This window comes from Numenius arquata, chromosome 2 (assembly GCF_964106895.1).
Source record: "Numenius arquata chromosome 2, bNumArq3.hap1.1, whole genome shotgun sequence".
Lineage (NCBI taxonomy): Eukaryota > Metazoa > Chordata > Aves > Charadriiformes > Scolopacidae > Numenius > Numenius arquata.
Genome location: NC_133577.1, coordinates 120,420,514 through 120,492,602, shown reverse-complemented (window position 1 = coordinate 120,492,602; position 72,089 = coordinate 120,420,514). Strand labels below are relative to the sequence as shown.

The following is a 72,089-nucleotide window of genomic DNA, read 5'->3' as shown; positions in this document are numbered from 1 at the left end:
GTGGCTTCCAATATGCCAGGGGTCAGTAGGTTAATCACAGTTCAGGCTCACCAGGGTGCCTCAGCTTCAATCAGGATCTCTTGGTTCAGAGCCCAAAGAGCTTGTACCAGCACTGGCAGCAAATCTCCAAACTCCCTCCCTTTGCTGTGAAACCAGTGCTCCCCCATCTTTTTGACTGTGATTGCACTGAACATCTTGCTACGTGAAGGAAAAATAGGTAGCTCTAAATTTTACAGTGACACAGAGAATATGATAGCTGTCCCTGTGTTTTATCTGAGGTCAGAAAAAATAATTTAGCAAGGGGAATTTCAAATAAAACTTTTTTAATATTTAACTAACCTTATCAGGAATAGGCGAACTAGCAAGCAATTAGGTGCACTTTGAATATTTCTTGTTATTTTTACATGATCTTTATTACTTAATCATATAAATAACGTTTCACTATTGATCAAGAAAGGGTAAGTAAGACCATTTATGTGGAAAAAAGGTATTACATTCTATTATTGAATATTTTATCTGCTGTAATTATTATTATGGCAGATGCACACATATAAAGTGTCTGCCATATAAGGGGCATGAATTACGTTTTATGTTCATGAATAACAAAAAGGAAAGATAACTGGTTTATTATTATTTGTCAATAAATGCAAGTAGGGTATTTTTTTTTTTTACAGGGTACTGTAAAAAGTGTGTATGCAATGCTTTTTGTCAAAATATTATTTAGAATTACAAACTTGCAATACATTTTTCATTATTGAAGTGAATTATTAAAAAAAATATATATAACAATGTATATATAGTCAAATTCTGAAAAATCTGCTGTGGGGGAAATGGAGGTGAACTGCTGCAAGGGAAAGCTGGGCTGAGAGCAGGGCAGACAGTGAGCTGAGCAGCCTGAATGTGCCCAGCAAACCCAGGCATTCACCTACTTGCTAGATAACTGGAGAGCATTTCATTTTATAGCATCAGCATTTTCCCAGTGTTCCGTTACAGCAGAAAATTATCTACTGCTATGAACAGTTCTTTTAAATTATTAATCCAGTGTGCTCTCTGCTTTGCAAAGTGACACGTGTAAATTAGAGTACTCAAAGGTTTGTCTTTAGATATTTTGTTTGTAGTATCAGGACATGGCCAGAAAGACCCCTTTGTATTAAAAAGGACAGAGTTGATTCTGTGCTGCTACATGGACTGAAATACTCCAAACCAAAGTTTTGTGATTGATTTAATATCAAATGTATGAGGCTGAAGAACTCGGTTCCTCAGTCCCCCAAGCACGATAATCTTTGTCTGTGACCTTCTGCAATTAGCAAAGGCTGTTCACAGACCTCAGGATTTGTTCATGATTTTTCCATTGGCTGTGGTGGGTCATAACCAGTAAGTACTGTTTGCATAAGAAACTACGGAGAACATATCATGGGCTTACTTCGGAGTCAGAGGTTTTGAAACGTGTAATCCAGCAATTGGACAAGTAGCCTTTATTCTAAAATAAGAATTATTTTAAAGGAACTCTGGACTGAAATTCTTCTCACAAAATGGAACTGTTCTTATTATCTTTTAAGAAAGTATGGTAGCTGGCTGCTGTGGCCAGTAAAGAAGCTTTCTTTCCCTGCAGTGCTTGGTAGAAACAGGTTTTCTTTACCGAGTCTCCAGCTATGCATCTGGGACCAGTACAGAACTGACAGCTGCATTTTGTGCAGTGCTGCCAGGAACAACATTTGTATAAACAGTTTGTCCCTGTTGTTTTACTGGGACAAAAAAAAAAAAAAGTCATGCAGTTTCCAACTGTGTCTAAAATTGAGCCTTCCTGCATCTTGAAGAACAATTACATTTGTGAGTTAAATAAGCAGGAAGTGGAATCTAATCACTGAGCAATCAGGGGGAAGGACCTGTGCTCTAGTAACATGCCTGAGATTTGCTGAGCCAGAGCTGTGGGAAATGCAGAGATACCAGAATAACTGGTCCTCTGAAACACTATCTGTGAGACCATGTGATAGCAAAAACTTACTATAAAAAGCGATCTGCTCACCATGCCGTAGTAAAGCGATTACTATCAGGATTGCGTCCCCTTAACACCCACCTATAGTGTAATCGGTTTCTCAAATTAACTCTTGTTATAAAGCAGGAGAGAGAAAATAGACACAACTGAGTACTCTCTGACTGTTCGTTACATATACATAAGCGTGTTAAGACTAATAAATACCCTCTGCAACTCTTGAAGCTTGGTATTGCAGACCCCAGGTAACCTCATTGATGTTCTTGTTCCTTAACAGTTAAGTACACAGAAGGATATTCTACACTGATACAGAACAGGTTTGGAATAAATTCCCTGGAGTCAGTAGAATAATACCATTATAACACTAACTCAAAAGCCAGGACCAGGCTCCCATTTTTCAACTTTAGCAAAGCACTGCTAAGTTTCCCACTGGTGTCTGCTTTCCTGACTTGTATTTCTTGCTTGCATTACAGACAGAGGTCACAGGAATACATATTTTCAAACAAAGGCTTGATGTTGATTACTGGTTTGCATATTTTAGACTGTAATTGCCCTTTTTGTGTGTGTGAGAGTGCTGTCAAATACTACTACGAAATGCCAAAGCATAAGAATCATAGCAGTCACTGTGTCAGTATTCAGAAAGCCTCTAAAAAACCCTAACAATAACATATCCCCTTCCCCAAGCTTTGTGTTCTCCCAGAAAAGTTCCAGATTCTCCTGAAATGATAGTCTCCTGTTAAAGAGAAGAACAAATTTTTCAAGGTCTGTTTGATGCATTTATTTAGGGTCTTTAGGAGGAAATGTTGTGCAAATGCCAAAAAATCAGGGGGAACTTAAAAATTGGTGATTGTATTGGAGAGAGGACCATTTTTCTGAACAGCGAAAGAATAAGTGGCTGCAAGTCAGAGTGCTCCTAAGAAATGTAAGGAGACATAATCACATGCCTCTGGCCACGTTTGCAAAGAGAAGGAGGTCCAGTAAGCAGCGTTCTGCAAATGGAAAGACCAACACCCCACGCCAGTGACTGCAAAACAAACCTGGAAAGCATATCTTGGGAGCATACCCTCAACAACTGGGTATAGGTTTTGGGATCGGGTGCTTTGAGGTGTTTCATGGTTTTTGTTTGATTTTTCATCAAATCACAGCAGCTACAATGCTGGTATAATGCAACAGAAAAGAAAGACACAATAATGAAAATTCATTTGATTCAACTTGGCAACTTAATGGGTAAAAAAAGCATCTGTTACTGCTGTAAGGAAGGTTTCAAAACTCCAGTCTAGTAAGTATTAAAAGATTAAATTCTGGAATTGTTACCTGAAACATCAAAATGAAGATGTTCCTATACAATTTATTCAGAAGAAGACAAACCTGGTTCTGCCTGTCAATAATTACGTTAACATCAAAGTTCCAAAATTATTTTGAAGACAACCACAAATCTACACTGCTTATTCAAAAAAGCTGCTAAATGCAGATTGTTAAGAATAAAATTCTTCCACAAAGTGTCTAAGTTCTCCAGAAACTTCAGATGACTTCCCTGGCTTTCATGGTATAAATCTATGTAAATGAATCAGAGGTGAGCTGACACTAAATATTAGCCTGTACTGGTGTATATCCAGTTTCTATACAACTAGAACTCTAAAGCTTACTAAAAATCATAAACATGCATCTTTTCAGTATAGTTCATGAACACTTTTTGTCACTGTTATGATGTTTATAATAATGAAATACAGCACTCACTAAAAGTAAAACCACCAGAGCAACTGTGTTTTTCTAAGCAAAAGCCATTTAGCCTCTTTCAAAAGAAGTTAAAGATCTCACCATGAAATTACATTGCTAATAGAAGATGTAGCCATTGCTCGGGTGAAACAGTAGCATGAAGAACTCAGACAAGTAGCATTTGAGATTACTACTTTCACAAAGCATCTCAGGAAAGACCTAAATATATTCACAATGCCAACAAGAAAATCCTAATGAGAAGGAACAGCCAGAGGCGATGTTTAGTCCATTAAAGGAAATTCCCCAAACACGTTCCTTCTTAGAAAGTTATCTCCAACAGTTGTGCGTAATGGGAAAGAAAATTTTAGAAGCAGCATCCACTAATAGAGAGAATCACAACCAACATAACAGAAAATAATCTATGAGAAGTGGAAGTCCTTGACCCTGTTTTCTGCCTCCAAGAACCAAGGCAGAGTATGTAAAGTGTATTGAAAATGAGGAAATGTATTCTAAAAAAATATTGTTATGCATTCCTGAAAAAATGGGCGGATGTCAGCCATGTCCATGACAATAGCCATGACTACATTACCCAGTCTTACTAAAATGCATTTAAGTTTTAAAAGAATGGGGGAAAGGTGCATTCTGGTTTTGAAAAATGTGAAGTGGTGTGTTCTTTCAGTGACAGCAATGAGCCATAAATTTGTCTACTCCTACTGGGAAAGAGAAAGAGGACCACCTTCCAGAACCACTTCGGGAGTCCCCAAATAACTCAGACAATCAGATATAAAAGGGAGGGTCACTGAATGAGAGAGATATCTCTCATTCTCTCCCAGAATGAGACAGATATCTTCTAACCAGTCCTGGGTATGTCCTCAGGCGTGTCCCTGTGCTGATAAGCAAACTCCAATAAACCTTGTATTTTATCTCTTTTAATCCTTACACCCCTTTCTTATAATATACACAAATCTCAAACTTAGAGCTTGGTCCTGAAGGCCAGAAGAAGAGCTTTGGCACAGCCAAGAAAGAAGGAGAGGTGGCTTCATGTTTTGGGAGACAGACGCTGAAAAGAGGTGTAGCAGGAACAGGTTCTAGACAGGGGCTCCATGGTACTAAATGTTCCAAATGACAGAGCACAATGGTTTGCAGTTTTTACAGAAGTACCTGATGAGTTTCCAAAAAGGAAACTCTCATCAGATTGGACTAATACCAATAAACATGTTATTGACATAAAGAAAGGTGTGTTAGCTCACATTGAGCTTTGCCTTGCTAGAAATAGATTGTACTTGAGATAAATCAATGATAGCTTGAGTAGCTGCCTACAGCCATTTCTGTTAACGCCTTTCTGAGAAACTAGATTGCCTTTTTCTTTTCTCTATCAGAGAGACTTAGCAATCGCAATTAAGGTGCACAGTGATATTTACTCACTCCTATAGAACATTGATTTAGTCATGGGCAAGGTAGGCAGTTGCTTAGGAAAGCAGATATAGGGGGAAAAAAACCAAACAGCTGTCCTTCTCCCTTACCCTTGTTTATGATACTGGAGCCTTGCAAAGATAATTTGTCTTTTTGTGGCAAGTGGGCTGGTGCATAGTGGTGGGAAGAGGAGGAAGAGGAGCTCCTCCCAGGCATCAGGCACCATCCCACCATGCTTTTTTTCCATGTCTCCTGGGAGGCAGCTGAAGCAGCAAGCCCAGCTCCACACATTGTCCCACCAGCTTCCTCTTCCCTCCTTGAAGTGGGATCTGCTCAGTCCCAGCCAACCTCCACCCGCCCCCCAGGTCTATTTCTTGGAGTAGCAAAATTCAGTGTTAGCTCCAAGGTTTGACTTGTCTCTGTCGCATATATTCAAGGTAGGGAATTGCTGTGCCGTGTAAGTCTAGGGTCTAGGAAGTCACTGTGAGACAACCCTAAGGGAAATATTTTTGTCTCCAGAATAAACAAAGATGAATCTTGCGATTCGAGGTTTAATATCAGAGCTTTTCTTATTAAATGCTTTACATAACATGTAAAAGGGAAGATGCAGCACAGCATGAGGTGGGGGACAGTGTAACCTGCTTTTTTCTGAAATCTTCCCCAGAGCATTACATTACCCTTACGTGCCTAAGGGTAGCTTCAGACTTTTCATTTAATGTCATGTTTCCATTAGAAGACACAGCTCTTCTCTTTCTTAGAACACTACTTCTAAAACTCACCCTAACACAAAATTTTCTTCATAAATGTATTTACTATAGATGTGCTCGTGTGTCTAACTGTTTCAGTACCATTCCAAACAAGTGAAACAACTAGGCTTGAGGGATTTTAAAAATTCCTTCTCAGTACTGCATAGTATATTGCCTCCCCATCTCTATCTTTCTTCCTATGAAGTGTGTGGGTTTAGTTTAACAGTATTTTTATTTTAGAGCAATGATTGTTTTGGTTTATCCTTTAAACTTTCAGCTTCAGTCAGATATGTTATAAAGTCCAGTAAAAAATTCTGATTTCGGGTTTAAATTTTTTGGGGTTTTGTTTTTTGTTTTTTAATCTCATGTCTGAGCAAAAACTTCAGATGCAAAACAGGGGAAGGAAAAGGTTTTGTAGCATCCAGAGAGAGAGAGAGACAGAGACAACCTTTATCAGTTTGAGGTGGGGAGTGTGTTGATGGGTCGTGGCTTGAGGTGCACACATACTTTTCATATTATTCAAACATAAGACTTGGAAAGTCTTAGGAAGTGTATCTTCCCAAGAATTTAGTCATATATAACCTTTGTCGTCATTATTGTCCCTGACTGGGAGGGCCCCATGCTGAGTTCATCTGAAAATGCCACTTAGGAGGATGTGGAGAGCCCGTAACCAAGATGATGATAGCATCCCAAATTCTGCTGCTACATTGGAGCTCTCTAGTGGAATACATGCTGCAGAGCAGCCTCCTCCTGTTTCGACAGCCTAACGAAGCACACCAAAATATTGGGCTTGATTGTTATTCTGAGACCCTGTGAAGATAGGCAATGTACAAAAAAAAGTTGGCATGTTCCACAGCATTCTCTTTTTCTATATCTATTTAACCTAACCCCCCTAAAGCCCTCAACAGTTTAATCTGGCAGAGGAGCAAGGGGAAAAGGTCTCTGCTGGGATTGAAGCTAGGGTCTCTAGATGGCCAGCATATCATGTAATTTGGCATATTTTTAGAATTTGGTCTGCCAAGACAGAGATAAACATCAAACCCACAGGATCAGACTGAGCTTGAAGAAGATTCAAAATCCTCTGTTTATCACACATTTTTGCTGGTTACTTTAATACTAGAATCATTTGAACAGGCACCACTAATGGTCCAGACAGAAATGAAATGGGACTGCTGTGGTTCCAGTAACTGAGATAAACAGGAGGTGATTAGTACTCTCCATCAGCCATGAGGGATACTGTTGAATTGTCATCAATTAATGAAACAATTGGAGATGGGAGGGAAGGGACATTAGGAGCTATAAAATGACTATATTGCCATAAATACAAGGATGTTTCAGCCCACCACTTGGTTTCATGTCACCACCTAAGCAATGTTCTAATTTTTTATTAAAGGCTCAACAAAAGAAGGAAACAGACAGAAAGTAGTTAAACAATTTCCTTACCTTAATAGCTGTTTTGAAGTCTTAGAGTCATCCTTAAAATACAAAACATCCTAGGAATTTCTGAGGTAAAGTTCCATTCATAGGTAATAAGGTAATAAGGCTCACCCAAACTTATTGGCTCCTATCGTGAAAAGCACACAGGGGAAGACTAAGACTGCCTACTTTGGTGCCAGTGATAAACCCAAAGAGCAATTAAGAAGCTTGAGGTGAATAAAGGGAATCCTAATGTTCACTCTCCAGCATAATGTAACCCTGAACCCCAGCCTCAGATGGCATTTATATTTTATGCCATAAGGTCATTCAAATTATCTTGATCAGAGCAGCCACAGAGATTCCCACATAACTCTCATCACAATTCAGACTTTAAAATGTAAGCTTAACTTGCAAAAAAGAAGGGAGAAAACCCTTCTTCTGCTGTTTTTACCAGTTGGTAAGTGCTGGATAAAAAAAAAAAATAAATATTCTTGAGTGTCTATTCATTATTGAGTATCCAACCACTAGCTTCCAGAACCACCTTACTTTATGATCTCCTTCTTACCATCTTATGTTCTTTGTGGGAAAGTCTAAGATAAATTTCACACTCAGCACCTCTTTGGAGAGTTCAGCATCTCTCCTGGAGGTGACAGCCTCCTGTCAATGACTGTGCCACTAACCTTGCTGTCCAACTTCAGCGCTCTGACTCACCTCACGGGTCCAGGTAAACCCACCTATGCACTAGGGTGGCTAATTCAGATGGTCAGAGCCTGCATTTTGAATCTGCATCAGATCAGCCGCTGCACACTGAGGTAACTAGGCTCTCCTCAGTTATTCTAGATGAATTTCATATGCAACTTTCTATTTCTTTGATAATGTTTTGTTCACTCTGGTCTCCCCTTTGAGCCCTGGAGTCTGGTTAAAAGCAGTGCATGACTGGGGGCTCTAGGAAAAATCCTCAGCCTAGAAAAAGTTTTTGAAATCCTTGTCATTTTCTTTAAAGTAAGTAAACAGCTATATTTTTATCTGGCATAGATCATTAAGGCTTGTGGTATATTTCAGTGTAACATTCAGGAAGGAAAGGGAAACTATTGTGAGGATCTGTGCAAGCAGCCAAAAAGACTATTTGAGGAAGAATGGGTCATTAAGCAAGCTAAATATGTGTAAAAGCACGTTAGGATTCACATGAATGAGGAAAGCATCATACTGTTGAAACAAAATGTTCAGTTTTGCCCACATTCTTATAAAGACATCACAAGTAATGAAATGTAGGAGTACATAGGACATCAAAAGCAGTTCCATTCTGTGTCTCTCGGGTAAACGTGGCTGGATTTAGAGTGTCGTTAACAGTCCCTGGCAGAAATTATTCCCATTTGTTCCTGTAAAACAAAAGGAATTCCATAACCTGCATATACCTGCAAGCTTGTCCCAGTGCTTAACTACCAGTACAGTTAGAAGGTTTTCATAAGATGTAGCAGAAACCTTCTTTGTTATAGATTATGACTACTTTATTTTTTTTCCCTGACTTTAACGTCTGATGCCCATTCTCCTCAAAAATTCATGTTTGGTATTTTTAGACTATCATGACCACTTCCACACTTCATTTCCTTGTTAGTCAATTTTCCAAACTTAAAGAGAAATCTGATATTTTCTTTTTCACTATGACCATTATTTCCATAAACTCATTTTTTCCTAATGCTTAATACAACTTTGCTTTGCTTTGTTACTTACTTTTAAACTCCAAAACTCTCTTGTATATTCTTTATTAATTAATAATGGAAAAATGCATGTAAACTGTCAAAACTATTACAAATAAAATACTTTTCATGGTCATACTTTCAGATTATATATATTACTTTAGACAAATATGTCAGAAAAAATTTGCTGTATATTTCTTGCAAAACTTTGGGCATAGTGGAGGTCTGTTGCCCATTATATTCACCTGTTGTTTGCTTGCAAAGTGGTGAGGTAAATGTATGCAATATTTTTGTCTAGAATGCCTCTGACATTTTCAAACAGAAAATGTGTGACAAGGAGAAAGAAGGGTATTTCTAGGCTTTTGCCTCCATTATGTGCTTCTGTACTTGGCTCTAAGAGGCTTCTCTATGGAGATGATGGAACCAAGTGCTGTCTCATACGAAACTCCTCTTGTATTTCAGCAGTGTAATCTTATCTCTGGGAAGAAGTCTCCTTGACTATGTTGACTTGGATATTATCAGCTACAATTCCTTTCAGGTATGCCTGCTGTGACAAATCTGCAACTCTAAGACAAGCATCATATTCAGAAGATGTCTGTAAATCCACTCTCTTCTTTTGCTTATTATATATGGAAAACTGAGGCTTTCAACATTTTCCTGACCCTAGAGCTATGTCTCTTTTTTTTTTCCCATATATCTTCCACGTACACTCACACAGACTCAAAACAATTCAGAACATGGCCTGTAATAAAACAGATGTTTTTCTGTTGTACACTACAAGTCTGTAGTCAGACATACAGTAGCCAATTTTGTTTGCTTGTAAAGTTAATTTATATTTCTTTTTCTACTATAGAAAACAGTTCTCTATTATTTCATTTGTTTTGGTTTGGCTTTTTTCCATTTTGAAAGCAGTGAGTTCTGAACAAATGGTTTAATATTCAGACTGCAGGAAATCCTTCAGCAGGGAGAAATTATTCAAGAGATGGATTTAATTCTTGATTATGAATTAGATATACACTCTGACATAAAAGTGTCCTTTCAAAAGTGAGACCTAGATGGATGGTTAGACTATAAAATTAATCTAGTGAAGTGATATTAAATGTTATCTTGCATGCAGAATAGGGAAAGAAACCAACCACCCCCCATACACAGAAAAGCTCTTGTCAACACAAAGATGCATGTGGCTATTGTCACAGGGACATTTCCTGTCTCCTGTTGCTCTTCATCACCATGCCCTCATTTTGTGTTCATAGAACAACCATTGGACTATTTTAATGAAATATGTATTTCTATGAATAAAATTATTTCATCTTGTCACTCCTATTCCAGTGTGTTCGAAATTTTCAATAGCTTTGGCTATTTTCCAACTTCTTGTCAGTTTTCCAAACTTTTTTGTAGTGACTCATGAGACTCACGTGGACCTTTTGCCCAGCAGGTCTGAGAGTTTATCAGGGTGTCTCCAGAGTGACTGCCACTAACCACTGCAAGCAACCCCCAGTAACAACTCAAACATATTCATGCACTGAGGTCTGGAAAGGCGCCTAAATTCAAGATCTTTACGCAGTGTTTTCTTAAAATGAGAAATTGAACTTTGGCTCTTTGAGTCTCACTGGACACTGATGACATTTTCATTTGTCCAATGACTTTGAGAAAAACAGTTCATCCTTAGCTTCTGTGGTAAAGAAATCTTTCACCAGATACTTGCATGGGAGAGGGTCACTATGCAAATTCTCCCTGGAGAAATGATAAATTTGGAATTGGAGCGGTGAAAAAAAGAGAGTTCTGATGCAAAATATATGCTTCTGATGAGAACCATGCTCAGAAGAACCTTTGTGAGAACTACGGTGAGAGCACGGTGCATAGAGGTAAAAAAGATTCCAGCATTCTTGCTGGAGATTTTTAGCAGCAAAAGATGAGGCCTCTATACTATATGCTGCAAGTGTGAGAGAGGACACTGAGCTCTGCAAATGCCTATTATTTTTCATTGCCTATAAAAAGAACAGAAGACCAGCCCAGATGTAGACGTGTACACTGTAGGCATCTGCAGAAAGTTGCAACTAATGTCAACAAATATGTTTCAACATTGTAACAGCAGGGACAGAATGTAGTTTTATTAAGCAGTCAGGGTTCTAATGAGTTATCAATAAAGAACACATAAAATAATAGTGAACAAAAATTTGTATTTATATATATTTATATCTATTTTTGTTGCCTCTACACAAACATACACTTTTAAAAGAATATGATACAATCTACAAACATCGTTTTCATAGATACAAACTTGTGCAAACAGGGTGCTCAAATGGCATCTTGAACTATCAAGTGGTGATAAAATAAAAGAGGATCTTTCCATTCTTTTTAACATAGTGTCACATAATTAGAAATGCCCCTGGAGAATGTGATGAGCATTTCCCAAAGTACACACATCAGAGAAATATCCTCTTCTGTCTTTGGGTATGTCTCTTGGGAACATTTTAAAAGTTACATCTCTGCCTCCTTTTCTTGCAGTTCTCACACAACTCATAACATTTTTACCTTTGGCCACCGTGACATCTCTGATATATAAAAAAAAAAGAGAGGAAAATGACAGTATTGCCCACACTGTAGGTCTCTATTCACAAAGATTTATCATCTGTTTTCCTTTGTTATTTAGTGTTCTTTTCCCAAAAACTCTCCTCAGTCTTGGATCTCGGAAGTGACAAGACATTTTCACAATTTACTCTTACAAGACAGGATCATATGTTCCAGCAGGAGGATATGGAGAGGATGCTGAGCAGGTGGCTGATCAGCACCTTGACCAAAAAATACTGGTTGTGGATACTGATGCAATCACAGAGGCAGACTAATAATTTCAACAGAGTAGCAGGGAGCTCATCATTGCTTATTCACTTCTGAAGGCACCACTTATTCCAGATGTTAACCTCAAGCATTCCACACAAATCAGAGAAGGGTATTATGAAATGAACTGGTGGGAAAACTAGGAAAATAGGCTGCCCAGATTCTTGCTTGGTAGTGCTCAGGGCTGCAGCAGGAGTGGAAGGGAGCTACAAGATGCCCAGACAGCACTGAAAGGACCATTTTGATAAATAGTCTGTGTTCCAATGGGAAAAACCTACTGGATTCCTCATGCACACAGATCAGCATAGATTGTACTGTAAAATAAGTAGGATCCTGCAGCCAACTGAAGAGAAGTGCATTCTTGAAACTGTTTGTCTGCCATTTATTGAGTAATTTGCTTTAACAGTTGAAGAAAGTAATGAAGCCACAAGACATAATTCTTCCACTGACCTTTTGTTTTCTAAGTTTCTTAATTCAAGGGATTTCAGCAAATGGGGAGAGAGAAGAGATGGCTATAATAAAGATGAAAAAATCTGGGAAGCTGAAGTATCTTGGCACTCAACATCCTGACATAAAGGTGATACAATAATATTATGCTAGTATCACATAACATACTGGAAAGACTTCCTCTAAAGTTTGTATTACATCTGTGATTTAAGTGATTCTTCCACTGTAAGCAAAACTCCCATCTCTGACGTTGCAGATTTGTGCATGTTGTGGGCACAGAAACCACCTCAGCTTGTTCTCACGCTCTAACGTTAACTTAGCAAGCACAGGAGCATGTGATGCAGAACAAGGCTTTGAGAGTCAAGATTCAGAAAGGCTGATCATGAGACAGCTTGCAAACACTTTGTCCTTTACATCATGTCAGCTTCAGAATGTATGGCTTATGCCTGTAGTAACAGAGAACAATTATCACAGTCCACCTCAGGCCTGTATTAATAAACTGTCACAGCCTTCAAACCAAACAGGTTGTAAGTAATCTGCTTTCAGTTGTGCCAGTTTTCTTTGGCAAGCCAAGTCTCTGAATTGTCCAGGGAATGTCATGAACACACCAAATTCTTTACCGGGACTGTCCTAACAATTTATAAGCACAGACAATCCAGTTCCAGGATAATTGCCAGGCATTCTTGAACTTACTTATATAGCTGCTGCCTATAAATTCAACTGATAACTGAGCATAGGGGGCAAATACTGAGTGAGGAGACATTTCTTTCTGTCACATGCCACAGGGTAATCTAAGAGAGCTGGTCATCTGGAAAAGCAACCTGCATTGCTAAGCTATATGTGTAGGGAATGGTTTAATTACGAAGTGGAAATGTGAACTGAATATGGGGTTGAATATGTATCTGAGGATTTCAGTCACAACTGCTTGGAGTCCAGCCCTGCAGTGCCTGCAGTTCAGAGGGACTTAAAAATTAAGCAGGCACAAATGAAATCTAAGACCCACGCAGAGCACCACGTTGAAGCACGAGGCACGACTGCTCAGCCAGCAGGACTGTGACAGGTATGTGACCCCCCTCCGCAGAGCTGGAATCACACAGGGCAATGCACGGACTCCAGCCAACACTTCAGCCCAGAGATGACTTTCCATCAGGGTGACTCTGGAGCAGCAGAGGGCATGTAGATAAATAAAGAGCCTGACGGAGTTGTGCGAAATATCAGTAACACAGCTTGCCAACTGCTCAACACTTTAAAATAGGGGATGGGTCCTACAATGACTTCTGGAGGAAATCTTGCCCTGCACCCCATGAAAGTACTACCACAACAGATTTAATAATAAATATGAAAACATAAAATCAATTGCCAGAACAAACAAAACATTTGGGACACAGGACATGATAACATGGGATAACTCAAGTATCTTAAACAGCTGCAGCGCTACCTTGCAGAATCTCTAATGAGAAAAACACTCCAATAAACAAATAGGAAAACACAGTCACTGTCCAAAGAACTTTCAGATACTGTTCTGCATTTCAGTTAGCAACAGACTCAGTAAAAGCCAGCTTTGAGACATGATAAATGCTCGAAAGAGAAGAAATTAAGGAGAGACATTTGCACAAAACATGTGTAGATGCCAAGAGAACAAGACCTCAGGAGACAAGAAAGTAATTCTACTTAAGGTTACAACTTTGAGAATAAAACTGGAAGGATAATATTTAAATCTGGAAATGTGGTTTTGGGTACTAAAATAATCACTCTTGAAGGCATAAACTAATGTGCTGCCTGAAAGTATAGAGCCGTTCCCCATCTCAATGTCTTATTCTATAATTACCAAATGAGGGTCACGCTTCCTTTTAGGCAGCTGAAGTTGGACACCGTCGAAGATGGAGACCCACTCCCAGCTGTGATCTGTTATGGAACAACACTTAGACACTACTAGCATTCACAAAATATCTGGTTATTCTTGTAGGCTCTTCCATTTCATTTGCACCTACATCCTGACCTCATTTCTTATGAGACCCGAGGATTCAGAGGCTTCCTTTTTTTCCCCATCGACTTATTGTATGTGGGTGGAGTTCTTAACATATGTGTTTAGGATCTCCTTTCCCAAATATCCAGTGAGTCTGATCTGTGCTCATTCCATGCAGGAGAGTAGTAAAAACATTTTGTTTTTGTTTTTCCTTCCCTCTCTAAGAACAGAACATTTTTGGGGTGGAGGCCGGCCCAGCTCAGGAAGAAATGCTCAGCTTTCAAGTTCCTCTTTAGAGGGAATGGGAGCTGAAAAGAATGAGATAATTTCCATTTTCCCTTGAATTCTTCCCAGGACAATACATATTTTTCTAGGGGAAGGGTCAGCTAAATCTGTATTAATTAGAACACTGCTTTATAAGCAGAATGGAACAATACTAAAACATCATTAATTCTTGCAATCCCCAGAGTGAAAAGTCCCAGTACTTCCTCTACATGCTGCTATCTCACAGTATTTCAGGATACCATCAAGACAGAAACTATTTTAGGCATCTTGGTTGAAAACATTTGAAAGTTAAGCAGACCTGACCACAGAAGAAGACAATGTATAGGACTCAGTTGGGGGCTAAAATGGTTACAAAGAAAATGAGAGACAACTTTGCTCCTCTGGAGAAATAACTTTTCTTATAGAAGTTATACTGAGCAGGTGACAGAGTTTTCTCAGAATAATTTCAATATTATAGACTGATTTCCCTAGGAAATCTCTCTCTCTTCTGCCTTACCACATTTTGCTGCCGTGCTCCAATTTTTAATTCATCATATCTAACACAGAGTTACAGTGAAATGTATCTTTAAAAAATTTAGCACCATCATCCTCTTTAAAAACCTACCAAAATAAGGACCTTATTTAGTTGTTATTATGGTCTGGAGTGTGAATGAAAGAACAGATATCATACCGCAGATGTTAACCAGCTTCCATAAGTATGTAGCATAAGAATCCATATAGAATTAAACAGGTCTCTTCAGATGTAGTGCATTGTCTCAGCAGCAGAACAATCTTTTCTAAAGACTTTTCTACAGGGAATGCTACAACATGGCAACAGTTCTTATGGGAAAGAAATTTTGTGGGTGCACTCTTCATGCAGCATAGTTCAGTTCAGCCGACATTCTGGAAATCACTCCAAGCTCTGAAACTACCTATGCACGTTCTCTTCAGTGTTCAGAAATGACATTTTATCCAGCCACTGCACAGCTGTGTTACAGCACAGAGCTACTCATATTCTGCTGAAGGGACTGCAGTCACAGGCTGGCTTAGCTGGAAGAAGTCTGCCAGACAAAAGGGAAGGAATTCCAGTCTGCTGGGAAAAATGCTTGTTCGTCTTTTTCATATTTTTCCTCACATATTAGTTTGACAACAAAAGGAAAGGTTAAAATGTCTGTTATTCAAGGAGTTCTACAAGTCAAATCAAAATTGTGTTTGCTTTTACTCTTTGTTCATTTCTTGCTCTGTAAGGCAGTGTGGGACTTGGCTTAATATATGGGTCTACTGGGAATTGGAAATGTTCAGAGTGGGGTGTTGACAAAATATTCCCCATTGTTTTAAGCTTTTTTTTAACGTACTATGTTTGATGACTGTTCACCTTGTACTAGAAACTAAATCCTTTTAGCAGAGATAGCAGGCATGACCCTTTTTTTTTTTTTTTTCAAAAAAATATGAGATGCTCTTTTTGCAGGAGTCAGTCGGAGTGAGTGTCAAATACTCCAGCAGGAAATATATGAGAATCAGTTCAAAGACCTCAAATTATTTATTTATTATAATGCATTACATTCCGACTGTTCTTTTTCATTTTCTTGGGTGAATCAGCAATAAGCCAGGAGAAAATTTAAACTCACCATAGCAGAGGGATCGTTTGTTAGCCTTTGTAGAAAGGTCAGACCCTGAGATATTTGCTGTCCTCATATGGGGTAATCAGTGCAGTTCATAGCTCTTTCAAATATACCACAGACATCCCTTAAGCATGGTCTGGAGTCAGAGAGACCGAAGGGTTTGGGCTTCTTTTATAGCTTTGCACTGGATGTTTCTTTTTTACTGGTGAGCCAAATCTATACATCAAGTTTGAAACTTTTGGAATGACCAGTTCTCAATCTGAACATAGTAGCTCATCCACACATCTACTGTCACAAAATTGGCATAGGTTTGCTGAGAGCATAGCATATGTTCAGCTGAAGTATTTGTAAACATGCCAAAACTATGTGAGTCTTATCTGGACCGATATTCAGCCAGCGAGCCCCCACCCAGCACTCAATAATCTTTGCTCACACAATGTCATAGATTCCATTGCATCAGCATGTGTTGCAAATATAGAACCAAGGATAATGAGTGTACTCAAGCTAGTACAGTTCACGTATCTCATAATGAGTCTGACACTCACAAAAAAAAAAAGGGAAAAGAATTATTGGATATGTCAATATTTTGGGAAAAAATCTGATGGTTGAAAATGAAAAAATTCTTTATTATTTTAATATTCTTTCTTGACATTTTTAATGTTGTTTTTTCCTTTTTCTAGTTCCTTTTCACCTCTGTAAACAGTAAAAATGAATTAATGCATCATTCCTTTTCCGTTTCTTGTATAACTAAACGGATTTTTAAGTGTTACAGTGCCATTCCTGTGATACTACTATAGAGCTAAGGGAAAACCTTTCCTTTTTCTTCTGCTATTTGATAAAGTTTCCTAGAAGGAAGATGATAAATTGGGGAGGGAAGGGGGGGAGGGGAGAACCAGAAAATCTCAGACTGAACTCATTTATATCCAGTGCAGAAAAAGAAAATAGATTAGGAAGGAGCAGAGTAAATAAAAAGAAAAGAATCTGAATTTTATAGGTTTTTAATATTTTGTGTAAAAAAAGGCAGAATTTTCAACTTAAGTAAGCTATCAATGCATTGTTTACATTCCAATGGTTTTCACAGAAACAATATTGTCCTCCCCATGAAAAATCTGGAGTAATTTCTGGAACCTGCGTCTTAAGAATAACATTGCTTATAAAGGAAACCACAGAGCTGAAGATCTGGCAATCAAATATTTTTTCCACATGAATACAGTTTATGTGGATATTAAATCTGCAAAATATTCTTTTTTTGTCAAAATGCGGAGGCATTAAGGAAAAAAAGAAAGAACAAAAATGTAAAGTATTGATAAACAGACTTCTAACTATCTCAGCTGATATTGGCCACATAATTTTTTCTTACCGATTGATTATCAGAGTATTATTGATTCTTACTTTAATAAGGCTTTTTTCTGCAGTATGGAAAATACAGTTGATAGTTCACCACACAAATATCCAGGATGATATCTAGAATGGTAAGTTCAGTTAAGTGACCCTGTTGAAACAGCTATGCTAGAGGTATTTTAGTTTCTGAAAAATCATGTAGACCTGATTTTTTTTTTTTAATTGAAGCAAGAGGATAAACAGTAGGATTCATCAATAAATGGAATCTGAAGTAAACATGGATGATTTAGGCACCAGGACTACAAGATGCTTACCTTTCATATAACAGAATATTTAAATTACTGTGGAATAATGCCGTGCATACAGAAAAGGCTTCACAATGGATACATAAAAGGAATAATATTAGAGGATTTCCTAGATCATATACTTGAGTTACTCTGAGTTTAATGCTCATCTGTTTTTACGAGGATATGCTTTCAATTGTGCTTGAAAAGACTCAAGTACCTTGTTAACTTTTTCCAGCAGCAAACAGTGCTGCTGCCCAAACACTGAATTTCAGCTGTGCTTGTGTACTGCTCTGGGTTAACTTACTTAACATGAACTTTGGACAGTGTTATTAGTGGGTGGTATGCATCGGGGCAGAGCTGCCTCTCAGACAGACCTCAGTAAGGCAGAGCAATGGGCCAACATTAATCTCATGAAGGTTAAGGGCAAATGCAGATTCCTACAGCCAGAGCAGAATAACTCCATGAAACATTAAGAGCTGGGAGCTGACTTGAGAGAAAATGGCTTAGCAGAAAAGAACCCGAATGGTGGACAGTAAGTTGAGCATGAAGAGCAACATGCCCTTAGGCAGGGCCAGCCACATCCCAGGCTGCCAGAAGAATATAGCCATCAGGTCAAGGGAATCCCACCACTGAGCCCTCCTGAGGGCACATCCAGAGAAATGTTTCTAGGTTTTGGATCACTAATTTAAAAAAAAGAGATTGTCATTAGCCAATGAAGATTAGAAGGCTGAAGCACATGTGGAAGATGGTGCTGGATTTGCTCAGCCTGGCTAAGGAGAGGAGCTAACTGTAGTCTTCCATTAAGAAAAAGGGGAGCTGACAGAGCTAAATTCTCCTGAGAAAAGAGTCAACAGCCATGTGCTCCAGGAGAGGCAATTCCAACCAGATAAATGGATAAAATGCTTCACTCTGAGTGTTTAAGCGCTGTAACAGGCTTTTCATCTTTGGATATTTCATAATTTAGCAATGTAAAGCCCTGAGAAACTTTAACGTTGAACTTATCTCTGCTTTGAGATGAGTGTTGGACTAGATACCTCTGGAGATCCCTTCCAACCTAAATTGTTTTATTATTTTGAGAAATCTCAACTAGTTTTACCTTAACTTTAATTTATGAAGCTGGTCTGTGAGTTCCTAAGACCTCAAGGAATTTGACATGACACTCTGCAATGCCTCTTTCTTAAGGAACCCCTATATTTTAATTTAAAATCATTTCAGTAAAAGACCACTTTCCTGTGTGTCTGGAGTAGAGGGGATTAGGAAAAGATGAGCCATCCTTGCTGGTGGATGATATCTCTCGGGTGTCACCTGACTTTCATGTCAGTGTATCTGTTTTGACTCCGCCAGCATATGTATCTGCAGTATAAACAGGCCTCCATCCCATAACATCTCAACCTTTTCTGTCAATAAACCCAATGGATCCCACTTTACAATTGTGCACATTCACAAACAGAACTACTGCTTCTCCAGACTAGAACACAGGACATCAACCTGTGAACTTGATCTGCAACCATGAATTTCAATATGTTCCCCTGCTGAGAGGACAGACAGTCCAGAGGAGTTTTTCTGATTAAGTCACCTTGTCTTATACATGTAAGAAATCTGAACAGAGGGTAGTAGCATGGTAAGATCTAAATAGTCATCTCTCCATCGGATCTTGTGGCCAAATTCTTAAAGGTAGTTTGCTCAAAGAAGTATGTCTGGATTCCCCAGTAGGAAACTGAAAAAGTCTGAGCTCTGACTACCCTTGAGTCAAGAAGATTGAGTATATATATGTTCACTGGCAGAACAGAGAGCAGTAGTGCTACAGGGAAAACCAAAGAAGCTGGAGAACCTGCTGCCAGCAACACTGGAAGGTCTGCTTCCATCATGGAGACAGAATGATGAATAACAGAAGAAGTAATCAGTCTCCTGCTGTACATTTACAGTAGTACAAACTACAGTACAGTAGTACAAAGCTGGCTGATAACACCAGTTTGATGATTGTCACATTTACTTGGTCTATGCCAGGTAACTTGGTGCTAAGGCTTGAGATGTATGGATATGATTCCTAGGAGGAGCTAGATATTTATTTTGACAATTTTTTGTGGGCTTCACATCACAGTCAAGCTTCAACAGTTTCAGTTTTGTGACCTAGTCACAGTATCTTGGAAGAGGATCAGAGTGGCAAGAGGAGATAGCTTGAGAAACCCTCCATGGCCAATCTACTACCCAAACATTCTCCAACCGTTACACTTTACTGCTAGGCGAGATAGCCAGTTCTGAAGTCAACCCTAGCAGCTTCTTCCAGGTCCGTCCTAAGTTCTTGCGAGTCTGAGAGATGCAAAGTTCACAGAAAGATTAACGTCCATCTGGTATACAACTTATAGCAGCCAAGCCGTATGGGTATGCCTACACTGCACAAGGCAGATGACAAACCAAACTGTAAACACCACACAGCGAAACACAGCCCGTTGTGGACATAGTACCTCGGATCCACAAACATTTCAGCCCCATGACGGTGGCCAAGTGCCAGAGGTAATAAACCTTGACCCTTAACAGGTTTCAAAAGCTCTGGCTTTGTGCCAAATTAATGCAGCTTGCCATGGATCCAAGCTAATACCAGTGCTGACTGGGAGCATATAAGGAGTCTCTGTACCTGCTTTGTTATGTCTCTAGAATAGTGGTCATTCAGCAGATGTCTCTGCACATCAGTAGTTACAAAAGTCTAGATGGGCTTGTCAATGTTCAGGGTACAAGGGAAACTTTGGGTTTTTTTCACTGCAATGTTGACAATGCGCAACAGAGTAATTCCGAGATGTTTTGTTTCTTCTTGTGCATCGGAAGCAATTCAGTAGCCAACTGAAAGAGCTGAAGTGTTTCCCTTGATTGTAACAAGCATTGTGTTGAAGATTTTCAGGCTTCCTTTACTTAGGAGCATACCGAAGGAAATGTATTGAAAGTTCCTAAATTTAGAGAATTCTATTCTTACTAAAACTTCCTCCTATTTCATCAATGTCATTCCTCCAAATTTCATCAGGGAAAAGGGAAAACATTAGTTATAGTGAAATGTGGAAAAGATGAACAGTTTGTAAATGCAAAGACCTTGGAAGAAAATAAAAGAAAAAAACTTAGATGGTATGAATTTCCTAAGCTATCCCTCTTTCTTTGAGTCACTTTTGAAGAGTGACTTTTAGAAGAAACTGAAAATGAAAACCTAAATTAATTGAAAGACTCTATTAACAGAACAATCCATATTATTTGCCAAGCAAAAAATCCCAAGCCAGTACACCTGTAGTGTAAGTTCCAAAATAAACATTTGGAATTGGAATCCAGAATCCCAAACCTATAACTTCTGAACATATCATTTGAAAGAGCCTTTCAGAAAGTCTCTTATAACTCTTACTAGCTACAGAATGCCTTTAGTGTACACTCTATATTATCAGCACCACCTAGAGTGTATCACTAGAAGCAACCCTAATAATATAAAACTAATTTGCTTTACAAAGCGTGATTGTATTTCAAAGGAACATTTTCCAGGCTTACACTCTTTCAAAGACTTGCAGATCAAATATACGTCTGATACAATAGAAGGGAAGAAGGGAGAGACCATATTTTTATTATTGCACCTAGAAGAGGCAGAGAAAAGATACCACGAAACATTGTAGATTCAGCTGAACCCTGTAAGGCAGTGTCAATTGCTTCTGGCTCAGCCATCAGCAGAAATTTTCTCAATCAAAATATAGTTAGTGATGATGATGATGATGATGATGATGTCCAAAGCAGAACAGAATCCTGTTCGCTCTCCAGAGAAACAGAAACAGATTGCTGAGTTTTTTCAGTAAACTATTTAGTTAAGTTTGAAAGCAGAAGTGAGCAAAGCAAATGGATAAGATGTTATAGATATTGCATGTTTATGAAGCAATTTTTTTTAATCTTTATTTCTATCCACATTCTGTTTACAGCTTGCTTGTATCAGACACCTACATATTTAAAGCCAATTCCTGTATGTACTCAGCAACAAAAATGTTACGAAACTTATGATATGGTATGCACATTTGATTTTCCATTGCTTTCCATCTAGGTAAAATTATTTAAAGCTTTCATCTTGATTTATTTACACTCATTTTCTTCCAGTATAACTGAATAAGACCTAGTTTGCCATTACACTATTCCAGTTTGATACTGTAAAAATTAAATGCAAACTAGTCATACTAGTACACGCCTGGAACAACTCAGTAGTGAAATGGGCCCTTAGTTTGGAGACAATGTTCATCACTATGATTTGTGACTATATAAGTTAATTTGTAAATTCTGTTAGTGTTCAGAAATGCTGACTTACTTATCAAATCCACCGAAATCCATGGAAGCACTGAACTTGCCTACTGTTTGGACACCTGGAACGGATATCACACTTCCGAAGTTGCTCATCTTCATTTTTTAAACAAACCAGTTGTTACTATGGCTGCATAAAGATCTTATTTCAGCCTACGTTAAAGAATAAACAAAGTAGGCTTAACAAAACAGAGCATTTTTTTGCATAGTAAATTTATATGCAAAAATTCAGTACTGATTATTCGTTTCTGGCACAGCAGTGCAGGGAGACTGAAAACAGGGCTTCCTGCTCCACTAATTGAGAAGCACATACTGAAAAAACACAACTTCCCATCTTCATTGCAGTATGTGGTATTAATTTTAAGTTTGAGAAGACACTCACTGTTGAATGGGACAAGCAGAGCAAGGACCTGTCTTTTCTTGGAAGACAGCTCTCTCTTGCTCTGATGGCATAGAACTCATTAGTATCCCTGGTGATCTTTATTCCTCTCACTCCTTTCTTCCCCATCCAGCACCAGTTGCGTTCCAGTTACACCTGGGGGTCCAACTACTTCTGTTGTGGGAAAGCTGCTTTTCTATAGGCCAGGTTGAGTTAAATGCTTTGCTTCTGGCCCTCTTCCTAATTTATCTTCTGACCTAAAAATACGTCCAGCATCACTCAAACTGACCTGTATGCTTATATTTCCCTTCAGCATTATTTCCAGGCTAAATTTTATAAGCTTACACACCATAACGTCACAGTGTTATTGACTACTACTAGTTAATAATTTAAAAATTGTAATATCATTTTTATGTTTGTATGTTTTATATATTTGAAATACTTTATAAAGTAAGTGCAATATTACAATTAATTATAGTATTGCACACTAATAAAATTTATTTTACTGAATTTTTTATTCCAAAGAGAGGGGATGAAAAGGAAAGTATTTTGGATCTTTTAGTCCTGACACTAATTCTAGTGTTACCCACTAACACAATATTACAGTAGAGTATATTTTCTCAATATACTGCTGACACCACATGCCAAGTGATATTGCCACCATATTGCATAAAATACTTCTGTATTACCATTGCATTATCAAGAAACTAAGAATAATTTATTACATCAGTGGGGAGAATCTGACCTGTGTCCTCTCATATGCAAAAGCGTTGTGGTACTGTCAGCCAAAACTTACAACTGCTAATTATATCAGAGAAAAATGGAAAAAACTATGACATTCATCGAGAAACAGCTGCACAAAAGTATCCCAAAGATGTTACAAATTGCAGTAAGTTACTCATTGCCATTACAAGAAAATAAATGCACTTGCCCTAATATCAAAATGCAGCAAACATTCTGCATGTTAATTAATAACTCAAAACAAAATATATCTTAATTATAAGTAAATCCAAATTCTGACATTTTAAAATAAAGAATACACATATTTAGAGCTATGACCACAGAGAAAGATGAAAAATAAATTATGCAAATGTTTCAGAGACATATAAACCAGTTTTTGCTTCAGGGCACCGGCACTGATTCACAAGCTGAAAAAAATTTTCCTTGAGCTGAGTTATTCCAAGTTTTATTGTTTCAACATATTCTGCACATTTTTTTCAAGCATGTGAAGCTGGAACCTGTCTGAAGAAGGACAGAGATCTATTGGGAGCTTGGTTTTGCTCTTGAGTGGATTATTTTAATTCTATGACATCATAATAGTACGTTTTTACATCCCTATATAAATCCTTTACTGTAGCATCTCCAGATCATGTGACAGGTGAAAAGGGAGTGTTTGTTTTGAAGGCCGAACACAGAGGCTGAATGGGATTTCTAAATTTTCTTGGCGAACAGGCTGTTGTCCTTCTTCTGAATTAAAGCAACTCCTCTGATAAGAAGCAAATCAGCTGGACAAACAGAGGATTTTTAACACCTCAAGATGGGCAGTGGAGCCAGTTCTGAGAGCAAGGAATCGGCCAGGAGATCCAGAGAACTGGAAAAGAAACTCCGGGCAGATGCAGAGAGGGAAGCCAGGACAGTCAAACTACTACTGCTGGGTAAATAGAATAAAAATTGCTCATAATGTTTTTCCATTGAGGGGTTATTTTGCTCTGGAATTACACCTCGGTACAATGAATTTCCCACCTCTCACTATTTTATTTGAAGAAGACAATCTTCTAATATAGGCACAAAATGTTTTCTAGTTGTGAACGCTCATGAAGCAACCAATTAAGTCACAAGGAACAGGCTGGAAATGGCCATGTCACTGCATGTATTCAATTTTAAATATTATAAATCCTTGACTTTGAAAAGATTTGAGAAAATAAGAACCTGCTGTTAGAATAAATGTTATGATGCTTACTTACACAGCATGTAGCACAGACATCTTTTTTTTTCCCCCTGGATCTATAAGCATTCATTTGCAGCAGGATTAAGTGAGGTAACTGGTTACATTGAAAATCCACGGGTGTCACAAGGTATTGATAATGTTTATTTTCCAAACTGTTGCACTTCATTTTTTACAGACACAGAAAGTGACTTATATGGCCTTTTTTCGATGTATAAAAATTGTATTGTGGAGAGTGGAATGGAAGGTAATGAAATGAGAGGAATACAGATGAATTTTCTCACAGACTACTACTTCTAATCCACACTATCATCAATTTATTAACAGCAGCAGGTGTAATGGCAAAAGAAAATGGTTTTTTTCTTGATACAGCTTTATTCTTTTCTCTTTTTTTCCATGGTACTGCATAGCCTACAAGAAATATCCAAGGGCACAATAACACTGCCACTGTCTCAATATTTTTCTTCTAACAGTATGAGGCCTGCTATGAGAGTTTACACTGGTTTCACCAAATGAGTAGGAAAACAGCCTTTGATCATTGAAATGTTGCTGTTTTCTCTTCATTGTTACTGCAATGTTTACAAATGCTTTTAAACCGACATTTATTCAGACTTAGCTAGATCCCTTCGATAAAGTACATCAGCTTAACTCTGTTGTATCTTATGCAAAAAGTCTATTTATACCTGCAGAGAATCTAACTATTATTATTAATAACAAAATAAGAGAAAACCACAAGCATGCAGGTTTCTGAAACAGTAATAGGAAAGCAGCAGTTTGATGCACTTTACATACCATCAGTATTCAGATTGCAGTTTACAAAGCTTTTCAGCCCAGTGGAGAACATGAAGATTTTCTGTGCAACATTAATACAAAATATTGCCCCTACTGAGACAAGCTTGTGTTGGTCAAAAACCAGAATAATATTTTCATTTGAACTTTCATAAATTTTCAATACTTTCTATATACTCTTACAAAAAGGAATTGGCATATCGAGTTAGAGCCATGGTCCATCTACTTCAGCATCCTGTGTCTGGCCTTATCCAACACTGATCCATGAGGGAGATGTAAGAAATTCTTTAAGCAGAATTTATAGGATAAAGAGGAATTTATAAGATAAGCATTTTCATGATGTATTTTGATCTTCAAGCCTTCATGTCTTGGCCGTAGTACTGGAGGCTGTCTTACACCAGGACACAAACTAAATTACCTCTCCCAGAACACATGCATGTATTTAGTATTAAGAACTTCAGTATTTAGTGTTTCCCAATGCATATTATCAGTCTTTTTCTGGCACTATTAATATCACATTCTCAAGATAACCTTAGTAAAATACTTTGAGATTAATCACAAGCTATGTGAAAAAGACTTGTACACTCTTTTCATGAGACAAGAGGATCATCAGGATCTGAAATACTTCTGTTGAAGTCTTCTTTATAGTATATATTTCTCTAATATCTTCCTTTATTCATGTCACACATGATAAAGATTCAAATTTGTCAGTGGGCACTGTTTTGGAAGATTTTTTTTTCCTGGGAACTGTTATGACAATCACAAGGACCCAAGAACTTGGTAAAAAAGCATGTTGGGGAAAAAAAAATTCTAGACATAACAGTTTGAATTTTCTTGTTTTTAAAAAAGCAAGAGGTGAATTAAACATGAGTCTGTTTTAAGCCTATTGCACAGCTAGAGTGAAAGTGTCTCTTGAACACCTGGAATCACAGTTGCTGAAGCAACATGTATAAGGGGTACCATATAGCCCCTTCCACCGTCAAACCATGAAATGGCCAGGTAAGAGAGGATTAAATCTACTGTGTTCAGATCTGGGCCTGTTATCTTTCCATACCTCTGAGGTGATCTCAGAAATGATTCAAAATTTATACTTCACAAATCAAGGGCAGCCCCATTCAAGCAAACCAGCCTAGTCCTACCCTAGTCCTGGGTTTCCGTTCATTCGTATGTTCCCTCTGTATTACAGACCAGATGTCATCATTGCTTCTTTTGCTGTAGGCAAATTGGTAGAAAATACTCAGAAAAAAAAGTATTGCTATATATATCATATTTTTTTCAGTGTGATCATTATGCTCTTACCCTTAAAATGTGAAAAAAACCCCATATTCTGACCATTTCCTGAGAGGATTATATAATACCTATACTGGTCTTTCTGCCACCTCCAATAGGTCCCTTTGCAAAAAAGAAATTGCATCCAGAAACCAAAGACACCACATTTGTTTATGTTAAGTTCCATGATCCGGGCCAACACATTATCTGTGTTGAGGTGATAATTTACAGTTTATATGACATGTACATAAAAACTGCACACATAAACTGGGGGAGGGGAAAAATGATGCCACTTTCTGACGTTCCTCACAAGTTGTCCAGGAACCAGAAGGGTTAAGTCCTCTGTGTTGGCGTTCCTATGTTGTCAAGGCCACCCGCACCTCCCCAGCTTGTCTGCAAATCTAGCCTCTGTATACTTCCCAAAAATCAGATTGTTTTATGAGTCTGGAGCAAACTCCAAGGTGAAAGTTTTATTTCCTTTGTATTAATTAGGGCCATATCTTGCCTACGACATCACATGCAGTTTATATACTTTTTAGGAGGCCAGATTGCAATTTATTTGTGTGCAAAGTACAGCGCACATTTGAAACGTGGCCAAAACAGCTGATGCTTACAGTGATGTTTCACAGAAATAAGAACTTAGGTTCCGTTTAAATAAATATTAAAACTATGAACTTATTTATTTTCAAAGTATTACTCCATGGCATTATTGTCTACAGCTTTCACTGGCAAGACAAAACTCACCCTCATTTGAGCAGGTCATCCTCAGCTTGCTTTACTGAGAAATACTCGCTTTTTGGGCATGACTCACCCATTTTAATTTAAACATCTGCTTCAGGGTGACAAAAATAGAGGCTGTTTTTTTCTTTATTTTAGTTTTAGCAAATATTTTTCTCCCCTGGCTATAAGAGGCCTCTGATAAGTAGTCTGGATGTAGAAGTTTACAGTACAGACATCTAAAACCAGTTAAATTAATCAGTTACTATAGTAATGAAGTCAGGTTTAAGTTCCTGCTATTAACACCTGCACTGGAAGGAAAGACTTTGAGAACAAAGATGGCCCAATAAACCTACTGACTGGAATACACTGTTTTGGGTTTTTTTTTCTGGGGGGTAGGGCAGCATTTAAGGACCTTATTCCCTCAAGAAGACTAGATCTTAGATCTTTTCTCTAGTTTCTTTCTTCCATGGAGAAAGTTTGTCTAGTTTGCTAAGAAGACCAGGAAGATATAATTCCCAGTCTAGTTCACAGTTTGCAGAGCTCTGAAGAGCACACACAAAGCTCAGGCAGAGGTGTAAAACCTTTTCTGATTTTAATTTGAAGAATTTCTATTCCTGATTTTTGCTTATATGTCATGTCAGTGGCTTTTGTGACAGGTTTCAAACAAAATATTCAGGCAGTAGTGGTTTTTTTTATTTTCTTACCTTTAGTTCTGGAAACTTTCCTAAACCAAACCTTTACTTTCACATAAATAATAACTGTAATGAGAAAATAGCTCTTGATCTGAGACACAAAAGCATCTTAATATACAAAAAGAACCTTCTTCAGCAGCTCAGCAGATACTAATCTTGAAAGGGGCTTGTACTTTCCCCAGTTTCCACAACTATTCAAACAAATTCTGCTTAGAAAAGCAGTAATGTCAAGTTATAACCGAGGTCTTGGGTTCTGTTCTCCTTTGAATTTGAGAGATTCTCACCAGATTTCAAGGCCCCACCATTTTTTTCTCTATTTCTGCTCTGTCTATATACGTTGTTGGCCTGCAGGGTCAGGTAGCCTCAGAGCAGTGGGGTGGCTCATGTCAGGCTGCAGGGGGATGGCTGCTTTGCAGCTCGGTGCCGCATGGCACTTCTTCTTGAGTCTCCTCTGCAGCCCCAGTGTGCCCAGAAACATAACGGGACTTGGGGTACCATTCAAAATATTCAAAACAAAAAGAGAGGCAGGTTACAGCCTGCCAGAGTGCTGCGTGTACAGACCATGCTGAAGGTGGATGTGGCATGGTGAACATGGTCTCTGGGAAGGAGTGTGGGAGCAAATTTCTGTCAACCTTACTGACAGTGGGGACACCTTTCAGCTCCCAGGAGCGGGGCCAGAGTTTCAGGCATTGGCTGAGATTTCTGTTCCTCTCTTTTCTGTGCTTTTATCCACCTCAAGGAAACTTGGCACCCAAATATATGCAGAGAAATCAAAGGTAAATTTGGAAAAGCAAGATCTTGTATGTGAAATACAAAATACAGGCTATGGCATATTATCCCTGGTTCCTATTAGACTGAGCTATAAATCTTCACAGTGATAGGGAGATTTTCAAAAGCCAGTTAAAATTTCCAAGCTTCAGGATAGGAGATTTTCAAGACCTGCCTTGATGCAGTCCTGAGTAATGTGCTCTAGGCAATCCTGCTTTAGCAGGGGAGTTGGACTAGATGATCTCCATGGTCCCTTCCAACACTGACAATTCCGTGATTCCGTGATTCCGTGACTAAGTTTGGCCTAAGTGCTTGTCTTTTATTCAGAAAATCTGGGCTCAATTATAATTGACCTTTTCACTGCCTCCTAAAGGGAAGCTGCCATCAGCTCCCCATGTCACGTCAGGGCTGTCACGATGCACTCTTGCTGCTGATGCTGCCAGCGGAAGGCCACTGGGGTGGGTGGGACGGCAGCCCTGTCCCTGTCCTTCTGTCCCGGGGCCCCGGCTGGAGGAGCAGGCTGCACAGGAGGGGAGAGGAAGAAAGGAAGCAGGTGCAAAGTAAATTGTTTCTGACCCATTTCCTGGGGTGCAAATGCTGCTACGTCTAACACGATACTCTGGAGTGAAGCCAAAGTCTGAGAGTCATCTGTTGCTTAGATAAAGGCATTACTGTATCATAAATTAAAGATGAGCAGAGGTAGAAAAATGCACCCAAAAGATATAAATTATGCCTCCCACTCTATTTTAACTTTGCCTTTAAGATCTGGAAGAGAGGTTCATTTCTATATTATGTTTCCTGGCTCTTTTCCATGAGGTGAATGTACGAGTTCTCAGCACATCCTGCTCTCTTCCCTACAAAAAGTGTAGAAACTGCCACCTTACCTACAGGGCTTTACCAAGTTCTTCAGAAAGGCACTGAAGGGATAATAGAGGATATATGGGAAAATTTGCATTTTTTCCAAACTGTGGCAGATGGCAGCATCAGCCCATTTTGCATAGGCTCATTTTTCTCTCGCACTTTCTGCTGTTCACATCATGGGCTTTAGAAAATGCTTTGCGTATGGTTTACTGTCTGTTGTGATTCATTTGAGTAAATTAATCCCTGTCATTTAAATGTTATTAGCTTTACAAAATCTGTTTGGAAAGTCTGTAATCAGTTTGTTCCATTCACTGAGAAGCCCTCAGTTAAAATAGCTATGTCCCAGATTTCCTTTTTTGTCAAAAGTATTTGACAGCGTCCAGTGAGGTAAATGATAATCTGCAAAGAGAAAAGCAGTGATGAATCCCATCCCATGAATTCACAGCCAAAATTAAATCCTCTCTTCAGGTGCTTTCAAAATCTGGCTCTTGCCAAGCCTCACCACTCTCACTGACAGAAGTTAAGATGATAGTCACTGGCACTGATTTCCAATGGAGAAGGTTTGCATTGTGATTACTCACTTTCCTTGAGATAAGAAGGGTAAATTAATTGTACATAATCTGACCAAACCTATGCCCTACTTCTGCAACTGGCTGTGCAAGCAAGTGCCTGAACCTCCCCAGCAGCTATGGGGATTTCTTGCAGAATCCTTCCCAAACTGGATCTGTTCAATTGCTCTGCAGGTTTCCCCCTTCCAGCAACACTACTTCATCACAGAAGACCACAGGGCAGAGGAACTGACAAAAGACCGGTGTCAAGACATTTGCTCATGTGCTGCCTCTGCATCACGAGCTAGACCACATGCAGGTCTCCATGCTCTGATTTTCCAGTTGCTCAGAGGCTGGCTACGGATCATGGAACTGGCTGGCTTGGTTTACAAAAGGTCATGATGCACATTAAAGGAGCAGCAACAAATCATGGAATGAATGGGACACTGTCAGGAGCTGTAGTTTGCTCATGTCTTTCTGCCTGTCTGCAAGGGATGAAATCAAAATATGAGCCATATTTTATTTCCTTGCTAATTAAAGTCTTAATTGACTGAAGGTTCCTTTCTTTTAAAATGTCCCTTTCCTTTTCAGAATTAATACTTTTCCCAAGATTTCTTTCTTTTTTAAGTCTGAGTGGACACTACAGAAGGTTATAGTTATAACAATGGGGATCTAAAACATCCATATGTCTTCAGATACAAAATTCTATGTTCCAGAGAATTATTTTTAATACTTGTTACTTGTTCGTCTATCAATGAAATCTTCTCAACATTCCCCTTCTGCAGGTGCTGGAGAGTCAGGAAAGAGCACTATTGTAAAGCAAATGAAGTAAGTATATGAATATTCATATCAGTTGTTGAATTTGGTATTTGTAGTATAAGCTATCTAGCTAATGTCTTATTGCAATATTTATGCTTATTTGAATAAAATGCAGAGAACATCATTCAAATCAAGTTCTCATTCAACCACATAAAGAAAAACACAAAGTGACTAAGACACACACCTGGATTGGTAATCAAATCTGTCTGATCAAATCATGCACTGGTCCAACTCCTTACCGAAGACCAAGGAAGTTTCTTCATTGGCTTTGGTAGGAGTTACAGTACTGTAGTGAGACCATGAATGTATGAGACAATCAGCCATGGCAGATCCACCTAGCCTAGCATCCTGCCTCCTGCAAAAGCTAATGAAGGATGCTGGCAGAAGATCATCAGACCAGACAAGCAAACACACAGTAATACTTGTGCTGGACACCCTGATGACTCAGGCACCATCCTGAATTAGAGATGGCATCACTGTGTTTAGTACCCTCAGTTAATTCATGCCTACATTTCTCCTAAGTCTTTTTTGAACCAATGTAAACTAATAACATCCACAATATTCTACAGCAAGAAGTTCCACAGTTTAATTACATATGATGTGAAGAGAAATTATCGAAGGGTTCACATTGTATAATAGTGCAGTCTTTTTGTTTTGTTTTTTTTTTTTCCTCCAAACTGATTTCTGTAGATTATTCTTGGTCTCCACAGTCTTATTCCAGCTCCTGCCAGAGATCAGTTCTCACGTCTCCCAGGGGCCAGGTAGAGCCTATTTAGCCACGAGCCTACACAGTGATCAGCTGCTGCCCACCATCTAGCATGGGCAGGGACAGCCATGAGAACTGCTTTTAGCAAGGGAGGTATCACCCCCAGAAGTTTTCAGACAATAACCAATCTGGAAAGAAAAAGGCTGTAGAAGCTCAAAGGCAGAAATCCCTGTTCAAATTCAGACTGATTATCTGGTTAGGAAGATCTTGTGACCACACCATAAATCTACTGCAAGAATACTTGCAGATGTTTGTTCAAAGTGCACATGGTGCCACACAGACTGAAGTCAGTAGCTGTATTTCCCCTGGCTTCAGAGAAAGGTCAAATTTATTTGTGTGTGTGTGTGTACGTGCACGTGTGCTCCCATTTACAATTTACTGTCACAATATTTTCACATATAGTAAAACAGGCAAAAACTAAATTAATTCATGTTATTCTTTTAAGGGTAGCCAAAATACTAATCACTTATCTTGTTTAAATGGATAATCCACCTGAGTTCAAGAGATCATACTTACATAATCCTCCTCTATTGTGTAACCTGTGTAATCTTCCTGTTGTATCCAGCCTTATTTTCATATACAGTGTCCAGGTCTGGTTCCTAGATAAATACCAAAAAAAAATTACACTTGCATTGCAACTGGGTAATTAGGCATTAGGCATCACCCCACTTTATATGCACCAATCTCTTCCTGTGTAAAAATCAAGCAGACTGTATTACAAAATCAGTAATACCATTCCGAATTTAAGTTCTAACTACTTCATATCTTCACCAATGAATTTAAAGAGTTAAGTAAAAAATGTTATGTCATAAGAGCAATTTTCTACTATTTAAGCAGCTCATTTTGCAGTAAGACAGACTCAGAACCATCCATCAGATACTTTGCTAATTTTTTTGTTCCAGTTAAATGGTGGGTAATTGTATTTCTGTTTTGAGGTCCAATCAGGAGACCGTCCCTATTCAGAAAACCACTGAAATGTATTGTGCTTAAAGCTTCCTCAAGTAGGAGCAGATTGAAGATGTTCCTCTGAATTAAGCACTTTAAGAAGGCTGATAACCCTTAGCAGCTTCGAGGAGGAGACAAAAAACTGTAAAGCTGAGAGTTATCTGTCAAGCCCTTTGCATTTATGAGCTGTCAACCTGATCACAAATATGAGCTCTTTTACAAGACAAGACAAACTTTTCATTAAAATTATCATTTTTTCATATAAAATGTCGACTTTCTGTCACAACCAGGGAGTTTTTCTTTAAAAAAGGGATTTTTTTCAGTAAAAAAAAACTTTGTTATTAATTTTTTTTAGTGAAGCATAACATTTTCTGGAGAAGACTGATAGCTGCTTACAAAAGAAAAAATTCTGCAGAAAATACAATTTCCCACCAAAATCAGGGTAATTTTACTCCTATTAATATCATTTTCTGATTCATAAACCTCATTCTTTACAGACTGAAGATTTCAAAGTTAAATGCTTCCACTGAGCTTTGCACAATATCTTCTGATGCTCAAAATATAGATATGCTGCAAGGCCCTAAAAAGGCTAGGATGGTTATGGGGGATAACTAAAAAGGGAAAAAATAAAAGCTTCTCTGGAGCTCTGTGCTTCTGACTGGATCATTCCCAATGTGTGATCTAACCTTTTTAAAACCAAGTTGAGTATTTCTGTGCTGTGCTCTAAGTTATCAGTACAAACCTACTATAAATAATTCAGCAAATAAAAAGCAGGAAACAAAATATTTGGTAATTTATTTTGCCTGTTGAGATTGAATCAATGCCACCTCTGGTGAGAAGCCTTCCTTGAGTGAAAAAAAAAAAAGAAGAGACTAACGTTTTTCCTCCAATAGAAACATAATTTAGATATTATGACTCGTAGCCTAACATCTCATGCCTTCAGCATCCTGCATTTAGTTTTCAAAGGTTGTTTATTTTTTCAAGGAGGATCAGAGAAGAAAATTTTCCATTTGCTAAAATGCTCCTTCTGGCCATACAAGATGTCAGCCTGTTATATAATCCTTCCTTAAGAATGACAGGTCTTTAATAAAAGCAGCAAAATTCACTACTGATTTAACTGGCTGGCTAACATACTTTCTGCCAGACAACATAAATATATTATCCTAATAAAAAAAAACCAACAATGAAACAAAACAAAAAAAAAACCAAGCATGAAAAGCCTCAAGAAAAAAACAAGTGGGGTTTTTTTTTTTTGTAATTACAGAATCTACTTTTATTTCAGAATCTTGTATTTTCTTCCTTCCTTTGTTCTTCAAAGGAAAAGCATGAAAATATAAAATAGCCATTTGCGGACTGTGTTAGGGCCTTTCCTTCTCTCTCATAGCAGATTTTTGCAGCCACAAGCAAAACGCCCATCTTCTCCAGAGATCCTGTTACGGTCACCACTGTGAGACATACAAAGTAGTTAAACCAAGTTCATGTACTTCATGCGTTTGCATTTCTATATATTTCATTCCATTATTTATAGAAAAGCTGTTGTTTTCACAGCTAGTGAGGGCAAGAGTGAGAAGAATACGCTTAAGTACCAGTGCCAGGTTCAACATTGATGGCAGATGAAATTATTTCTTGTTCAAGGTGATCTGAGGCATTAAGGGAGGCCACCTCCACCAGTGGGGAGCTCTGGGCTCTGTGGTGCCTCACATATGGCACATTGCTTAATGTCCCACAGTGCCCAAGCATCAAGGCTATCCAGAACACTATCAGAGAGCTACATTAGACTCCTCCAAGTGAGTAAGCCTCCCATCTGAACAATTCCTATTATTTCATTCAAATCACTGACACAAGGATACATGGATATCTCAGAGGATGGCAAAACCAGGTTCACCAGTATACCAGAGCGCGTAACACAGCTCCCTTTACCTTTCTCCCAAGTTCAAGATGATTCCTTTGAATCTTGCACTCATTTGAGCTCATGCTTAAAACAGCATGCAAAAAACCAAATCTTCAAAACAGAGTTTATAGATTTTTCTGGTCTAGAAGTGACTGGGGAAACATTTAGAGATCCTTTTTTTCCTACAGATGCTATTCCTACAGACACAAGAAGGCAACTTTTGAATTTTCTGACATCTATAGGTGTCAGAAGAGATGTTAAGACTCATGCACGTTCAACTATGATCTAGGTTTTCTCTGTGTGTGAGAGTGAATTATTTTCCGACAGGGCTGACTTCTCCCCTTGAATGCAAGGTCTCTCCAAGACACACACCTCTACTCATTCTGGGCTGACCTGTCAGATCCTTTCACATCACCCCCTTCTGCTTGTATAGCTCTTTGCAGACTGTATCTCTGTCAGGAGACAGGGAAAAACAAACCCCGAACTCCAGAAACTATTTATTTAATAACCTGGCCTTCATCTCTGAACAACTGAGGTGAGGAAGAACAAAGCCTTGGTTCCAGCAGCTGCCAAAGCAGTTTGGTGTCAGTTCATCGAGGGTACACTACAACAAAATGGGTGAAGTTTTCATCCTTTTTCAAAACTCATGGAAAAAGTTGTCTCTGAGTCATGACAAAATCTGCACACTGATCTTGGAGAACTTTAACCCCATGCCATCCTCCAGTCAAGGAGGATTATGAAATTATAGTCCCTCTGTCAGAATTAGATTAATTGAATTTGACTGCTAAAGTTCTTTGGCCTGCATTCTCCAGAATACAGGCCAAATCCTTTGGAGTAATATGCATGTTCCCAAAGCTTTTAGATAATAAAAGTAACACATTTCAATATCTAGAAATTGTAACTGATGTACAAAGAAGTATTAAAGATTTTTTTTTTTTTCTTGAGAAAGTACCTCACAGTGTAGAAATATTTTTGGCAATAATTTTTCTACTCTAGGTAAGATTCTGGTTTAAAATGAAAATAATTTAACAAGTGATGTGACATCCTATGACTAACATTGTAGATTCCAATAATAAAAGATTTAGGATATAAGTCCAGCTATGCATCTTGCCCTGCATCCACAGGAATGGGCTTGGGTCTTGTTTCACATTCATACATTATCTTATATTGACCCACAAGGCAAAAACACACCTATTCACTCAGACCGAGAAGTCCAAACCTACCCTCCCTCATAAATGTAACCTCACATCATTGCAGAAACTGCTGCTTATCTGTTCCAGCAGAAAAGGCAGATCAACCGTTGACAAATGCTTTTCCAAGGGTCAGATGCATTCAGTTCTTTCTCATGCTGATTACAAAAGCACCTGATCCAACTTTTCATTAGTTTCTTTTTTTTTTTTTCTTTTTTAATGCATGCTGTAGACATTTGATTTCTGTTTTTGCACCAGGATCATCCATAAAGACGGTTTCACCTATCAGGAACGCATGGAGTTCAGACCTGTCATTTACAGTAACACGGTGCAGTCTATCCTGTCTATTGTGAAAGCAATGACCAAGTTAGGAATCAGTTACGAAAATCCAGCTAGAATTGTGAGTATGACACACTTTCTCTTGAAATAGGCATTAGAATACAACTTGTTGTAATATAATAGTAGAGACTATTAGAAGAAAGAGGGTTCGATATTTCCTTTATGACAGTGGAAACTAAGTACTGCTTGAGTTATATGTGACAAGATGTCCTTACTTAACTTTATTTTCTCAAGACTAGTGCCTGCGGTCTAACCCTTGCATAAACTGCCATTTTGTTTATTACAAAGGAAATGTTCAACTTGCAAAGACATAAGAAAGAAAGAAACAAACAAAAAAAGATTCTTTTCTTAGCTGCTTAGTGACTTATTTATTGCTATTGGGAAATGTAATAAATATTTCCCTTTTACGAACAAACCTTGGGGCTCAGCCATGTAAGGAAGGGTCATCTAGAAATGTTGGGAATATTTCAGTTTGGCGCTGGAGCAGAGACCTCCCTGCTGTAGAGAAGCAGCACTGGCACATTCACGCTGAGAAGTGGAGTCTGACCTCCCCGACACGGTCAGCAATCCTAGGCACAAGCGCATAGAGGAAGAGCCACAGTAAGAAGACCTGCTGTCTTCTGGCAGTCACACTGAATGTTCAGGGGCAGAAGTAAAGGAAAACTTTTCTTCTCAGTGCAATGATTTAGTCTACTGCCTGTAATTGAGACCTAGCTGAGAATTTCTCAAAGGACCGTCAAAGGATCAGCTGGTTCCAGTTTTGGTAAATTCTGCCTGTTCCCTAGAGGTTTATTACATCTGCTTATCTGAAAGAGCTTTTCTTGTTCCAGAAGTCTACATTTCATTACAGTGACATGTGGTACTTTGACCTAAAAAATGATAAACAAAACCTTCAATGGTTACTAAAGGCCATACAGTCATCTGACAAAATAGAAACTAAAAGTTTCTTACTGTGTTCTTTTAAGGGTCCATGAATCCAAGTCATTCAAACAAACGTAACGGTGCCGAAAGGCAGGGCACAGAAAATGGGCCCATGTGAATCTACTGTAACTTGTCCCTGTCTCCTCAATTGTGATAGACACCACAAGGACCCATCTAACAGTCCATATGGCCTAAGACAGCTGAACCTTGCGGCACCCAGCCACAGGTCCTGGCTCAGCCTCTGATATCCACTGCCAGGTCCAGACTCTGCTTGCCATCTCTAACTGAGATATGTTCTGCCTCTGCCCCAGTACTTCAGCCTCTTTGCTCAGCCCTACCAAGCTTTCTGAGAGGTTTATACATGTTCACTCATCATCTATCATCTATGCCAGTTTCATAGACATTGTTTTCAAGGGATTTCACAGCCTGAGGAACTAGGAATTGAAAATTTTTGTTAAATAGTCCAGTTCATTTTTTAGTATTATGCACAACCAAAGGCAGGAAATACAGCTTTTTGTTAGTTTATCATTTATAGCACAGTGAGCCCAATCTTACTGTCATTGGCAAAACAGGCCTTTAGAAATACAGTTGAATACATCCATATAAAATAGTTGCAGTCCTCGCCTCCTTTTCCCCTGGAAACGCATAAGAACAACCTGGATGTGAATTTTTAAGAAAACAGAAATGTTGGTCACATTTATTTGAATCACCACTAAACATTGCTCTTTCTTCCAAAAACAAACTTAGCTCACATTTTCTGTAAAATCATAAGCTATTCATAAGCTTGAGTTGTTTTGATAGAAGCTTTGATTTTAGCTGGACTTTGTTCTTGCTGCGTTCTGGTCCAGATTTAGCCCAAAGACTGTGCTTGTTTTGGGCCCAAAAGCAATGGGTTCATCCATGTTCCAGGACTGCCTGTAAATACCTTTAAATGGTCCCAAAAGTGCCTGGGCACGACATTTCAAACAGCATCTGTTCAGGTGAGAGAGGTTTTTTTTTTTTCCTAAAGCGTCATTGCAATCTATTTTTAATATGAAAATCATCTGAAATCTGTCTAAATGCCAAACAACACATTATATAAATCAGGGTTATGATAACTTCAATCTGCCACTATCTTCCTTTTTTACGTAAGCATCAAAATCCACAGTTGCCACCTTTTGCACAATAATCAATGAACACTTACCGTACACCTGGAGGGTCTGAGCTCAAGGCTTCTTCTAGGCAATTCAACCAACAAATCCAACGCTGTAGGAGGATAGCTATAATCATTAAATGATATGTGGTATCTTGAAGGACAGAACATTCCAACTCTTATCTTGAGGCTGAACAAGTGTGCGCCCTGGAGAGCGGCCCTGGAGACCAGTGAGGAGCACCAAAGAAAAGCATGACTCAGGTCTGCTAATCCCGGCACCAGCGAGAGGACAGGAGTGTAGAAGGGAGCCGGTGGTATTTAACATGGCAGGGCGATTCTATGGCTGTCCTCCTTCCTCTTTCAAATGAAGGCAATTCCCTAGTGGTTATTTCCCCCTCTTTTTTTTTCCTTTTTCTTCACACTAACTCGATTTCTCCAATATTTTAGAAAACCTGCAGTGGGTTATCTTTTTTTGATCAGTCTCTGACTTTTACAAAGTTTCCATAAACCTCAATTTCTATTGAAACATATAGTACATTCCTAAGATAAATGTTACACATTATTGTGAAGATGTTTTCTATTTTTGAATAAAACATACTCCCTGCCAAAACAGTGTCTGTCAGAATCCATTTATATTTTTGAAACTATTGACTGCAAGTCACTTCAGTTGTCTACTTATACGGCTAGGAAGGAGTTATATTCTATAATTACCCACTGCTGTGACAGTGTATCAAATGACCCTATTTTAATCATGCTCTTTATTTACAGTACATTCCTAAGCTGTTAAACACTGAAAAGAAACATTTTTAGTGTAATAGATTACTTGAAGTCTTCGTGGATTGACTGCACAAGGAAGACATTACAGAATAATACATTTAAAGTATTTGGGATTTTATTCAGATACAGATTTCTTCTTCCCCAAATAAAAAAACATATGGGAAATGCATTCACTAGTTATATTCACTTTGCCACATTTCTCATTGTGGCCTGAAACTAGGTATGTTTTCTTCCAAATACATTCAAAAATATATTTAGCTATGTATTTCTGCTTTGATGTAGTTATAGTATGTTTAAACTTTAAATATTCTTTTTATTTAGTTTTTGATACCCCACTACTCTCTCTTACAATAAAAGTCCTCCTAAGTTGGACCTTTTGTGAAGGTCCTTACCTTTGGTAAGATGAAACTGAGGCCTTGTATGAACAAAACAAATCAATAAAAAGAGGAGAACTCTGCATATCATGATTTTAGTCTAACCTTGGCACTAACTAAAGGAAAGTGAGCTTGTAAAAGGATGTCCACATGCACAGGTGAGCACAGCTACCTGGAAAAATCATTGCAAATGAGAAATTTTACCCCTGCCAACTCACTGTAAATCAAGTACATCTTCAAGGAGGTGGAGGGGCACAGTGCACTTCCACAAATATTTACTGGAATTTCTCTTTAGGAAGATGAAAGGAAGCTGTGTGCCATGGCAACTACTCTGGAGGATGGTGACATGTCTTCTGAATTGCTCGAACTCATCAGACAACTGTGGAGCGACGGTGGGACGCAGGCCTGCTTCGCAAGGGCAGCGGAGTACCAGCTCAACGACTCGGCAGCCTAGTAAGTGATACCAGCTGCAGCTGCTGCACAGCTGGCCAATACCGTTACAGGCAGCCCAGGAAGGCTTGTGACAAGAGCTCTTCCTCGTGCTACAAAAATTATTGCTCGTTAACCTGAAAAAGAATGAGATTTTTTGCTAATATTTATAACATATTAGAAATGTTTAACTGAAGGAAACAAGTGAAAACAAGGAACAACTTGTTTCTGTGAGTTTGCTTACACTGTAAAAAAAAAAAAAAAAAAAAGAAGAAAAAAAAGTCTATTCTCTCTCTAGGTAATTCCAAGATTGACAAAATGAAGGAGCAGGTGAATTGAAACAGCTTAGGTTTTACCTAGTTGTACTTTGGATGTACACATTTCAATCTGCTAAGCATAAGTCTGGAGAAAACTATAAAAACGTTCCTCTTAACTAATCTGGTTGCCGGGACAGGTGTTCCCTGGGCCATTACCATCTCAGCATGCAGCCGGTCTTGGCTAGTGATGCTGCAGCCACTCTCCAACCTGACGGCTCCTTTCTGTGGCCTGGGAGGTGGCAGGGGACTAGGGTAGCTCAGCTCCTACTCCACGAAGGAAACCATTCAGCTAGACACATCTCCTAGCTTAGATACAGTCAGTAAGCTTAGACTTTCCAGGAGCTCCTGGTTTGGCTGCTTCTACAGCTGTTCTTGCAGGCTACAGCGGTCCTGTTCCGCTGTCATCTCCCCAAGCTCACACAAGACTGAAGAGAGAGGTGTCACCTGGGTTGGAGTTCTCCTAGAAAGCAAAAGTCTGACTCTAGACCTGGGGCAGACAGTTGTTCCACCCGAGGCCCATCTTCCAGGATCTGCAGATGGAGGCTTCTTTGCTCCTGCAGCTCCTCCTAGAGGTTGAGGGCACCTGCAGGGTGAGAACTCACAAGGTGTTGGATGTCCCTTCTTGGCAGGGCAAGGCATGATCAGAGGCTGGGCCAGGAGCCAGGCAGGCAGTAAGGCAGTAACAGCTCACTAATTGTGGATAGTAGAAGGGATATACCATTCAAATATTAAATTTTTTTCATCTCTTTATATCTTCAAAACAAGAACGAAGACCTTTCTGCAAGGTACCTAAACAAATAAAATAGTGCCTGTATTGATTTGGCAGCCTTGTACTTCTATAGGAATATTACAGAGCAATCTTTTTGTTTCCTAACGTATCCTTTTAGACACTGCTGTTCCCAGGACTAAAAGCCCGTAACAAGTCAGCCATCATAACTAAAAGGAAAAACATTTCTTGAAACACAAAAAATCCAAACAAAGAAAATCAACAAAAAATGCAGAAAAAAAAAATTACCTATTTACCAGGTAATATGGGGTTTTTTTCTGCTTTTTTTATTATTACCTATTTACCAGCTAATATTCTAATGTGTCCACTCTGCCCAGCAGATTAGGTTTTGCTACCTGAAAAGAAGATAGAATAGTCTAAAGTAATCCTCTCTCAGTGTTACAGGCTGTGTCATGTTTTAACCTGCAATACATTTCAGTATTTAAGGAAGCTAGTACAGATTGCAAGGGAGCCAACATTTATTGCTAGAGTTACATTAAAAATATCAGTGACGTTTTTCATCTGCTTGAACACTTCTGAAAATCCTGCTAATCCTCTGTCTTCATCTTTCAGTACCTGATGCTTCTGAAAATCTAGCCTTTGGCTCTGAACCATTAAAATCAACTTGATTTTTTCCCTTGCTGCTGGCCTTCTAACGATCAGTTCAAAACCAATCAACCTTCTAATGCTACATTTCAATTTCTTTTAAAACCAAACCCCTGTTTCTCAGCTCCTGCGAATCAGCTCCTACATAGAGTATTGATTTACTCTGTAAACTCTGACTTTCTGAGATTAACTTTGAGTCTTTTCATTATTAATTCATGTTAATGAAGTCTGATCACTGCCCTTCCTCTGTGTGTTTTAACTGGGGGAAAAAAAGGAGATCTTCTGAATAATAGAAAATCCCCTGTATGTCAAATTTGACGGGAATTTCTTCCTTATACTCAGCTGGAATGAATCCTGTTTTTAAGACGGAGTGATGGCTAAGGAAGGGACAAAATCGAGATTATAAATAGTGACTTTAAAGGCCATTTTATAGCTACCAGTAGTACATGGTGCTTCTTGCTTGCTCAGTCATTTGCCTCTCAGGGTAGGCTTCATGTCACCTAATCCGAGCCAAGGAAAGTTTGCATTCCCTCTGCTGCCAGTGGAGAGCCGGCCAGCAGTGTCCCCTTTGAGCTGCCTACAGGTCTAGGAAGAATCTGAAGATGCCTCTCTTGCTCCATTAACTAGATAATTAACTTAGTCTAATTTTTAATGCAATTACATTTGGCTGCATTGAATTGAATTGAAGTATTTGTGACTAAGAACTATTAGATCTTTATAATGAGTTTCATATACAAGTATTTATTTTAGCGTTTACATACTTTATAAATTGCAAATTGTCTTTTGTTTCTGCCTTCCACAAAGGTGAGTTGAGATGAGTTTGCCTCAGGCCCTACTCAGAGAACCAGAGCTATATTGCTTTTTTTTTTGAAAAACAAATTGTTTCCCAGACTCAAATAATGGGCAAATATTGAATTATCAAATCGACTTCAGCATTCCTTGCTGAGTGGATTCAGTCTATTCAACTTAAAATAAGAAAATCCCATTTCCAAGCATTACTTACAGATCTCCATATGGAAGATTATAGGTTTTTAAAATTTTTTTTATTTTTTTTTTTTTTACTTACAGATGTATTAAATATTGCAGACAAGGATGATGAGCTGTGAGGTTTGTTTTGGTAGTTGTCTGGTTAAACTGAGCAGCAGAACTTCATTCTGGGCAGACTTTCTGTTAGAGAAGAAAAAGAAAAAAAGGCATGAAGCCTAATAAATATTAGAGAGACTGTGTTTTGTTTGTCAGAGACAAGAGGCTACAAATGGAAAGGTGCCGACTGGGACACCAAAAGCTTGAAAATGCTCCAACTATTGCATATAGTTTCTTGCTTTTGGCTTTGTTCTTTATTTGAATATTAGTAATTAAAAGGTAGGAAGCTCCCCAGACATCACCTCTTCTTTTGTCAAATCATAATCTCTTTACACGGACTCCCAGACCAGCCAGAAGGATTCACAGACTCTGTCCAGTCATTTCGGGAAAGCTGCATGCCCCAGAAGAGACAGGAGAAGGGTTGGGGGGAGGACAAGGATGGGCTTCCGAGATCTGGTTCAGCTTCTCATTTCAGGTGGATTTTTCTTCTGTATGCCAGACATAAAACCAAATAATCCACGCTTTTCCAGGGGGTTGTGACAATACTAACCTAGGGGGTCCTCAGCTTCTTTAAAACTTCTGGGTTAGATTACAAAATATATTATTTTAAAATTATCACGTACCTTCCTCTTGAAAACTGATAAGTCTGTAGGGAAAACAGTCCCTAAATGTGAATTCCTCCAAAATATTATGCCCTCCCTTTCACTTAGGAAGGAAGATACTGTTACAACAGGTCCGATAAGATGCGATAATTTCCAGTCAATCTGTTTCTGAGAGTTGTTTGTGGTTCTTCCCCTGTGGTGGCAATTTCCGCTTGCTGAAAGCAAATGGACAAAACCCATTTCGCGACAAGGTGGGTTTTTAGCATCCCTGAGGAAAATAAGAATTTTACTGAACAGAAGTTCTCAGAAAGATGTTTATTATATACAACTAAATTACACTTCTATATACAAGGCGGGGGGAAGAAAAGCTCTGGATTGTGGATCTAGATTGTATAGTATTGTATTTAAATGTGTAATTTATATAAAATATTTAAAAGTGGCTCAATATGAAGTGATTGTGTAATGTTCATTTCACCTTTTGAATTCACCAACCACCACTTCTTTTCTTTTTACCCCCCTTTAGTTATCTCAATGATTTGGACAGGTTGGCAAGGCCGAACTATGTGCCGAGTGAGCAAGATGTTCTGCACTCCAGAGTGAAAACAACTGGGATTATAGAGACTCAGTTTTCTTTCAAGGATTTGAACTTCAGGTACGAAAGACATGTTTGTCAGTTTTCTGTGGCTTTACATTTCTTAAGTATTTTCTGTCAAAGGTATCGAGCTATTATAATATCGGTAATCCCATTGTGATATCCTTGAATCCCCTCTTATTTAATATTTTGAAACAGCCAAAAAAAGCAAGATATTTTAGTACCAGTACTTCAACTTGAAGCATATAATGGGCTGTTATTAACAGATCTCAGAATATCAGGTTCTAAAAGGACATTTTTACATATGTAAGTGTCTAAAAAGCATTATTTGTATCCTGCCATTTGAATAATTGTTTGTGACATTTATAAAATTTGACTACCTAAACGTCCTTAACAGCATGCAAAACATTCGATGACTATTAATTTGCATGCACTCTCAACCTTTCACTCTCTTCTTTTGAGAATGGAAATAACTGCTCTTAACACTGGAATGCATTACAGTTAGCAAAAAATAATCATTTCTGTCCCATGGGAAATTTCAGTATTAGCATGCGTGCCTTCATGCTCATTTAAGATGAAAAGCAAAATGTTCAGAAAAAGATCTTGAAAACCATTTCTCTGAGAAATTTGACTGAAAATACTTGACACTTTGAGATACTCAAGATTTTGTTATGCTTGGTGAACCAATTAAAAACATCTAATTCCACATGAAAATGTATTTGAATGAATTATGATCGTTTCAGTGTTCTATAATGCTTTTCTCTATGGACTGAATTCCATTTAATTCTTAATTTAAAGGCTGGGGTGCATATTGAGGAATGTAGTCTAGAAAAGAAACTGCCTGTAGAGATAGATGTATAAAGCACTTTTATATAAGGATTATAACTTTTACATTTTTCAGTGGGCTTCTTTTTCTTCTCCTCGTGGCAATTAAACATCCCCCAAACCATCTATGTTACCACACAGATGCTTTGTCAAAACAGAGATTACATATACAAAATAAGATTCTGAAGTGGATACCCTACAAGTAAATTATTATTGCTTATTAATACACTGATCACTTGTGAAAATTCAGCGCTTGCCCATTTACCACTTGCTACAGTGCAATGTCACAGACGTCATGTTCTTTTTCTCTGATTAACATATTTTCAGACAGCTTTGTACATTGAAAATCTGAGCAGCTTCAGTTACAATCACAGTTTATGCAAGAAATAAAATCAGGATGGAGAAAGAAATCATCAGAGTGCAAACCCTCTGACATGAATGCTACCAGCCTTGACATGAGAATATCAGAATCAGGGACTAGGTCCAACTGAAATGCAGCACAACTGAGAATTAAGTCACCTGCATGTCTGTAAACAAGAGGAAGGCTCCAAATGCCACCACAAACACAAACCCCACTGCATTTAGCCTCTCTGCTATGCATCAGGGTAGTGTTAAGTGTGTAAATTCATTAGCAGTTTTAGGCACTGGGGTAACACAAGGTAAAATCACTACAAAATAGTTTGAGGGTATTGAGCTGCTATAGGGATGGAGAGCAGCTATAAATCCATCTTAACCAGCCAGTTACTGCTACTTTGCATTGCCAGAGCAATGCAAAACAGCTGGGGCATCTTGATGACTCCGCACTTAGTTTGATAAGTACCATAGAAACATCTATAAAGAGAGGAACACTTCCACATTCAGAGGGAGTTTTGGTTGATGTACTTCAGTGAGGCTCGGGGTCACAAGCCATACATGGAGAAAAAGAAAACATGAACAGATGCCTCATTCACTAAACACTTGCCCCTCTTCTGAACTGAATGAGGCAGAAAACATTTTGTATCTCTGCAGTAAAAGCCTAAATCCCAGTACTGCTCCAGGGAACTGAATTACAGCGCACAGACATCTCCTGTTATTTGCTATCTTCTTAGTGGCTACTTCGCTGAATTAGTGTAATTTAGCTTTCTTGCATTCTTCAACTTGTTTCACTAATGTTGACTTTGATTTTCAGAGCTCAGAACATACTCAAATATTTTCTAAAGGAGGTCTGATCTTCATGCATCCTCTCCTGCTGTTGTTTCCATTGATGTGCTAGGCAGAGTTTGACTGCAATCAGGCAAGCTTTAGTTTAGTCTCCAGGTCTCACTATATGTACCATTAGGACAAATTAATATACAGCTAGTCCCATATCTGTAGCTAAGTTTTCCAAGAGCAGTGCTGGGAAAATATAGAGCTTTCAAGACTAATTTTGACTGTTGACTGTCTTGGTAAAAAAAAAAAAAAATATCATCTCAGAAATACATTTTCTACCACTCACAGAGGGACTTCAGGTTTCCATCTGCATATGTTAAGTTTTGGGATGACATGAGAAGAGCTGAGCAAAGTAAGGTTAATACAACAAAAACTGCCCAGAAGCATTCCCTCTGGCCTTGATCTTGTCCTATTTTAACTGACTTCTCATGAATATTCACAGGGCCATATGCTAAAAGCTTGCAGGAAATGAATACAGATTTATACACTTATGTATGCTTGCAAAATTTTACTGCAGACTAAGTTTTGAAGCTTTTTTTTCCTCCCTTAACCCTGGTTTCAGAATTATGTACCAGAAATCAAGGAAGACACGTAGTGGCAGGTGACTTTGGGGCACAAATCACAGCCCAAAGTCAAGATGCTTTATTCATACTGACCTTGCTCTTCGGTAGGCATATAGAACTCAGGGAAGATGCGCTTGGAAGAATGCCATTACTGTTATCAACATCTTGCTCCACAAGAGCTTCCTGACTTCCTAATAATTCACATTTATAGACATCCAATGATCAGACAAAGAGAAGAAATGTACTAGAAAAAAAATCATTTTCTCTAATTACTCCTCAGCTGCAGAAACAGTTCATCATGAGCACTGGGAAGGGTTTCATTTCTTCTAAGCAGGATGAAAAATGATAAACAATAACCTTTGTTTCCATCAGCTGCGTTGCTCATGGTAAAGAAAGCAGGATCAATATACTGCAAAAAATGCTGTTTCAGTAACAAATTGTTCTCATTCTGTTTATTACTGAAATAATTTTTTCATACTGAACCCCAGTATTTTCATTGCTATAAAAACTGAGTCGTGTTTAATTTTCAGATACTGCAGGAGATACATCCAGACAGTAATATCTAATGCATTTTCTTGAAGGAAGGAATAATGCAACAGGGGATTAGGTTTTACAGTTTTTAGTTCAACAACAGGCTGCACAAGGAAAAGCCATCATACACACAAGCAAACAGAAAAAGTAAGGGTGGGATAAATTTGATTTTTCACATGTTCTTTTCTCCTTTCTAATGCACTTGAAAAATGTTCAAGTTTGGCACTTTTTACCCCAGAAAAATAGCGAAAAGAAAACCCAATCCCTTATCACTGAAGAACTGAAAATATAAGTGGGAATTCTGAAATTCTTCTAAGAAAGAATTGTTCTAAGTAAACAAAAAATTCTAGAGAAATTGTTCTAAGCAGAACAATGGTAATTGAACAACAGCTCTCAGTTGGGCCCTGACTCAGGCCCTAAGTAGGTCCCAGCTGGGTATCCTCAGGTGGCTTTGGACCTCGTATAAAGAGTTCACTAAAAGTTCATATGACCCTACCCAAAGGTACTAATTTCTGGCAAAGACCGAAAGAAATTGAGGAGGACAGACCTACATTTTCCCCTGTACAGATGAAGGGATTCCTGCTCCCCATGAACTGCTGCTTACACAGCAACTAATGAGTTTGACAGGGCAGAGACCCTCCCCAAAAAGGCCTGCTGCAGGTTATACAGATAGCGAAGTGATCGCGCCAGGGTGATAAAGAGATAACTAAATATAGATCTACCCCAGCCCATTAAACTCAACCAGCAAGTCTACCTGTGACTGGCTTCCAGTCATACGCCTTACTGATCAATGTGTCACTTTACTACAAGCAAAACTATGAAGTAACAAATGACTGTGGATTTGAGGGCCTTTTGTCAGTGTTTCATGTATGAATTCTGTCCTGAATAAACTCTTGCCTGCGCTGAGCTCTTATGCAGAGCCCCATGGAGCTCAATGCCACCTGAAAGTACCAAGTGTATTTCCTATATGCAAGTATTTAAGCCTTTACATTTAATTTTATGCCCACTACAAAGCTGTGAATAATACACAGTACTCCTTGACCTGTTGGAATAGAAACAGACCAACATTTGGAAAAGCTGAATATTTGATTGTCATTCATCTCCAGTTGCACTCTGCACGTTAACAGCACAACTGCGGCCTTATTAGTTAGTAGTTTACATTGTACGTATGTTATTTTTTCTGCAAAGGATGTTTGATGTGGGTGGACAGCGATCCGAGAGAAAAAAGTGGATTCATTGCTTTGAGGGAGTTACTTGCATCATATTCTGTGCTGCACTCAGCGCCTATGACATGGTTCTGGTGGAAGATAAAGAAGTGGTGAGTCAGAAGAGACAAACAACCCTTTTTCCTGCTAAGTTTTAATGTACTCTCTGATGGCATATCAGAATTATTCCTGTTCCCTGATAACCCTTTAAAGGCTATTATGTTGCACTGGTTCTTGCCAGTAAAGAACATTACAGTAAAAATGACATATGGGGATGAGATTTGTCAGTCTCTCATGTTTACCTTTTGCATCTCAACAGAACAGAATGCATGAGAGCCTTCAGCTGTTCAACAGCATCTGCAACCACAAGTGCTTTGCAGCCACTTCCATCGTGCTGTTTCTAAACAAAAAAGACCTCTTTGAAGAGAAAATAGCAAAAGTTAATCTGAATATCTGCTTTCCTGAGTATAATGGTAAGTTTGGTCTTTTCAGAAGAAAATATGTTCAGTTGATTAGTGTAGGCCATGCATTAAAGACTGAAACTTTGACTTAAGTCACCTATATATAACCATTTAAATACTGAACGTCTTATCTAAGCATCTAGCCTTTCTCTCAAAAGAATGGCATGGGACAGACGTGACCAGAATCCAACGCATCTCACCTGCCCATGATGCTTAGCCTAGGCTGGGGTCACCTCCCTCTGAAGATGCTGATTTCTCTCCATTGGTGGCACAGGAAGCTGAGAGAACCAGAAGCTTCAGATGGCTGAGGTGCAGTGTGATGAACCCAGACAATATTTCAGTACAAGTCAGTGCACACACACCAAAACTGAATCTAAGTGTTTCGTCCCCATTCCATAAAGGAAGTCCACCTCTTTTGGTATGTCATAGTCATGTCAATTGGAAATAAAACCCAGCAGCTGTTCCCAGTTGATGCAAGAGAATATATGAGGCTATCATAGAATCATAGAATGGCTAGAGTTGGAAGGACCTTAAAGATCATCAAGTTCCAACCCCCCTGCCGTGAGCAGGGACACCTCCCACTAGACCAGGTTGCTCAAAGCCCCATCCAGCCTGGACTTGGACAACTCCAGGGATGGGTCATCCACAACTTCTCTGGGCAGCCTGTTCCAGTGTCTCAGCACCCTCAAAGTGAAAAATTTCTTCCTAATATCTAATCTAGATCTCAGAAAGTGACAGAGAGAACCCAAAATCAGTATTTTAGTATTAACCTAATCCATTTGGGAGTGTCCAGAATAAAGCATACTTAAAACAATATTATTAGTATTCGAAGACGAGTTCTGTGCACTTCCTGCAAACCAGCCCCTTCACTCCCTTTCTGAGGAGACATCAACCCAGAAACCCCAAATTGCTCAGTGCTTTCCTGGGATAATCAGACACGATGTGCTGGAGTCAGTGGAGCTCCGCCACTTGGCACTGCCTGGGGCCTCGGACAGGAGGGGAGCCAGCACAGGCTCTCGGCACCAGCCTGGCTCCGGGAGGCCCATCCTGCTCCGGACGTACAGCGAGTCCGTGGCACCAGCGTTCACACCTGCTGTCGTTCTAAAGGAGTGCTACCCAAAGGCAGAAAAGCTGTGCAAAGGAATTGTGGCCAAATATATAAGCATCTCAATTTTTCCTATTTTCTTCTTTGTCTCTTTATCTCTGTATTTCCCACCAATTTTTTCTGCTATCTACCCTTTGAATGTATGCTCCTTCCTTTTTCCTTTTCTCACTATCTGCTCTTTCTCTAAGGTCCTTAACTGTTTTACGCTGACTTACTCAGGAGCATTTCACTTCAGAAATGAGGACTTCTGGTTAGGCACTGAAATTTAAATTTCGGTGGGCAGTTTAGATAAAAAAAAATTCATACCTAATGCATGAAGTTAATCACCTTTAGAAAAAAAAAAAGGCAAAACAGAAAATAAAGAAAAAAAAACAGAGTAAAAAGAATTCTTGTTTCTTAGCAGCTGTGGGAAAGTACCAGCTGAAATGTGTCCTCTTTCTTTTACTGTTCTCTCCCCAAGGACTAAATACATTTGAAGATGCTGGAAATTATATCAAGAAACAATTCCTAGATTTGAACATAAGGAAACAAGATAAAGAGATATACTCTCACTTGACATGTGCCACGGACACCCAGAATGTCAAGTTTGTATTTGATGCAGTCACTGACATAATAATCAAAGAAAATCTGAAAGACTGTGGGCTTTTCTAGCCATTCCTTCCCTTGCTCATAGCCTGACTTCATCTCCGTCCACTTTGCTCTCTTCATCCTCTGGGCTCACTGAAATGAAAACCTTTAGGGAAGAAACAGTTTCAATTAGGCTTTTGTTAGCTGTCAGTTGAAGTCTGTGGTATAGCCTGAGCATCGCAGACCAACACTGACCTTCTGTGTGTCATAAGAAGACCAGAAAAAATGTTCCACAAAGATGCCAGTTGCTGATAAATCCTACTGGAATCAAGGGGAAATTCCTATTTTAATCATTGTGATTTGAAACTGATCAGCACTGCTCAAGAAACAGGGGACACCTCAGTACCCTGTGTTTTCTAGTGACAGGAAAAAAAAAGATAATATATAACAGATAACTGAGTTTTATTTATATTTGAAGCCTGAAGAAAGCTACAGCATTAAACAGTATCGATAGATAATTTCCATTGAGTACTCTTCTGTTTTCCTTTTACATGATATAACATTAATTCAACAAAGGCAAACCCCCAAGAGTTAACTGGTGTGTGACAAACAGGAGTGCAAATTTGATTGTTTAGTTATCCTGTTTTGTTAGAAATGCTGAGGGACACGTACATGAACACTGCATATGTATAAAATTCACAAATGTTGTTATCCAGTCTGGAAAAAATAAAACACAGTAAGATGGAGGCAATTTTTTTGAATCCCGAAGGGAGAAAAAAATACTACAGTAACTGTCAGTTCCTGCATAAAGGCAAGTTGAAACATTTTTTTTAACAATTAAAGACGAGACTTTTTTTTTTAAATAATTAATAGTGCTGCTGCTGGACGGCTTCTCCAGTGCCCTGTGACTGCAACAGCCCTTTCCACCAGCACAGAGCAGATGCAAACCCACCAGCCTTTAGGGCAAAAACACATCCTTGGGACTTTGGCACAGAGATCCATTCTCTATGCAAAGAACTTGCTAATGAGGAAAATTGCTCCCCGTTACCTCATCCCGATTTACTGTGACTATAACTACAGAAAATATTTAACTACGTTAAACAGAATGGGAGTTCTAAATATATTCAACTGAATTTTGAAATTTGAAACAAAGCTCGCTTTTTGAAATCTGATCACTGATCACTTTGGGTTTTGTTTGTTTTTGTTTTTTTCTTTTTAAATAAAAATATTTCAACCTAATTTTTACCGTACATTCACTGTGTTCTGGTTAATCTAATCACTGAAGACACGGGAATGGGCGACGCGGTTGCTGAGGCCGGTAGCCCTGCAGGCTGTCCAGGAGGAAGGCCACCGGTGCGTGCAGGTCTCCCAGCAGCAGTGGGGTGTGGAAGAGCCAAGTTACATTTTGCACTGTCTTGATTCCTATTGCTGCCTAATCTGGAATGCCGCACTTGATGAATTCCTTGTTTGCACTGAAAAGAATGGATTTCCAGCGGTGAGGTTTCTGGACTCCTTTCCAGCAATAAATCTAATTTAAAATGGGTAATTTGAACCACAGCGACATCAATTTTGGGATGCCTTCATGGCGTAATAAAAGCCAAGGTCTTCAAGAAACAAATCCATGAACAAACATATCTCACAAATGTAATTCTTCGAGCAAACACCTAAGAAATTGGACAGACTTTGCACCAGAGCCTCAAAGTTAATACGGGCATTATGGACTGTACGGAATGGGTTTCCCACTCACTCTGTACGGAGTTGGGCCGACCTAAATCTGCCCGATTTCCTGGCAAACCAGTGACAGCAGTGACCTGTCGCTTTGTGACCCCCCGAGAAACACCTGCGGGAGGTGTCTTTGGGCTCCCGGGAGCTGCCGGCCCCAGTTGTGAGGGCGGGACCGGAGAAGGAGCGCGGGCACCTCCCTCAGCGCGGCGGCAGCTCCGGCTTCCGCTGAAACCCACGCTGCCGGGCGCGGGGGGGCACGCAGGGGATCTGCCTGGGTTGGGCCAATCCGCACCGGCGGCTAGATGCCCAAAAATCCCGACCCGGGAGGGCGGCCGTGGCCTCCCCTAGGGCAGTCCGGCCTCCCCGGAGGTTGCCCGCCCTGAGCGGCGCCAGGCGCGGCCGCCAGAGGCCGCCGTGGCACCGCTGCGCCCAAGGGCCGCCGCCGCCTGCGGGCGCGGGGGGGCCGGGGCCGGAGCCGGGGCCGGCGGGCCCAGCGGGCCAGGCACCCTTTCGGGTTCCTCTCTGCTCACGGGCAGGGAGCTCGGCTGGCAGAGGGAGGCAGGGAAAGGGCTGGCGCAGTGTTCAGCTTTAATTTCATTTTGTTTTTAGGCAACCTGGCATGTCCAACTCTTACAGTGTAGGGTGCAATCCCGGTAACCTGCGGCCATCTTGGGCAGGATTACCTCAGAGGGTGAGCTGGATCACGCTCTTCACAAGACTGGCTAATCACAGAATCATAGAATGGTTCGGGTTGGAAGGGACCTTAAAGATCATCGAGTTCCAACCCCCCTGCCATGGGCAGGGACACCTCCCACTAGACCAGGTTGCTCAAAGCCCCATCCAGCCTGGCCTTGAACGCTTCCAGGGATGGGGCATCCACAACTTCCCTGGGCAACCTGTTCCAGTGTCTCACCACCCTCAGAGTGAAAAATTTCTTCATGATATCTAATCTAAATCTACCCTCTTGTAGTTTGAAGCCATTACCTCTCATCCTATCATGACACGACCTTGTAAAATAATCCCTTAAATTCATCTGAATTTATCTTGTGGAGTCACTGAGCATCTGAATTCAGGCACTGGCCCGTGGTAAGCAGTGCCAGATCTGCCCTGACACTGAGCGCTGAAGCCTGACCCTGCTGTAGGTCTGCAGAGCCCCAAATCATGCCTGAATTCCCAGGGAGGGCCAAAAGGTGAGGTGTGAGGAGGACTAGAGTGAACAGGCTGTATTGGACATGAGGAGGAAGAAGGAAGACTGTGATCTCTGCCATGTGTTTTTTATACGTGGTAGACTTTTTATACTTTTCTTTCCATGTACACACAGAAAAAAACTCTTCCAATTTTTGTTGAAAACGGGTTATTATTTACAAGGGAAAGAAATCTTTTAGACCAGATGGAATCACGAAACATGACTTCCAGAGAAAAGATAGCCAGAAGTTTCTGAAAATCTTCCCAAGAATGTGTTTGTACTCCCCATAGAAAAGGCACTGAATAATAGAAAACCTTCCCAATCCCTAACCTTAACTGCAATTTTTGCCTTAGCTAGAAATAAAGCATGAGCATGACATGATGAAGAAGAAAGGTGTCTTCATCATGTCTTCTGCTCTGAAGAATGCATGTCTTCATGCATTGATGAAGAAGAGGTGTCTTCAACAGTTTGAAGCCTGTTCCATACACTCAGGGACCTCCAAATTGCAGCTGGAATCTGGGCTTATGAGTGTGCTTTCCAAAACCCAAGTTGTAACCCTCGTCTTGGTTCTACTAAGTTTCAAAATGCAAAAGTAGGCATGAGACAGGAGCCAACAAGGGGTTAAGGAAAAATAGTTTTGAGGAAAATGGTGTGAGTTTTCTTCCCAGCTACAGAGGATGTCCAAGATGCAGCAGGAACTTGGGCTTCTTAGCCTGCAGTTTTCCAAATTCTAGCTCTACACCTAGTTTTAAATCTACCCTAGGCTAGAAGTTGGGTCCAGTCCTGAGAAGTGAATGACAGAAGGTAAAGTAGCGCTTTAAACCAAGATGAGCCCTTTTCCTTTTTTTTCAGGGTTCTCAATGATCCATTGAGAATTCAGGTTTTTCAAAACTGTTCTTGTCCAAAACCTAACCGTAGTGTCAGCTGTCACCCTAACTTTCACTCCAAGTACTGTATGTTTCAGAGATGTAAAATTAAGCATTAAATAGTGAAAAAAGGGCTGGATCCCTTGGAAACTCTTATTCTTCTTAGTTAAGAGTGCCCTTGTAGCCCCATGCCTTAGTAAATACAGTATTGCTGCTGCTGGTAACAAGCCACAGGCTTTGTTTTATGTTAACACAGGCCTGAGGGCTTGTCAGATTTTGTCTGGACTGGTCTCAACTAGCATGGAGCTTTGTTTCAGCTTGTTTATCTGCATCAGCGATTGTCTAACGAGCAGGTGGCTCTTATCTTTTTGGTTTAGTTTTGCTTAGCCTGTTATAATTGGTGTAATGTCTGTTGTTAAAAGTTGTTATACAAATAGGAATAACAAGTAATTTGGCTGTGTAGAATGAACTATCTGTGTGACCCTAGACTAGTGATGAAGCATAAAGAAGTAAATTTATGGTACGATAGCAGTGGCTGTAGAGGTTTGAGCATAGGATAATACCAGAGGCCTCAGGGCTGTCGGTCACTCACCAGTGAGGCCACTACAAACCTAGGAGCTGGATAAAACCAGCTGTAGGCATAACAAAAAAGAAGAGCATCTTATGTGTATAAGCCCTACCATAAATAGTAAACTTAGGTGCAACACAAGAGTTGTGGACCAAGGAAGAAAAATCAGGGTGTAGAGCATGTTAACAAACATATTGAAATAGGCCCAAGTGGCCCCTAGAGCAAGGAGGAAGCAGCCATCAACATCAACATCATGGTCCTCCTAGCAAAGAGGAGAAAAAAATCCCTACCATGAACATCGTACTCCTGCCAGCAAGTATCTCAGGAGGACAACTTGCTGTGACACCTCTTCCCTCAGACAAAACCCATCAGCATCGGCAGCTAGAGGAGCAGCGGAGAGGTAAATGTAGCACCAGAGAAAAAGCATTAGATACTACAAGGGGGGGTTTATTACAACTTTTACTGTTGATGAAATACATGTTTTTAATCTGGAAAATTTAAACTGCATTTAAACTAACTAACATTAACTGTTTTCTGTATTTTGGTTATACAGTCAGATTTCTAGATTAACAATAAAATTTTGGCTTCTGGTAAATGTTTGCTTTTACTTTATCCTTATTCATTCTTTTGTTTTCTGGCATCTAATCCCAGGAGGCATTAGAGGTCATAGAATGGTTTGGATTGGAAGGGACCTTTAAAGATCAGCTTTGACCTTTAAAGATCAGATCCCCCTTGCCATGGGTAGGGATATCCTTTACTAGATCATGTCGCTCAAAGCCCCATCCAGCCTGACCTTGAACACTGCCAGGAATGGGACATCCACAGCTTCCCTGGGCAACCTGCTCCAATGTTTGACTGCTCTTACCATAAGAGATGAAAAATGACCTTACCTCTTCCCTTGAGAATTGGCAATAAGTGGAGTCTTAGAGAAAGAAGCAAGTCGTCCTGTGATGTACTTACTTCTGCGCTGCTTTGCCTTTGAAGCTGAACCACTTCCCAAGGCTCTGGTTTAGCAAACACATCAGTCACTGAGAACGTGGACAGAACCGTTTAAGCAAGTGAAACTGCTGTACTGTAGAGCTGCTGTACTGGGGACAAAATGGCCAGAGAGGCCACTCAAGAAACACCCAAATACTTTTCTCCCTGGGGATTACAAGGAATTTTTCTATGTTGGCCCTAGGAGCAAACGACTGATGTGGAAAGGTCATGCTCCTTCTCAACTCTGAGTCAGCCACTCATTTTAATAAATTGAATTAAAGACTCTGCAGTTCATTCTTTCGTCCGCTGGGACATATAAATCTTATTAGTGTCAATGAAGGTTGCAAGACACTCAGAAAAGATAATATACCCCCCTTATAATGTGTGTCTATAAGATACATTACTTGTCCTAAAACCACTTTCTATAACGTTGTAGAAAGCCTGCCATAAATACACTGCTTTTCTGCAACATTTTAAAAGCATAGGAATGGCATATAAATCACAGGACAGTGAGACTCTGATGGTGAGCATTGTGAAAGCTTACCCTTGGTACAGTCCATTAAAAACAAATCATAAATTCTGAAGGAGCACACAGGAGGATCATCTGAGACCTGAGACCCACGCGCACTCACACAGCTGAGCACACAGTGATCAAAACCGCCAACTGTCTTTACCCACGGGTGCAAATCCTGTCCGCACAGGAGCAAGAAGCTGCAAGAAGCAGCCAGGAGATGCATACTTAGGGGATCTTACTCAAAAGATACAAAACTACCATTTCTTACCTCGCAGCACTTTTTGGTGGCAGGTTTTGTGACAGATGGATGTGTAGAGGGGAATGAGATGGGCTGATGCTCTGTTCCGTTCATGAGGAGAAGGAACATGGTAGATCTGAGGATATTGTTACGGGTTGTGTGTGTTGATTGAAGCTGTGCTAAAGAGCTGCAGCTTAAGGGACATCATCTTCATTCCGATTACAAGTAGAGATTTGTAAAATGGAAAACCTTAATGCCTCTCTTAAGTGTATTTTTTCCCTGTAAAACAGGCGGTTAGTTGTAGGTGGATCACATCAAGCCACTGAGTTTTGATCAGAGCTCACTATGACTTAAAAGATAGGGGGTTGTTCTGCTTAACATCAGTAACACGACATACTATAGGGGATAATTTTTCTTTGTGCTTAGTTTGATCTGATAACTTTTTTCTCCCTTATTGTGCTATTATTGGAAAGTCAGCACAAACCTCCTTTAGGAGTTCTGCTTAAAATTGATATTCACTGTATATTGTATTAGTAATAGAACAGTAATTAGCAGTTAGTTTACATGTTGGCTCTTTGAGAATTTCCATTGAATTTTTATGTATATGTGTGTGTTAATGTCTAAGTTTATTTTCTTCTCTCTTTCCTTGTTTTTATTTTACATGGGATCAGTAATGACCCTGTTGAATAATGTATCTTTGTGTTTATTCTAATGTGCTTCAATTCACTGCTTAGAATAGAGTTAGGAAAAACAGGGTTTCTTCCACTGAAAAAAAAAAAGCCATTAGTTTAATAGAGACTGTAAGTAGCATTTACGTAAAAGTAAAATGACAGCCAGATCTTAAGAAAATGCATTACACCTTTTCTTTGGAATAAACAAAGTATCATTTTCTTTAGAGTTCAATTACAGACAGTGTTTTTCATACTATAAGTAATCTGAAATTCTAAATAAGTCTCCTTCTGAAAAGCCACAGGAGGCAGAGGAAATACCTGTGTAACGGTTTTGGGTCTTCAGAGAACAGGAACTAGGGAAACAAGGCAAAAGTGGCCAGACTCACAGAAAAGGGAATTAAATCAAGGACACGTACATTTTTCAGACACCCACTTTCAAAACCATTTTTATTTTTTTAATTTTGTATATTATAATGAAAAACTTCCAAAGCTCAGATTTATTTCGTTGAAATAAAATATTTTGATAGATCCCAGCTATTTCCCTTTTCACGTGTGAAGAGCTACCAGCATCTTTTAAAATCTGAAACAAAGACAAATGTCGGAAATCTCAGAGTTCTCCCTGATGGGGAATGCCCGTTCTCTGCATGGCTCTAGGCAGCAGCATTCATTTTCTCAGAGCCGTTTTGCATTCAGCAATGTTTTACTGGACCTGGCTTTGCACCAGCAGAGAGCAGCAGTACCCTCAGCGTTAAGGGCTGGACCCTGCAAGATCTAAGCTGGTTTTGTTTGGCTTTGTTTGGCGGGCCCTGTGGGCACTGACTTACAGGTGACGTCCAGAAAGCTCTCTCCAAACCCAAACCAGGGCTGCTTGCTGTGCCTTAGTCCTCCCAGCTCAGGCTCTGCACAGGTGAGAGTGCTCTGTATTTTGCTGTTCACATTTTACATTTTTCTTGAGGTTGACAGGAACAGTGAGGAATTCTGCCCACAATATTTGCTTAAACTTTTCATCCCTGAACTCACAAGTATGAAGGAGCTGCTGCTTCCCCCTTGTGGTATTTAATATGGAGTTGCTTTTTAAGTTCTATTTACTGAATTTAGATTTATTAAATTTTCTTCCATAAAATAATGTTTATATACATACACCTTGGTGTTTATATTCTAAGAAGATTTCTACCTTTTAAAAAGACTGGTGCAAACAGAAACCTTCTGGTTCCACCAGGCCCCAGCAAATGCCTGTTTACATTATCTCTCTGATCTGTAACAACTGAGCACCCAACTGAGCCCCTACAGGTTTACAAGTGCAATGAATCCTTGAGGTTAAGATATCAAACATCCACTTGCTAATTGTGACATTAATCTCACACTGTCTGCTGCTGAGATGTTAATGCTGTACTAGTGCCACGTTGCCATTTAAAGTCATTTCATCCTGTAGTGCGAGTCATGTGGTTCTGGCTGCTGGTACAGATCCAACAGATGGATTGTGAAGGAGTAGGAGGCAGAAAGCAAAATGCAAACAGACTCACTGGTTTTAAAGTAACGCATGTTCAAAGATTGCCTTTGCTTTTAGATTTCTCAGTTCTTAAGCACCCAAAAGAAGGTGGCGGCTCTCATCGCAGCGAAGTCAGGTAGCTCAAACACACATCCGGGCCTGGGTGCTGGGAATTGTGTATGCCCTGCAGTTTACACAGGGCAAAGGAATTTAGACACAAAAAAGCAGCTCCTGAAGCAAAATTCACTCCCCTGAGTACAGTGGTGAAGTTCCCTGTAAAGTGAGAGGGAAGAGTTCAGCAGGTCAGTGTGGTAGCAGGAGCCAGGATGCTGCAGAAGGAGCTCAGCGCAGTCAATAAGGAATCCTGTAGAGAAGGTTTTGCTGCAGAGATTGACTTTAAGTGGGAACCCAGGCACCTCTTTGAAGGAGAATCTAATACTAAAAAAGACCTTACTACCTAGGTCCCTTTGTGAAGGGTCTTGAGAGCTTTTCTGGAAGAACTCGGCGGTTGATAGAATTGGGCCCTGAAATGCTACGCTTTGTAAATGGGTTCTGCAACAAGAGCAGCCTAGAGGATTTGTGAAAGTAAGCAAAAGTGCCAAAACTCTGAATGTGCCCCAATGTTTCCATTTTCTTAATGCTAATTGAATGCTAAAACCAAATAATATCCACCTAATGACAGAGAAGAGCAACGTATCATGGAATTTACATAGACAGTCAAAATAAGTAAAAAAGCCACAGGTTGGGTAGTTATAAAGACAATATTGGAAAAAAAAGTATTACAGAGAACATACTTCTGAGGCAACGGAACATGTGGTAGCTTTAAAGATTATTGCAAGAATATTTTCATAACCCAAAAAAAAGGCTTACATATGCTTTTTAGTCAAAGTTTGTATATCAGGTTCTGGCAGACATGAGGCCAAGAGAGAGAAGTCAGAAAAGCTGCAGCCCATTCTAGGGAAGCAGCTGCTTTCATCTGGAATTGACTGAGAGCTGTCACGACTGAAAAAATGTTAGCCAAGAAAAAAACTTGCACTTAGAATCTTGTAAAAGGTTCAGCCTGTTCTCTCTCTCTTTCTCCCTCTCTCTGAATAGTTTATTAGGAAGTGGATCTTTCCTGCCCAGGTGGCAGCAGCCACAGGTCAGATTCTTTTAGCATGTGGAGTAATGGATTCTTCTTGTTAGCTGTTTAGCTTCTGTCTCCTCAAGGTTTCAGTATTATATAGTATCATACAATAGAAAAGAATAATGTTAATGTAATCAGTGCTGTGAAATGAGATTAATAATGACTGTTCAATCTGGCAGACTGAAATGGAGGATTCCTCATGAATAGGACAGATTCTCTATTGCTAACACTGAGTTTTCCTTTCCCAGGTTCATTAGCTTCGCTTTCTTCCGCTGAGGAAAGTGATTTGCAGTGAAGCATTCTGCACTTTGGCAATTTTTTTTTGATGAGGGGAAAAACGTGCAATGTAACGAGGGCAGATCTTGGCTTCTGTTTCTCCCAGACAAGCCTGAAGCCTTCAGCGGGACTGTATCAAATCTCCATTCCATGTTTTCAAAGCTCTCTACAACCATTTGCCCGGTAACTCCTCGTGTTGTCTGAGGAGGAGTCCAGGTCAGCAACCGCAGCTGGCCACCAACAAAAAGAAACTCAAGCAGAGCATTGGGCTGGTGTTTCCCCCACACCTTATGTCAAGCAACCCAAAGGCTTTTGAACCTTCTGGAAAGAATTTTTTCTTTGCCGTTTTCCAGATTTCCTAGGGGCAAGATGACCTGGGTAATCTTGCTGAAGGTGACTGTACCTTGGCTCTGAGAGGGTCTCTGGAAACTATACTTCTTTGACTTCTCAGCAGACTAGCTGAACAGAAGTGAGGTGAAGATGCTAAGCCAGGTCTGTCTGGAAAAGAACTAGCTAAATCAAACTTGGCCCACAAGATGAAGTCAGAACAAGGTGGTGTGCCAAAATGTTCATGTGTGCATACGTGCAAGCATCTTTATATGAGAATATGAAAAGTTTATGGGTTGCTTTTGATATGTTCCATCTCACAGAACCCTCCTGGGGGTAAAACATCCCAACCCCTCCATCTGTATGCAATAGATATTTTCTCCCAAACAGTTCTGAACTGCAACATACCATTTTCTGCAGCTACAAAAATCGCAGCACAGTTAGGAAGCTGTTAACCCAGCAGCACGAACAACGTGAAGCTTTAAACTCATAATGATTGGAAGGCTTTTCTTAGCTGTAGCAAAGTGTTTCTTGTGCTTCTAGTAACCTATAATAAGGACTCAAATTTTATCCCCCAAAATTCTGGGGCAGGCATTTAAAGAGACAAGGCCGTCATTTGCTGTAGAACTTTCTATTTAAGGCTCTGCTCTTCGCCATTTGCACAGAACAACACAGATTCGTGTTTATCCTCCAGCTCACTGAAGACTAGGATTTCCTATGAACTCGGGCTGTTATGAGAGGTATTGTTTGTGAGTTCATCTCACTGCCATTGTAAACACAGGGTGCATCAGATCTGTCTGTACAGACTGTGAAGAATGGGGGGTTCTCCTTCACAGAGCAGTACAGGTTTGTGGGAGGTGGGTCTGGGGAGGTGGGACCTGATGGCTGGGAGGCTGCAGGAGGGGTGAGGGCAATCCTTATTCCTGGAAACCGATAGCCTTTTCAGACATCAAGATGACACAGTTTTCCCTCCTTCCTCCCTTCCAGGCCCTTCAAAGGTTCCCTGTCATTACATCGGCTGCCCACAGAGACATTCACCATGAAACACACTTAGTGGCGGAACAGACATCGTCTGGTAAATTCATCCTCCTTTTGGCTGCAAAGAAACAGCTTGCGGCACAGGAGCATGGGGGGGATTGAAAAGGTGGTGACTGGAGAAGTAGCTCCCTTCAGAAGAAGGGGCAAGAACCTTGGAAAGGCCTTTCTCCTCCCTCCACAAGTCTCCTGAGTGCACATCAGTGCTGTAAGAGGCAGCGGAAGCAACGTGATGCCTCAGGGCTGGTGTTATACACCACTCTCGCAAACTCCATCGGAGAAGGGGTGCTGGGGCTGGAATTGAGTCTGGGGGGGTCACGATGGCCACTCTCAGGACACTCTGGGCTGCAGAGCAGACCCTTAGCTGCTCTTTGTGGCCTGCGGCAGGAGAAGGCTTCCTGCAGAATGGCTCCTCCAGCTCAGCCTCTGGTCATTAATTTTAAATGACTGATTCAGTTATGTTTATTCTGATCAGGATTGCATAAAACAGCAGGAGTAGCCAAATGTCTTCACCAGGGCTCCCATCAGATCTAGCATTGGGATAAGGTTAGCTGTGCTGGGAAATCTTTAGAAAAAAATCCTTGACATAGAGTATCCTGGTGATGAAAGAAAGGAGAGAGGTGTCTCCTGCTCACTCTCCTGTTTCAGCAAAGCACACAACTTTTACCACTGCAGAACAGGAGAGTGTCTGTATGGTCACTGACCTGTCTGTCCTTTAGCGATTGCTTTTTAGCCTGAAATATTGGACTCACTGATACAGGATTTTATTTTAGACTTCAGGAACTACGTAAGAGTGATGTCTTGAGGAACCTCTGTTCAGCCAGTTGGTGTGATCCCTTATCACAGAGCTCTGGCCAGTGCCTGTCCTCATGCTGCAATGCCCACCACCGCTGAACCTCATCTTTTAAATCCAACCAGAATTAACAATCTACATGTGGTTTTATAGGAAGTCCAGCATCTTTCATCTTCCCTGACAGTTGCTTCCAAAAAGATTTAGTGTTATGTGTGTGAGTCCAGACGAACAAGAATTACAGCAGTACATCAATAGCACCAGGCTGTAGCTCTGTGGAGCCAAGAAAAAAGTATTTTTTACAGCAAAAGACTGGTATATCATTTGTCCAAAGGCAAGATAAAGGAATAACTTTCTTTCACTGGAGTCTGGGGGATTTAGGATGCAGTGGAAGGGGTTTTCAAAGTGGACACCAAACCTGCCTGCTCACGGAAGGATGGAGATCGATACCTTCTCCTGAAAAATCATTTCCCTGAACCTACTTAGAACTCTCTTCATATCAGCCTCAGATACAAGGAAGCAGTGAAAGTCCAGGTTAGTACACACTCTAGTAACCACAAATCCTGGTGCAAATCCCAGCAGTTCTGGAGGCACTACATATAACATTAAGGGTTTGGAATCTGGTTTTAAATGACAGACAGACAGTCTGAGCTGGAAATGCTTTTGACTGATACCGGTAATCAGTGCTATTCCTGTCAGTGATTATACCCAGTGCTGCCATTACCAAAGGCAGCGTCGATCAAAAATGTTTTCAAATTCCTGATTTAGACTATTGCAGCTGGAAGCATTTTAAGCAACCGATGCATTTTCCTCTACAGATGAGCTGTGAGAATGGAAGTTGCATTTCAAAAAAGAGTTTCAGGACTTCGATGTTTGACTTGATTCTGATAGGAAGTAGTGTTCCAGATTTTTCCTTGAAGATAAAAAGCACACAAACAAAAAAGCTGGAGTCATTCTCAATGTTTACTTTTGGCAAAATTGAAATATTTCCACACTGACTTTTTAAGATATGATATTTGCGTAGTTAAAAAAAAAAAAAAAAGCCTTAGGAACTGAACAGAAATCAAAATGTCATGCTCTGAATCTGTCCAAATAAAACGTCTAAACATTACTGGAGTTTTTTTCATAGGAGAAACTTTGGAGAGATCAATCTGATTTTACAATGTGTTTTAGATCCAGTTGAAAGCATATTCAAATGCAAAATCAGTCCATCAAAATTGCTCTCAGCAGTTCTACTTGGGATACAAAAGTTCATCTAATTGGCATCCACCAGGAGCTTATTTGCTCATTCAAGATGAGAGACCAATTTACAAAGCAAAATTACATCCTCTGAGTAGAATAGGAACCCTGACATGAGACTCAGCTTTTCAATAAGTATTTTCAATGCAAATAAGGTTTCAAAGGACTGTTCTGAGAAGAAAAAAAAAAAAACCACACACACAAGATGAACAAGCTTCTTCTGTCTCATTCTTGAAGAATAGCGTATGACAGTTTGAATTACTAATATGAAGCATGGAGATAAATTAAATGTTCTTAAAATTATAAGGACCTTTACACATTACCTCACTGTCTCTCCCTCTATTCAGGGAAAATGCAAACAAAGCATTGTCAGTATGTTCATTCATTTTGAGATGTGAATGGAGGTGAGAGGGCTCTGGTCTGCTTCCCTGGTCGGCAGCAGAACAAGGGCTGGCTGAGTTGAAACTTTAATTAAAGCCCTGTCAAGACAGCATAACTTACTGTGAGCATCTTTTTATGAGTTTTACATCATGGAAACCACAACAAAAGCATCTATTGCATGGTGAATTGTGATTACCTTGTGGCTTATGGTAGGTCTCTGTCTTTCTACAGACTGGGGGTGACAAAGCCATATAGAAGACAAATCTAATACTGCAAGTAGTGTGGCTAAGTACCTTACATTTAAGTACCCTTTGCAATATAAATAAAGCAGATGCTGCTCTTCTGGGAGGAGTTAGCCAGTTTATCGAAAGCACTTCTTGAGCTGCTACATCACACTTAACCTTGTAGCTATACTTAAAGAACTATTCCTTATATAAATACCCTATAAATACCACAGTCATCAGCTTGTTCTCACTGTCACGGAGAGACCCAGTGCAATGCATAAACAGAGCAGAAAACAGACTGGAGAATGAGGTGTTGTATCTATGATAAATCTCCATGCTCTCCTTCTCAGCATACTGACATTTTTAGAAGACTCCATGCTAACTGAGATAAAGTCCATATTTTGCTGATGGGAGGGAAAAAAAGAGGTAGTATTTCTTCTTATTGGAAGGCATTCAGACCCTGTGCTGACAGGCGTAATAGAAATGCCCACATAGATTAGACCAAGAGAAAGAGAGAAAGACTGCAGAGCCAGAGCTCTGCAGATAATCATAGCATAATAGGAATATTAGATCATTGCAAATTTTTCTCTCTGTTACTGTCTGCTGGACTCTTTCTCAGGGCAGAACTTTTTAGGTTGTGATACTGTTTTTCCTCTCCTGAATCGCAGAACATAATCTGTATCAGTGGGAAGGTGCTCTGGACAGATAGCCACCCGTCATGCCTTGAGGATCTTCTTTGTATCACACGAACTACACCGCCTCAGGGGAGTGTTCTGGGCATGGTGACAGATGTACAGCTATAAAGTCTGAGCTGGTTGCTGATGTCATTTTACAGCCAGGCTGTAGAGAGAAAAATGTGAAACCGACCTTGATTCAAAATATTTCAAGTCTATTCATGGTTTTATTTTCCTGCAGTTCAGCAGGGGATTCTGCTGGTGCGGTATTTTCGGTAAGCAGAAGAGGCTGTGTGCCCCGTCTGATGCCTTTTCTCATCAGGAGTGGCCCCAGGGCTGTGCTGGAGGCACAGTCCAGGTCCAAGAACCCGCCACCCAGACGACTGCCTGCGTTTGCTCCTGTCTTTTCCCCGTGCTTTTTGCAGCACTGCACGTGGGCTCCTCCTGCCACGGACAGCAGTGAAGTGCTGCCATTCCCCATACACTCTGGTGGTGTAAATCCCAGATGATTCCAGTGGATTTAGGAGATTTCTTCTGAATTTACACTCAATTTGCTGAGAGCAGAGAGCTCTCCTTAGCCTTTAGTATAAAAAAGTGGTAAAGCAAATAGATTTCTAAGAAAGTTCAAACAGGTGACAAACTTCACATATTCAGGAACTTTCCCATTGATTTTCATGGGATAACCCCCATGTACAAACATGGATGAATGGGCGTTTGCAGGCATAATCTCTGATGTGTTAGCAACGTAGTAGCACAGAGGTTAAACTGCATAACTTTACATTTGCAAGACAGAAAGCAGCTGACATTACCATTTCAAATCAGTGAAAGCAGGGCATATAATAAAAATAACTATGTAAATTAAGAAAATATTTTATATTAACTTCTTTAAAATACTTTCAAAATATTTTTAAATAGTAAATTTAAAAAGATACAACTGACTTCCTAGCAACCAAATTCTTCCAAGCTTCTGCAGATCTCAAGGTCTGACCTCTGTCTCCATTTCAGTCATCTGAAGTCCCAAAAGCCTCTATATTTTTGTAGGTATCAAGGACTTTCTAGAAATTATTTCCCACTTTCCTCAAGAAATTTGAAAGCTTTTTTGTGAGTGAAGGAATTTTTTGTGTATTTGTCTGTTTTGTTTAAATCTATCTGAAACTTGAGAAAATAACAATGGGAACGGAAAAGGTGACCCAGTCTTACTTTAGTTCAGTGCACTTAAAAAAGGTAAATCCTCTGTTAGGTGATTACTGTTATCCTTATATAAAAGTGTCAAAATTCTGTCTCTGAATTCTGGGAAAGTATTATTTCCAAAATAACTTTTGTATAAAGAGTGGGATATTGGCTACTGAAGGAACACAATGAATAAAACAAAAGTACATCATAGTAGAATTTTTTCACATTCATATTTTCCATGAGCTCCGAACTGCACCCGCAAGCACACACACAGAGAAAAGTACAGGTTACAGGTAGCAAAGTAAAAACTTCTGATCTGCCTGTTTTATAAGAGGAAAAAGATCAGCCTTCAGAAGCACCTCAAAACTAGCAAGACATTACTTGAAACAGGGTGTTTCGGAGATCAAAAGTCACATAACAGACATCCCTGTGGCTGGGTGGGGACAGGTGCAAGGGACAAGTGGGTCGTCTGTATTCTGTCACAATAAACACCATTCCTTAGCTAGTAAAATTCCCCTTTAGCATGACTAATTAGGTCACACTCTTCAGCAAATTAACTGTATTCCCACAGCTTCCAGATCTCAAATTGGCTTTTTCTTGTTGTATGGATGGGAGGAGCACGGTCAACTGCAACTGCAGGTAAAAATATACCTTACAAGCCAAAATATTTATATGGTTTTGTGAAAAACAATATCCTTAGGCATGATTTTAAAAAAATAGCCCAAAACAATCCAAGCCTGAGAGAGAATCCAATCTGTTAGGTGATCTGCTTCATTAGGGGAGCACTCCGCATCCAAATATTAAAGACTGGAAGAAAGAATGCTGGGGACTAGGTTGATCCTGCTGTTGTCCTCTGTAGCTCTTCTTGGAGCTTATCTCAAGGTTAAAATCACAGTATTGGAGGCAGGCTTCTAGTTTAGATTGAGGCTGGTCTGACCCAGAATAGCCATTCTGCTTCCCATCGTGAAGCCTGGAACACTCAGTCGAACCGGCCTTGTTAAGTTCAGCCCTTCTCAGAGAAGATACCCCACAGGAATTAGTGGCTCCACTATCCTGTCTACAGACCAAAAATCAATGGCTATTGTAGACTTTGGCTGTTAGTTTCAGGTTCTAAAAAGTTTCATGCCTGAGGCTCTTCTGCTGCGTGGGTGAAACCTCTGCTGCTTGATGTTGATGCTGTTCCATCTTGCCATTCCTCTGCTTGCCGATATGAGACACAATGGTTCTGGACAAGAATTGATCTAATGGTAAGTCAGAAAAGCACTAGGAACAGAGTCTAATGCAAAGTGATACCTGCCATATTTGTCTATTTGGTTATAACTATTATGGTTTTCATTAACTTTTGTACATATATACACACACGTATTAAACATTTCATATGTATAAATGTATATACATTAAACACTAATTACTTTGAGAAGATAGGAAATATATTTTCATATGCAGGTATCTTCTTGTTACATAGTTTTATGAGATAAACAACAGCCTTATGGAGTTTATTTTGTGTTGTGGTGCATTTCCCAGAATCCAGTGCTCTTTTTTAACTCTGTTGTAGAATAACTAATAATGGAATTTTTTCATATTCATATTTTCCATGACCTCCAAACTACAAAAATAAAAATAGCAAAAATAAAAAACCTAAGAAGGGCTAGTGTGAATATTCAGCTAAGTTCCAAACCATTTTCTGCTGGCAAAAAAAGCAGAAAAACTTTCTCTCTTTTGTGACCAGTTTCATTTGGAAAGCCCTGTTTTAACTCTTCACAGAGTGATTAGTAGACTCCAACTGAAAAAAATACTACTATTGCATATTAAAATGATAACACATGATCTCAATTTAAATTTAAATTGGATTTCCAAAGGTGAATTCCAAAGGATTTTCAAAGGTGAATGACTGCTGAAGAATTTGCAGTCTGACACATTTGGATCTCAGAGTACAAGGGCTTGCACACTTTATTTCTCATTGACAGAACAGACTTTTTTAACTAGTGGGTTTTTTTCCCTTTGTAGATGAACAGAAAGAAAAAATGAAGCAAAGCACACACTTCACTCGAATATCTACAATGACATGAATGATGCCACAGGAGACAGAGATCATAGTTCTAGTGACATTTCACTTAAGCTCTACATCTATATTATATTATTCTATTGAAGAAACGCTTTCATGAGTGTGACTTACTGAAGTCTTCCTACCAGATGTGTTTTTACACAACGTATTTAACGTCTTCTCCTAATCATTGAAGAGCTACTGCCATTAAATAGTTCCCAGCATGTTATTTGGCTCTTTGATATATCAATAGCAGGACCTGTGTGAGAATTTTTATCAAAGGCTCATTAATACACAGTCTTCAGACTTTTCCAGAATTTCAAGCTGTGGTATATGCACTATTAGGAGCAAGGTATACCAAACCAGTATTTAAAAGGCCATTTGAAGAGCTGAATTCCTCTTTGAGGGCAGGAGTACAGCCGCTTTATCATTCTTTATCTGTTTCAGCTAGGGGCTAAGATGACATATGAGGCTGATTATTTCATTTTGTTCTAGTCCAGATGCAAACTGGCTCTCTAGAGATAAGGAGAAGAAGATTCTCACTCTCTTCTATTTCCATTGGCAAGAACAGGGTTTAAACTGTTTCTTCCCATCTCCCTACAAAGGTGTGGGGATCTTTTATTCTTATCAGAAGACTAAAATAAAACACCAAAAAATATGAGAGAAGGGAAGGGTCATGGTCTAAATGTTTTCATTGCCTAAGCAAAATCTTCTGGAGAAAAGCAAGATGAAATCAGCAGATATCCTGTAACATTTCCTGGGTTTGAAAGATAACCCATTTCAGCACAATTCCTCATTGGAAAAGGCAAATCTTTTCAGACACAATAGGGTTTTTTGCTCTGGCAGGAGATATCAGTGTAGCCACAGTTGCAAGGCAGCCATCCTGAAGATTCCTAAGCAAAACTATTAAATGAAGATGTAAGGCAGCAGTGTAATATTCATCACAGAAGTTTAAATTTTTGTGCTAGTGAGAAATATTGCTCAATCCACAGATGCCTCCACATTCTATTGCGTTTCTCAGCAATATCATGTGCTCCACAGAGATACTAATTCTCAGTTCCCTCTCAGAGATCCCTTTCTGTGTTGATACAAAGATACATCCCAAATTCCTCAAACTTAAATAAGTTCTCTCTTTGGGTGAGTTACACTTTATGCCTTCTTAGGCCTAAGGAAAGAGAGAGAGAGAGACGTGTATTGGATGAGACAAGCAAGCTAATTGGTTCTCAGGCTTCATGTGCTCAGCTATCTGTGCTAACACGAGGAAAGAGTACAGACTACTTAGCTCTCACCTGACAACTTTCTAGCAGTAACTCTGTAAATGGGTCCCTGCTTAATGCAGCCCTAAGTGAGTAGTTTTTCGCACATCCATGGCTCCAAGATTACGGTTCTGGGAAGAAAGGTACTTACTTCCTAACAAGATCTCTAGTGTGGTCTAATTTTAGCAGACAGCCATCCAGATTCTACGTATGCCTCCATCAGCCAACCATCATGGAAAAGTCTTGTCCTGGCAGAACCGCTTGTCCATACTATCAGGCTGCAGTGAGCAGTTAATGAGAGATATAGAAGCTTCCAGATTTCTGTATGTGTTGCTGAGCTTCCCAGCCATCCATTCAATTATCAGATACCTTCTATGGCTCTCTTTACTCCTGTTATTTTTTATCAGGTATCATTCAAACCAAACCCTGTTTCTTTAATAATCTTAATAATAGAGGATGTCGCTCTGCTTGTGCAGTTAAGCCAAAAAGCAATAGCTGCTCACAACCAGCACCACGTCCATCCAGTCAGTCAAATGCATTGATCCAACTAAAGACATTAAGGTCTTAATTACCTTGGAGTATCTGCACGTTCAGAAGCTTAACTCCAGCCTTACCATCTCCCAAACATCTTTCACAGCATCATCTCCCAGCTATGTTTAGTGGAAGACAGTTCCAACATAGTAGTGAACTAGACGTGGCAATATCACTAATTGTGTGGTTTCCAAAGGAAAACAGGGTACAAGAGGCAGGATAAATGCAGCAGGTAAATGGGGTATATTTCCTTCTAATTTTTGCAACATAGAAGTTAAGCACTTCTCATAGAAACTAACAGTGATTTTAGCCACTTTTAATTTACTAACAAGAAGAAGGCACATCAATGGCTGGGAATGAATGTGAGCAAATCATTTGTCTTCATGCGGCTTTTCCTGCTGGTGTATGAGAAGGCCACTGGCATGGGATTGCAGCATAGAGGTTAGAGATCAGGGCAGGTGGAGCTAGCGGACTCTGACAGAAACCCTCAAATTCATCCAGGTTAGCTAGTGAAATGCTCCTGATGCTGCTGAAGGGATCTTGTCCACCTGCCTACCCTGGAATCTCCACTTTGTATTGAAAAGGATAGGGTCACAGCATAGGGATTATTCATGCACATTCTAGTTGTGCCTGGAAGGGAAGCAACAGCTTTACTGAAGGGAGTTAGTGTTACCATGTGCAGGGTGCAGGCAAGGAAACAGTTAGGAAGAGGTGATTGGGAAAACAAGGAGGCTGAGCCTGATGAGGAGGTGAATTACTGCCTACAGAGAAAGCGAACACATAGTGAGTAGCTCTTCCCTTGGAGCAGCTGATTGAAGTAAAGTTGTCCTGCTTTTATTACTTGCATTATCAAGGCACTGTATCTTGAAAGCTGTACAGAAATAGATGAAACAGTGGTTTTAGAAATTTTAAAATGCCCTTTGATTTTCACTCCATTCCTTTTATTTCTGTATGTGAACTTAATAGTAGCACAGAAGCAAAATAGACCTTTAAAAGAACCTTTATTTATTGACTTGCTAATCAGCATGACTCATCCACAAATCCATGCTCCAGCTAATCTTACTCCTTGATGGTTAGCATCCTTGCATTTCAGACTAGCATCCCATTTCAATGAGGGGGGATAGTGCTTCTTTACATTTCCTGACAGTGGTAATAATACTAATTTCTCAGTCTCCTCCAGGATTGCTCTTGATTGCTGCTAGGACTTCTGCTTTGTGATTAAAGAGAAACGTTCACACCTATAAGTTAACACAGACTTGTAAATTTTTAGTTCATCAGAGACAGGATGTTTCACTTCACAGCTTTCCGGTGCTCACCTATCTTTCTTCTTTAGCCAATCAGTTACATGCAATTCTTTCTGTGCCGTGCTTTACGAAATTACATATCCGCAGTCAGATCTACCACAGAACTTCATAACTTTTGGGGGGTATATCAGAAAACTGGAGGGGAGTAATCTATTTTCTATCTGTAGCTTAAATATATCTTAAATTCCTCTAGGCACATACAGAGTTTGGGAGGAATTTCAGATTCAATCTTACTGAGTAGAAAGTATCCATTTAATTCAGATTTCTATCAAGCAGTATGTGCACGCTAACTAAAGCTCTTTCTCCTTTCAGCCTCTTTTATTCAATACAGCCAATACTGTTAAAGTTTTCAGAAAAGAAAAAACATGGCATGAAAGTGCCTCTTTACAATACCCACTTTTAGTAAGTATATGGTTGATAAAAACATAGATTTTAATATGACGTTGAGTGAGCACATGCTCACAGAAGACTCTCAGCCTTTCAAAGCTCAGACCTGAAGGACTGTCTGATTTGACAGAAAGGATAGAAGTAGGTGACAATGCTAGCCTTCATTCAGGTATATTTCAGGCCTGTAAAATTAAGGAGATAACCCTGAATACTCCAGTTCACTGATTGCTGGTATTGAACAGTCTGGTTGGTACCTACTTTACAAGACAGGGAAAGCACATAAAGCTTTTTCTCCATGTTATGCACAGAATCAGGCTCCTAATTATTTATATTACAAAATCATTAATGTATCTATATCAATAAAATACACTATGAAAAAAGACTAAGAGTCTCTTATCCTAAGGAGCGTAAGCCAGTAATACACAGTTTCACTTACGCATATAACATGTTAAGCTAATTTTTACCCTTCCCTCCTTTCTCCTCTAATGGCAGGGTCACTCTGAGGCACAAGGAGGGGCAGAGAGGAAATGTGGTGAGAAAACTGTGCACTTAGCTAACTCACAGCTCTAAATTTTCCACCGGGGTCTCTGGCCAGGGGATGCACTTACCAGCAGTGTCTCGGGTGCCCTGACCAGCTCACAAGCCGGTGTCAGGCAAAGAACCAGGAAGCCATAACTTCCTGCCTACAGCTCTTGCTGATGAAGTAGAAATTTGGCCCGTTATATTAAAAGATGAACTATATATATTTTCGGTATCATTATTGATTGGAAAAGTTACTGATGAAGCATGTTTAATTCAATTAAAGAAATCTTGAATAGCACCCTCCATCTCGTTTATCTGTGCTGCTTTCCTGTGGGGTTTTTCTATGAAATATTCTCTTGATTACTAATAGCTTCTTTCCTGAATTAATACCGGTAACATGTTTATGTGCTTATCCAAGGTACATGCCCTTTTGCATAATTCAGATAGACAAGAGAAAAATATGGCAAGGTTGATTATAGGTTTTACATATAGTTTACACACCCAAATTAGCTGCTATATTGAGTACTAAATTTCCACACTCTT

At 39.6% G+C, this 72,089-nt stretch overlaps 1 protein-coding gene across 1 annotated transcript; it reads left to right on the top strand.

Annotated features, from left to right (window-relative positions):
- The first annotated feature begins 23,973 nt into the window (after positions 1–23,973).
- Positions 23,974–50,106, top strand: GNAT3 (G protein subunit alpha transducin 3). The gene is made up of 8 exons (XM_074144661.1): positions 23,974–24,091; positions 30,814–30,856; positions 35,898–36,039; positions 39,478–39,635; positions 43,509–43,637; positions 47,873–48,002; positions 48,209–48,362; positions 49,916–50,106. The coding sequence occupies exons 1-8, from the start codon at positions 23,974–23,976 to the stop codon at positions 50,104–50,106; spliced, it is 1,065 nt and encodes a 354-aa protein (XP_074000762.1).
- The last annotated feature ends 21,983 nt before the right edge of the window (positions 50,107–72,089 follow it).

What these genes read in the sequence shown, in the direction of transcription:
- GNAT3 (XM_074144661.1), top strand. Translation starts at nt 23,974, where the DNA reads ATGGGCAGTGGAGCCAGTTCTGAGAGCAAGGAATCGGCCAGGAGATCC. An exon ending in TTCAAGGATTTGAACTTCAG is followed by an intron (nt 43,638 to 47,872) that starts GTACGAAAGACA and finishes TTTTCTGCAAAG; the next exon opens with GATGTTTGATGTGGGTGGAC. An exon ending in CTGCTTTCCTGAGTATAATG is followed by an intron (nt 48,363 to 49,915) that starts GTAAGTTTGGTC and finishes TCTCTCCCCAAG; the next exon opens with GACTAAATACATTTGAAGAT.